This window comes from Panicum hallii, chromosome 6 (genome assembly GCF_002211085.1).
Source record: "Panicum hallii strain FIL2 chromosome 6, PHallii_v3.1, whole genome shotgun sequence".
NCBI classification, from domain to species: domain Eukaryota; kingdom Viridiplantae; phylum Streptophyta; class Magnoliopsida; order Poales; family Poaceae; genus Panicum; species Panicum hallii.
The window spans coordinates 3,060,115-3,121,062 of NC_038047.1; the positions used below are offsets into that span (position 1 = coordinate 3,060,115).

At 48.1% G+C, this 60,948-nt stretch overlaps 7 protein-coding genes and 1 pseudogene across 8 annotated transcripts; 5 read left to right on the top strand and 3 right to left on the bottom strand.

The window, feature by feature from the left end:
- Positions 1-3,166: 3,166 nt before the first annotated feature.
- Positions 3,167-9,552, top strand: LOC112896611 (probable mixed-linked glucan synthase 6). Its single transcript, XM_025964637.1, has 3 exons — positions 3,167-3,975; positions 5,848-6,592; positions 7,282-9,552. Exons 1-3 carry the CDS (start codon positions 3,650-3,652, stop codon positions 9,049-9,051), a joined length of 2,841 nt encoding a protein of 946 aa, XP_025820422.1. The 5' UTR covers positions 3,167-3,649; the 3' UTR covers positions 9,052-9,552.
- Positions 9,553-22,054: 12,502 nt separating this feature from the next.
- On the bottom strand, positions 22,055-26,033 carry LOC112897300 (probable transcription factor KAN2). 2 transcript variants are annotated; one of them, XM_025965575.1, is made up of 6 exons: positions 25,348-26,033; positions 25,074-25,150; positions 24,112-24,157; positions 23,736-23,853; positions 22,787-22,844; positions 22,055-22,679 (listed from the first exon to the last, which is right to left on the bottom strand). In XM_025965575.1, the coding sequence occupies exons 1-6, from the start codon at positions 25,904-25,906 to the stop codon at positions 22,551-22,553; spliced, it is 987 nt and encodes a 328-aa protein (XP_025821360.1). In that variant the 5' UTR covers positions 25,907-26,033; the 3' UTR covers positions 22,055-22,550. The 2 variants fall into 2 exon arrangements, with proteins under 2 accessions (XP_025821360.1, XP_025821359.1); XM_025965574.1 differs by having other exon boundaries at positions 23,667-23,853.
- A 5,701-nt stretch (positions 26,034-31,734) lies between these two features.
- On the top strand, positions 31,735-33,928 carry LOC112896327 (NADH dehydrogenase [ubiquinone] iron-sulfur protein 6, mitochondrial). Its single transcript, XM_025964268.1, has 3 exons — positions 31,735-31,929; positions 33,384-33,468; positions 33,583-33,928. Exons 1-3 carry the CDS (start codon positions 31,795-31,797, stop codon positions 33,693-33,695), a joined length of 333 nt encoding a protein of 110 aa, XP_025820053.1. The 5' UTR covers positions 31,735-31,794; the 3' UTR covers positions 33,696-33,928.
- Positions 33,929-34,148: 220 nt separating this feature from the next.
- LOC112897460 (secretory carrier-associated membrane protein 5-like) lies at positions 34,149-37,450 on the top strand. The gene is made up of 12 exons (XM_025965754.1): positions 34,149-34,673; positions 35,098-35,208; positions 35,330-35,392; positions 35,542-35,575; positions 35,656-35,778; positions 35,866-35,928; positions 36,014-36,107; positions 36,212-36,257; positions 36,436-36,503; positions 36,587-36,635; positions 36,763-36,828; positions 37,135-37,450. The coding sequence occupies exons 1-12, from the start codon at positions 34,623-34,625 to the stop codon at positions 37,165-37,167; spliced, it is 801 nt and encodes a 266-aa protein (XP_025821539.1). The 5' UTR covers positions 34,149-34,622; the 3' UTR covers positions 37,168-37,450.
- A 488-nt stretch (positions 37,451-37,938) lies between these two features.
- Positions 37,939-39,781, bottom strand: LOC112897845 (choline-phosphate cytidylyltransferase 2-like). The gene is made up of 8 exons (XM_025966237.1): positions 39,552-39,781; positions 39,148-39,261; positions 38,944-39,039; positions 38,831-38,873; positions 38,582-38,737; positions 38,424-38,492; positions 38,225-38,335; positions 37,939-38,152 (listed from the first exon to the last, which is right to left on the bottom strand). The coding sequence occupies exons 1-8, from the start codon at positions 39,779-39,781 to the stop codon at positions 38,054-38,056; spliced, it is 918 nt and encodes a 305-aa protein (XP_025822022.1). The 3' UTR covers positions 37,939-38,053.
- A 759-nt stretch (positions 39,782-40,540) lies between these two features.
- Positions 40,541-43,432, bottom strand: LOC112898428 (dnaJ homolog subfamily B member 4). The gene is made up of 3 exons (XM_025966751.1): positions 42,660-43,432; positions 41,462-41,871; positions 40,541-41,220 (listed from the first exon to the last, which is right to left on the bottom strand). Exons 1-3 carry the CDS (start codon positions 42,825-42,827, stop codon positions 40,767-40,769), a joined length of 1,032 nt encoding a protein of 343 aa, XP_025822536.1. The 5' UTR covers positions 42,828-43,432; the 3' UTR covers positions 40,541-40,766.
- A 2,805-nt stretch (positions 43,433-46,237) lies between these two features.
- LOC112896350 (transmembrane 9 superfamily member 3-like) lies at positions 46,238-50,411 on the top strand. The gene is made up of 8 exons (XM_025964291.1): positions 46,238-46,558; positions 46,798-46,960; positions 47,491-47,531; positions 47,637-48,216; positions 48,309-48,446; positions 48,531-48,687; positions 48,765-49,249; positions 49,805-50,411. Exons 2-8 carry the CDS (start codon positions 46,812-46,814, stop codon positions 50,022-50,024), a joined length of 1,770 nt encoding a protein of 589 aa, XP_025820076.1. The 5' UTR covers positions 46,238-46,558; positions 46,798-46,811; the 3' UTR covers positions 50,025-50,411.
- A 355-nt stretch (positions 50,412-50,766) lies between these two features.
- LOC112896351 lies at positions 50,767-57,191 on the top strand (annotated as a pseudogene).
- Positions 57,192-60,948: the final 3,757 nt, after the last annotated feature.

Below are 60,948 nucleotides of genomic sequence, written 5' to 3' on the forward strand. Positions count from 1 at the left end.
GCGCTTTGCTTTTAACGCGGTGATCGGGAGGTTTGTCGCGAGGACAAGCTAGAAGAGAGAGAGAGAGAGAGAGAGAGAGAGAGAGAGAGAGAGAGAGAGAGAGATTAGTGAAATCTCGGCCTGCTCCGCACACTCTGTTCCGCAGTGTTGACTGGACGCGCAAGTTGACGGTAGACATTCATTCTACCAGAGCAGAGCAGCGGCATATGCGCACATATGGGCATTGACAATTTGACGTCGTTCCAATGAAGTCCAGCATGCATGCATGCAGATGCAGAGATCCACCCGCCCGCCAATCTTGGGCGCAGGAGTGAGCGGTTGAGTGAACATGGGAGCTCGACGCCTGCAATCACCGGCTCGGCAGAAGCATTTCCTCCTCCGTCAGCGTGGGCAGCGGTGGTTGAGTTGACCGCCCAGCCCGGGCCCCCAGCATCAAACCATCATGTGCCATCTTTTCTTTACAAAAAAAAACAAATCTCTTATTTGGCATGGGAATCTTGGGGGTGCGCCGTGCGACGGCATGTTGAGTCATGGAGAACCAAAACCTAGCGCAGCATCGCGCATTCACACCGGTGCTTGGTGGAAGCTGATCGGTAATGGAACGCACCGTGCAACGCAACGCAACGCGGCGGAGGCATATGCGTGTGCATCGCCGGTGCCGGTGCCGGGGCCGGGCGGCGCTGTCCGTGTCCCGTCTCGTCCGCATCGGGGGCGGCGCGCCAAGTGGCAGCCCGCGCACATGCCGGTGCGCTCTCCTCCTGCTCCATGAAACCTAGTATAATTACAGAAGTGTTTAATCTCCGGAACAGTGATGCTAGTACTTGGCTAATCGGTTATTTAATTTGACGGGTCCAGCAGTACAGCAAGGTAATTAGGATCCGGCGGCACGGACAGCTAGCGGCTACCGCGCCAGCCAGCCGGCGGGCGGCGGCCGCGTAACGTGCCGCCGGTCCGACCTGGCGTCGCTGTGCCGCGCAAGCAACCTGCCTGCCCCTCCTGACTACTAGCCAGCAGCAGCTAAGCTAGCTAGCTTGCCCGAATCCCGCGTGCGGTGTCTGCTCGCTGCGGCCGGCGTTCACTGCGCGTGCGTTCATGTAGATCGATCGTATCGGACGGCGGCCGAAGAAGCCGCGTGGGACGGACGGCGGGATGCATGAGCATGCCGTCGCGCCGGAGGAGGGGCGGGGGCAGGCGCATGTGCTCGCTCTGGCTGGCCGCGGGACGCGGCGGCGGCCGCTTTCTGTCGGGGGACGCGCTACGTGCCAGCCACCCGGGATCCCCCTCGGGCACCAGCTGGACTTCGCCGGGCGCCGCAAAACGGCCTGCCCCGGCGCCTGCTCTCGCGCGTACACCTCGTACGTCCGCCCGCGGGCGCGATACGCACGGCAGTGCGCGCAACAACCACCAGCAAATAAAGGAACCGCGCGGTTTTGCGTCACGTAACCACGTTGTGACACTGTCGTACTTCAGGTAAGCACGCTTGCCAGGTGCTCTCCTGCTGCACTTTCGCATCTTCTGGACGCTGATCGTGACCCTGCTCTGCTTCTACTACGCTAATAATGACACCTCGATCAGTTTCCCTTGAACGCACCATAAAAAGCCGCGCATCATGTTGAGATGGGAAGATCGTGATCAGTTTCCCTTGCATGGCAGAAATAGTGATCGACCGCTCATTTGCTATCACGTGCCCCGGTCAGCTTATTTCCATCTTAAGGACAAGTATGGATAACTTGCCGGTGGAAAGTAACATCTTGCTTGGACGGCAGCCAGCTCCACCACGGCCGCCGCCACACGGACGCGCGGCGAGCCGCCGCTTATCTCGCTCTCGCGTCCGGGCCGGCCCCGAGATCGAGGCGGAGAGAGGAGAGGTGAGAGGGGGTGGCGAGGTGCTCGTATTAATGGCGGGGTTAACGTGCCGGCGTTTGCAGTTGGACGTGATGAGAGGGAGGAATTCTAGGCCCCCGGTACGCCCGTACGCGCGCGATGACACCCTGTGCGCACGTACGCGTACGCGACACTGCTGGTCCCGGGTCCCGGCGGTGGAGGTTCTTGACCCGGGGCAGGGACGTGCACGTTACAACAGGGCGCGCGGGCGGGAGGAGCAGGGAGAAATTCCGAGACGCCCCGGGGGCCGGGGGGACCACGCCGCGTATCCCCGTGAGCCATTTGGTCGCAAGCGAACACCCCGGGGCGTGAGTGCGACGCTGCTCTGCTCTGCTCTGCCGCGCGCTGTGACCGGAGTTACTCCTGTCCCAAGCCAAGAATACCCCAGCAGGCCAAGGAACTTTCCGTGGAATTAACCGGGCGTGCGTGCACGGCAGCGGCCTCGGGCTCATAAAGCACGCCGTGCCCGTCCGTCTGCTGCAATCAATCGGGGCTGTCCAGGCGCTGTGATCGATTCGCGCCGCGCCCGTTGGTCAGAAAGGGGTTCCTGCACTGCACACCAGCTCCATTCAAGGTGAAGGAGCGCCAGGGGGGGGCGAAAAAAAAAGAAAAAAAGGCGAACGCAAGGAATCTTCCAATCAGGAGGCCCGAGGAAGTTAGCTAGCTTGCTAACCTCGATGTCCTTGACAGCGCGAACGCGGCCTCGCCCTCGTAGAAAAGGGAACATGCACACTGTATACGCATATATATAGTAATAGGAGTATTTGTTCTACGTGGGAAACAAACTAATCATTACCGTCGCTTTATTCTATTCCCCCTCCCCTCCGGCCCTGATTAGCAGGTTAATTATGCCGCATATCTTGCGACGATTATATGGAAAGGGAAAAGAAGTGCTTGCGCGGCGTCGTTTATGCGGCGGGATCACATGGGGGGCGCGCGCGCTGACGCGGAATATTAGCGGAAGCAGCCTGGTAGGTAGGTGCCCCCCATATGGGCCTCTCATGGCGCCTAGCGCTCGCGCGCTCTCTCTCTCTCTCTTCCTGCGCACCTAGCTTAGCTTGCAAATGCCTGCGTGCCACCTACATGTACACAGCTCACCTTCCGTCCGAGACACCATGCATCAATCACACACGCGCACAGAGACAGACAGACAGACCGACAGTTCCTTCCGCCCTGATTACCAGGTTCAATTCCCGTATAAATCAGGGGGAGCTTGCCTGCCTGCCATAACTCACCACGCACTCCATCCATCCCCAGCTCTCTCTCTCTCTCTCTCTCTCTCTCTCTCACACACACACACACGTAGTGACAGAGCCGAGCGAGCACACACTCACACTACAGGTTACAGGGCGAGTGTGAAGGAGAGAGAGGGACGTGTACAGACGCGTACAAAAATACAGAGCGGGGTGAGCTAGCCTTGGCTCGCAAGCCCGACCGACACTCCCCGGCCGGCTCGTGAACCCCCCTCCCCTTCCCCGGCCCATAATTTCTATATATCCCCCACGTACTTTAGTCGGCCTCTCCACACCCCCGCCCCGCGCCACCTCCCGGCCTTCTCCCCTCCCTCGAGAGAAGCGGAGAGCTCCTCTCTCCCCTCCCTCCGCTGCTACCACCACCACCACCTCCTTCCCATAGCACAGAGCTAGCGCGCAGGTCGCCTGCTCGCTTCCCATTCCTTCCCCCGCCGGCCTCTTCTCTCTTGCCTCGAGAGAGAGGAAGCCGCCGAGACACACAGGCGGCAGCGGGAACCGGGGGCGCGGGCATTATGGCGCCCGGCGGCGGAGACGGCCGGCGGAACGGCGAGCAGCCGCAGCAGGCGAGCGGCGGACGGCACGGGTGCGCATGCGGGTTCCCCGTGTGCGCGTGCGCGGGCGCCGCGGCGGTGGCCTCCGCGGCGTCCTCCGCCGACATGGACCGCGCGGCGGTGGCCGCCACCGAGGGCCAGATCGGCGCCGTCAACGACGAGAGCTGGGTGGCCGTCGACCTCAGCGACGACCTCTCCGGCGACGGCGGGGACGACGGCGTCGCCATCGAGGACCGCCCCGTCTTCCGCACCGAGAAGATCAAGGGCGTCCTCCTCCACCCCTACAGGTACGAGTGCTCCACTCCGCCACTCAAATTCCAAAACAGACTGCCGGCACCCAAGCGCTCGCTCGCTCGGTCCCCGGCTGCATTGGACGCCGGCGGCAGAGAATCTCTATTAACCACGCCATCAGAGAACTCCTCCCGGAGTCAGACAGCAAGCCGGTGTCCCCATCTGGTCGGCGTTAAACTAGTCCTCCTAGATTGCAGTAAATTAACCACAGTAGTTTAGAACTAAGCACCCAGTGAGCTTTGAATAATCCCCATGGGACATCACTTCATCCGACAGGTGCACGTTACAGTTAGGCAGGGGGTGGCGGTACGGCGCCCCCCGGTTGGCTCTGCCTCGGCTCATCTGGGGCGCCGGGCCCACCGGGGCAACCGCGTCCCCCCGTTGGCTGTCGGCACCCGCGTCGCCGCGCGTGGGGCCCGCGGCGGGGGAGGGAGGAACGTTGGGGGTGGGAGTTTAATTCGTTGGCTGCCTGCCGGGTGGGCCCGCGGCCCTGGCGGCTCATAAATTTTTACCCGCTTTGGAGTGGGCGAGGAAAGCTAGCGATTGGCGCCATGGACTGGCCCGGGTTCTTACCCGCAGCGGGAATCCGAGGTGGGTGGTGAAATCAATGAGCTTGGAGAGAGCGAGGGAGATAGAGGAGGCAGGCACTGCTTGCACGTGAGCCCAAGGAAGCATCATTAAAAGCCTCCATATTCCGGTGAAGACTACGACTCCTACTCCGCTGCTAACCAGCAGTGACAAAGTTTGGCAATCATTACAAAGAGCCTCCACTGCTAAACCCTTCCGTTTCTTTGCCCCCTTCGAGTTGTGATGACCTGCGAGGGGGTGAAAAGGGCGAGGCAGTTTCTGGAGGATGCCTGTGGAAAAACAGAAAGGGGGGAGATGGTGGTGCTGGGGGCGTTCCAGTTGTTTTGCTAGCCTTGGATTGGATTCTTCTAGAGGCCAATCTAATCGAGTGCTGCTGCTAGCTTTGGTGAGTCTTGGGCATCCAGGGAAAAGGACCACCACGTCTCCAAAAGCACGGAGCTTTAGAGGAAGAAGAAAAGGTTGTAGAAAGAGGTACTAGTGCTAGCTCCACGCGCACACACACACACACACATAGTCGTGGCACATTTACAGCTCAACAACACCGTAGCAGTACAGGATGCAAGTGTAGGATTGCTGTGCTTCGAGAGTCCACCACCCTGTGCCGCGGTCTTGCGCGCGCACACACACACACACCCCCTCACATGGTATTGGGATACCCGGGTCGTAACTCGTAAGCCTTCTCTGCCGTGGAGCACCAAAAATTATTCCAGGTGGACCATGGCGGAAAGCCATTATTGTAGGAGCCTTGTAGGCGGAGGACCCCCCAAGTGCGAACACAAGAAGCTTGTTCTTTCCACAAGGAAAAAAAAAAGAAAAGAAAAGGCAGGAGAAAAGAAACCGTTATTCCTCGGGAGCAAGGCAAATCTATGCGCCTTGGCCCCCCGCGCGGCCGCAAGGTGGATGCTTTGCCTGCCTGGCTGGCAGCTGGCGCTTTCACGCCGCATGTCGGTGCTGCTCGTGCCAGCTCACCCGCATTGACTGCCTGCCACCCCGCCTTCGCTGTCACATGATTGGGCCGTGGGTGGTGGCCGGCCGCACACGCATATGCTTTGCTCGTCCCGCAGACGGGCAGGCTCGCCGAGTGATCGAACATGAGAACGTGACGCATGTTCCGGGCACCAATTATTGCAGCGGCCCGGGCGTCGTGCGCGCACTCGAATCACCACTCGCGCTTTAATTAATCACCATGATTAGCAGCAAGCAGGCCGATGGTTGCAGTAAAATCCTCACAAATTTTTTACCTGAAACCGTTCTGATGAAACTGTTCGATTCCATGGCAGGGTGCTCATCTTCGTGCGGCTGATCGCGTTCACGCTGTTCGTGATCTGGCGTATCTCGCACCGGAACCCGGACGCGCTGTGGCTGTGGGTGACCTCCATCGCCGGCGAGTTCTGGTTCGGCTTCTCGTGGCTGCTGGACCAGCTCCCCAAGCTGAACCCCATCAACCGCGTGCCCGACCTGGCGGTGCTCCGCCAGCGGTTCGACCGGGCGGACGGCACCTCCCGGCTGCCGGGGCTGGACATCTTCGTCACCACGGCGGACCCCTTCAAGGAGCCCATCCTCAGCACGGCCAACTCCATCCTCTCCATCCTGGCCGCCGACTACCCCGTCGAGAAGAACACCTGCTACCTCTCCGACGACTCGGGGATGCTGCTCACCTACGAGGCCATGGTGGAGGCCGCCAAGTTCGCCACCGTGTGGGTGCCCTTCTGCCGGAAGCACGGGATCGAGCCCCGCGGGCCCGAGAGCTACTTCGAGCTCAAGTCCCACCCCTACATGGGCCGCTCGCAGGAGGACTTCGTCAACGACCGCCGCCGCGTCCGCAAGGAGTACGACGAGTTCAAGGCGCGGATCAACGGGCTCGAACACGACATCAAGCAGAGGTCCGACGCGTACAACGCCGCCAGGGGGCTCAAGGACGGCGAGCCGCGCGCGACGTGGATGGCCGACGGCAGCCAGTGGGAGGGCACCTGGGTCGAGCCCTCCGAGAACCACCGCAAGGGAGACCACGCCGGCATCGTACTGGTCAGTCTCGCTCGTCTTCTTCATTTGCTTGCTTTCATTGTTGGATTTTTATCTTTAGATTCTTGCATCGCATCACGAATGTGGACGAGGCGAGATCGGTTAGTAGATGGGGGGTGATTCTCAGAGGGAATGGAATGGACGCGGGTGATGGTCAAGGGCGCAACCACCGCTCGCGCACTGATTCCGGCCACCGGTATCGAGTGGCCGGACGGACAGGGCCATCCAGCTAAGCGCCATTGATTCGAGAACCCTAGTGTGGCGAGGTGGTTGGGGTGGGTGGGCCTTTCCTGGCCTCCTCCCCGACAGCCACACAGCGTCGCCTTTAAATCCACAATTCAATTAGGCTGCCTTTCTTCGGTCGCCCTCAATCATTGATTCCAGCATAAACTACTAGTACTCTGCCCACGTCCCCTCTACCTCTAGTGATTAACCTAAGTTTAATCCACACTTGACACTTTAACATTTACTCCATTTACCACCATGCCAAAGTTACTGCTGCTACTCCATCTACCATCATCATAATGATTTACCGTGGTTATTAACCTCTGTAACCAATTACCCACTGTAATAACTTAAGCACTGTGCTGGTGAGAGGTAGCTTGTAACTCGCAAGTAACAGCCGTGGTAAATTCTGCTATAGTAGCTGGCTCATTGCTGACGCCCCATGGATGGATGGATGATGCATGCAGGTGCTGGTGAACCACCCGAGCCACAGCCGCCAGCTCGGCCCGCCGGCGAGCGCGGACAACCCGCTGGACTTCAGCATGGTGGACGTGCGCCTCCCGATGCTGGTGTACGTGTCCCGTGAGAAGCGCCCGGGCTTCAACCACGAGAAGAAGGCCGGCGCCATGAACGCGCTCACCCGCTGCTCCGCCGTGCTCACCAACTCGCCCTTCATCCTCAACCTCGACTGCGACCACTACATCAACAACTCCCAGGCGCTCCGCGCCGGCATCTGCTTCATGCTCGGCCGCGACAGCGACACCGTCGCCTTCGTCCAGTTCCCGCAGCGCTTCGAGGGCGTCGACCCCACCGACCTGTACGCCAACCACAACCGCATCTTCTTCGATGGCACGCTCCGCGCGCTCGACGGCATGCAGGGCCCCATCTACGTCGGCACGGGCTGCCTCTTCCGCCGCGTCACGCTCTACGGCTTCGACCCCCCCAGGATCAACGTCGGCGGGCCCTGCTTCCCGTCGCTGGGCGGGATGTTCGCCAAGACCAAGTACGAGAAGCCCGGGCTGGAGATGACCACCAAGGCCGCCGTCGCCAAGGGCAAGCACGGCTTCCTCCCGCTGCCCAAGAAGGCGTACGGCAAGTCGGACGCGTTCGTGGACTCGATCCCGCGCGCGTCGCACCCGTCGCCGTTCGCGGACGCCGCCGCCGTGGTGGCCGACGAGGCGACCATCTCCGAGGCCGTGGCGGTGACCACCGCGGCGTACGAGAAGAAGACCGGGTGGGGCAGCAACATCGGGTGGGTGTACGGCACGGTGACGGAGGACGTGGTGACGGGGTACCGGATGCACATCAAGGGGTGGCGCTCCCGCTACTGCTCCATCTACCCGCACGCCTTCATCGGCACCGCCCCCATCAACCTGACGGAGCGGCTGTACCAGGTGCTCCGCTGGTCCACGGGCTCCCTGGAGATCTTCTTCTCCCGGAACAACCCGCTGTTCGGGAGCACCTTCCTCCACCCGCTGCAGCGCGTCGCCTACATCAACATCACCACCTACCCCTTCACGGCGCTGTTCCTCATCTTCTACACCACCGTGCCGGCGCTGTCGTTCGTGACGGGGCACTTCATCGTGCAGCGCCCGACCACCATGTTCTACGTGTACCTGGCCATCGTGCTGGGCACGCTGCTGATCCTGGCCGTGCTGGAGGTGAAGTGGGCGGGCGTCACCGTGTTCGAGTGGTTCCGGAACGGGCAGTTCTGGATGACGGCCAGCTGCTCGGCGTACCTCGCCGCCGTGTGCCAGGTGGTGGTGAAGGTGGTGTTCCGCCGGGACATCTCGTTCAAGCTGACGTCGAAGCAGCCGGCGGGCGACGAGAAGAAGGACCCCTACGCGGACCTGTACGTGGTGCGGTGGACGTGGCTGATGGTGACGCCCATCATCATCATCCTGGTGAACATCATCGGCTCCGCGGTGGCCTTCGCCAAGGTGCTGGACGGCGAGTGGACGCACTGGCTCAAGGTGGCCGGCGGCGTCTTCTTCAACTTCTGGGTGCTGTTCCACCTCTACCCCTTCGCCAAGGGCATCCTGGGGAAGCACGGCAAGACCCCCGTGGTGGTGCTCGTGTGGTGGGCATTCACCTTCGTCATCACCGCCGTGCTCTACATCAACATCCCCCACATCCACGGGCCCGGCGGCAAGCACGGGCACGGCGGCGGCATGGGCAGGCACGCCCACCACCACGCGGGCAGCACGCACGTCACGGAGCTCTACGGCTGGCCGTAGTGATCCGAGCACATACCGCCCCCAACATTGATTGATCAACCAGACCGACGACCCAACCGTGAAGAGAAGAGTACGTTCCGTTCCGTTCCGTTCCATTACATTCTACCTGGTGAAGACTGCTACAACAAGCGACCGACGACGACGTACCCGCCACCACAATTTGATTTTTCTTTGGTTCTTTTCTTTTTCTAGTTTTGTCCAGAAATTGAAAGATGGTGTTGATTTGATTTAGTTCTTTTTTTAATTAATTACCGTACCCGTGGTAATTAATCATGTACCTACTGCTTATATATACATTACGCGAAGAGGAAGAGGATCATCATCACTTGTAAGTGAGGGAGTGTGAGATGAGCTGGAGGGTGGGTGGGGCCGGGGTGCCAGTGTCTGTACTGTACATGCTACAGAGAGAGAAGAGGAGAGGGGTGTAGGGCCCGGCTTCGGGGTGGTATTCTTTTAGTATATGGAACACAATAAATTTAATTTCATTCTTGCAGATTAAAATGTGTATTGTACACTGTTTATTAATTGATTGATTGATCGGTACCCTGCTGATTTAATCCGATGACTTCCGTTGTCCTGTCCAGAGTCTCAGCTGGAACCTCTCGAGTTCTTGGCCTTGTGATCTGGTGATGCCCCGGGGCATGTGACGGTCGTGCGGCGTGTGGGCCCGTGACTTGTGAGCGAGGGCAGGTGGCGGGAATCTATCTCGCTCGTGCCGGGGGATTGACTCGAGAGGCTTCCGATCTCCGAACGTGGTGGTGGCGGTGGATCGACGAGGGAGAGAGAGAGAGAGCCGGGCATGCGAACGTGCCCGGTGCCCTTAGCTGCTGGTTTTCCTTGCGCTCGCGGTCACGGAGGCTGGTGCGTAGGGCCCCTGCTGCGGCAGTAGGATTTGCATCTCTGCCGACATGATGAGGCGAGGCATGCCGCTGCAAGGACAGTCGGACGGCCGGGGGCCACGGGCGTCGCTTTTGGTGGATCAATGCCTCAGCAAAGGCATCGTAGACCCAGGGCAGCGGCCGCGTGAACCGAATTACTACTGGTGTTTAGTGTTTCTTCTGCTTGCTTGCTTCTTTAATTTTTGCACCGCTTAATCATCCATCCCGTTATGATGGGCGGATGGTGTCGCCAATGATGGCGACTTGCTGCACCGACAAGGCACTGACCATACCATACGCCCCCTTTTCGATGTGCACGGGAGTAGGCAAGGCACGTACCCAGCTCCCAAGTCACCCCCTCCCTTTTCCGATCCGATCGGGGTTGGGGAGCCCTGCTTTTGGTGGGGTTGCCGGACTTGGCCTCTACTTCTGTCCCGTCCCGTGCCGCTCCGCATTTGGGCTGGGGATGCCATGGCAGGTTGGAAGCATAGGAACAACAGCAACAACAACAACTCGAATACTCGATCCATCTCTCTGCCAAACCCGTGCATGCACAGTGCTGCGGGCACCGGCACTGCGACGCGTTCACTCGGTGGTTCATTCCATCATTGGCGCATCATGATGGCGACTCGGCGGGCGCACACAAATGGTAGGGAGACGTGTGTGTGTGACTCAGAGAGAGGCTACAGGCAGACGTGCGCGGCGCAGGGGAGCGTTGGTCGCTCGGTTGGGCCAATTGTACCGGCATCGCTGGGCCCCCGACCCCCGCGCGCGATCCGGCTAGATCGAGCCAGGCTGTTGTCCCCCAGCAGGGCCCACGAGGAGACGGGAGGAGGAGCGAGAGGCCATCCTGCGTCGCTCTGCCGCGTGTCTGTCATCTCCGTGGCGCCCGGGGCCCTGTCGATTCGATTCTCTCTTCTCGCTCGCCGAGAAACCGTGAAAAATTTCTTCCTCTCCCTCTTTCTCTATCCTCCATGATTGACTGCTAGCGACAGGAACGAACGACCGGAGGAGAGCGATCGCCATCATCAGGAGGCTGCTCGCTTGTTACCGCCGAGGTTACGGCGAAAGTATAGAGGAGGACAGACAGGATCCCTGTGCGACTGAGGCGTCGATAAAAGCGGGCGCGGGTGCGCGTACCGCTTGTCGTGCCGGCGGATGGTGATCGCTGACCCCCCTCTCTTTACAGTGTCATACCTGGCTGCCTCCGTTTCAAGATCGCAATCATCGCCGGTCGCCGGCCCCGGACTCCCGGCAGGCAGGCAGCCTGCCTGCTTGGTTGGTTGCTCCAGTGGCAGCTAGGGTTCATGACGATCCAACGCGTCGGCCGCGGCATTGCCTCTCTGGGCGGCGTTGTTTCTGTGCTCGGAAAAGAAAGGAAATCCCTTGGGTCCGAGAAGGAAGCTGGGGAACTTGGTGCGGGGGACCGCGGCACCACCCTCCCGTCCGTTGCTCGTCGGCACTGGGCTGCGTGATAATTCTTCCTGCCGGGCCAGGCAGGCGACAACGGACGGACGCCGCCGTACGCCGTCTGGCTTCTGTGTGCGGATCTGGCTCACTCACCTGTTCCTCGTGGGCGTGGCTGCCGGCGGCGACCTCGCCGAGCGGCCCGTGATCGGCGGCCCAGGATGGCAGAGCGTGTTGTCGCTTGCTGGACAAGATGACACGACAAAACTCAGGAAATGGTTGTACAACGACGAGTGAAGAGGAGGAGGAGACCGTTGGCTGAGAGCGGGCCCGGCAGCGCCACATGGCCCACCTCGAATCCAAAGTCCTCAACTTGGGAGCACTGGTGGGCTTGTTCTCGCAGACGAGAACGGGGAGTGACTGACTACTGACTACGTGAGCCAGCGATGGGCCACGGCGTGCCGTGTGGAGGGGTTCGGTTCCATGCAGCCCATGGGCCAAATCTGGTTACATGCTACCTCGAAGGCCGTCGTACACAGGCGCGCCTCAAACTGTAGTTGTGTGGGCTATGCTCCCTAAAACTATAGGATCCCCGGCCAACAACAAATAAATGGGCCATCCGCTTCACTTCCTCCGGATTCCGTAGAGCCCTTTGAAGCAGCTACAGCAGCTTCAATTAGCGATATGCCGTCCTCCTATACATTTTTCTTATATGACGTCGGATGGATATAAATTTATATGAAAACTTGAAGAACTCATCGACGTCTACAATTTTTTTAGCTCGCATCTGTAGGCTAAAATACAATATGCCTAGATCTATAAATACACATGTAAACAGTGTACAAATTATTTCGATGGCAAGAAGCCTATAAATGAAATGGTTATGAGCTGCAAAGTTGGAGATCCCATCGAGATGTATAATTTCCGTATAAATTTTGTCTCTATGGCTGCGTATGGTTTTTCGACAAAGAGTGCGTTCGTTTCCTAGTGTCTAAAGTTTGGAGATGTCACATCAAAGAGAATCTTGTCATTTAGAAGTATTAAATAAAGTCTAATTACAAAACTAATTACAGAATCCCACTAATTCGCGAGACGAATCTAATGAGGTATATTAGCCCATGATTAGCAGATAATTACTGTAGCATCACTGTGGCAAATTATGGATTAATTAGGCTCATTAAATTTATCTCGCGAATTAGCACCCATCTGTGCAAAAAGTTTTATTAACAGATTTTATTTAATACTTCTAAATAGTAAGATTCTCTTTGACGTGACGGGTCTAAACTTTAGAGAGGAGGAAACGAACACACTAAAGTCTAAAGTCTAGCTTTGCTAGAATTCTAAACCTGGCTAGACCAAGCTTGGGTTAGGAGATGCAAGAGTTCATGTTTGGTTGCGTGGCTTAAGTAAGCCTGGCCAGTGTATGCGTGTGTTTGGTTGGGTGATTATAGATATAGAATAACCTTGGACAAGGTCGAAGGTGAAGTTACCGCACTTTTGCGTACCTACTCCTCCTATTCTCTCCACGCATCAAATTGGTCAGGGTATTATCACCGCACACACCTCATGAATTTCAGACACGCAGTGCTGTCAAAGCATTTTTTTTGAAAGATGGTGTCAAAGCATATCAATTTCAGATGTCATCCCCTCAATTAACCAAAAAAAGAAGGGAAAACGAAAAAAGAATAGAACGCCGATTTCCAAATCCACTCACCCAAAAATGGATTGCAACCTCAGTTTCCACCAATCGAATTGGATCGATCCAAATAGGAACAAGCTAGAAAGGGGACGGACAGATTGGAGGAGGCAACGACGGAAGAAGCCAAATCGAGCTCCTTCTCTCTCTTGCCCCGTGCAGGAGCCGGCGGGGAGGGTACGCCAGCCAGCAGCAGCGGGCACCGGCGGAGAGGGCCGAGAAGGAGCACGGGGTGGACGGAGATGGACTAGGATGGCAGCGCGGCACTGGGCGCAGGAGGCTACGGGCCGCACAGCCGGTCGCGGACCGCTTCGCCGCCGCACAGGGGAGCTCCGCCGCCCACCCGCCGCCGTGGAAGTTCTCTGTGAGGAGGGGACCAAGCAGAAAGGAGATGACTGACCGAACGGGTACCCAACATGAGCGGATGCGGAAGAGTTCGATACCAAGAGCTAGCGCTAGCCTGGCTTTGGTGGAAATGAGCTTTTTTCGCGTTTCCAGCAACCCAGCCCGGAGACCACTTTTGGCTTGACCAGGCATCTAAACAAGCGTGCATTGCTGCAGTCTGGCTAGCCAGGGAACCAAACAACCCCTATATGAGCTCATACGAAAAAGTGATTTATCTACTTGTTAGCACAAAATATCTTAAAAAACTGTAACATCATATATGACCAAGAATTGTTGATATCGATGTGATGTGCCACTATTTTGCTATAATAAAACAAATGGTATAACGTTGAGACCTGTATAAATAGCCCATGCCAAGAAGTTACTTTTTTGAAAATCTTTTCTTTAACTAGTAGTGTACACTAGGGAAACTGTCAATCGATTTTTGAGAGGGAGCTACGGAAAAAGGGGATCTTGCCCCGCGTCACCGCGGCGGTGACTCGAGCAGCGGCGCCCAACAACACCGCCAGCGGCTCCTCCGACTGCCGTCCGCGGTCCTACCGCCGCCGGAGTTCGATGCCGGATGCCTGGCTAGAGACGAGGATCGCCGGTGGCAAGGATGTTTGCATCTCGGGGGCAAGACGACCGTCGCTGGCCGTCTTCGACGTCCTCCGCAGCTCATCATCTCGGGTTTTGAGGGCCGCGGCGGCAACGCGGGTACAGCTACGACGGTGGCGACTCCCTGTGGTGGGGGCCCAGCAGATTGCGGTGCGGCTCCCCGTGGCGGGGGCCCGGCGGCCTGCAGTGCTACGACTCAGGGCCGTAGAGGTCCGGCAGCGGTGGGTGGGGTCCTCCCCCTGCGCATCGCCAGCGTGCTCCCTCGGCTTCGCCATCGCGGTTGCGGCGGCGGCGGCCCGCGACGGAGACGGCGCGCGCGGAACCGACTTCTATTGGGCTCAGCTCCCATCGAGGACGTCTTTTGCCTCCGGTGGTCGCCGTCATGGGTGCCTTTTGCCATCCTGCCGTCATGGATCTGCTGGGCGCCATATGAGCATGGTGGTGGAGCTGCCAGGGTCACCAGTTGTTGTGAATTACTTCATGGTGTGCAAGTTCTCGAGCGAAAGCCTAGCTTGGTCCTCAATCGCCGGTGATGATGGTGCCATGGGTATCCTTTTCCTTCTTGAAGGCATTACGGTGAGGAGCTCAACCTACAACCTACAGGGACAGATCCGGATGAAAATCAAAGAACCGACACATTAGTTCTTGAGGCGTCATCTTAGAGTACTTGATGGCAACACCATAGTCAGCTTGAAGCAATGGCAGTGCCTGATCCGTTTACATAGTAGAGATCGACTCAGTGCAGTTTCTAGATCACATAGTGACCGGACAACACAAGACCATCGACGATCCTTACATCAAGAATTTCTAAGAAGACAACTGAAGTGAGATATTTGTTACTGCATAGGGATCAAAATAAAGTTGAAGGAAGGACGTAGAAGAAGTTCGAAGCTTTGTCTTTTATATTTTTTTCATAGTTTTTCCTTTTCTTATCTTTTGTGTTCTTTGGCTGGAGATTTGGAGTCTTAAGTACACACGTAGCTTCTGGTTTTGTGGCCAGATATATTTCTAGGTGGACAAACTGGTTTTTTTCCGTTCTGGTTTTGTGGCCAGATATGTTTTTAGGTGGACGGACCGTTTTTTTCCGCTGTACTCGATGAGTCCATCTCCATTCTCTCAATAATTTGAGAATGATTACCTCATGATATGGTAGTGTCCTACTACAGTAGCTAGCTAGCCACTACATGCTCCGTGTCCTGCTCCTACTGTTCTACAGTGATGCTAGTTACCAGCCCTGCCGCTCCGCTCTGCTATGGCAGGGAGGGATGCCCTCCTCATTCATGTAGCCGTGCAGGGGGCAGTTGGGACTCTGCCCGGAGCAGCGAGCGCGCGGCAGGCGAGGCGAGGAGGAAAGCCGGCCTGGGTCAGACAGAGTCAGAGGAAGCACTGTTCATGGAGGGCCTACGCTGAGGTGACCCATCAATCCTCGCTTTCCTCAGTGATTTCCTCCTCCCTTGTTTCTCTCTCATGGCCGTCTCGCTCCTCTCCTCCGCGTCTGTCGTCTACTCGTCTTTGCTGTAGTGGCGTGGTCGCAGCGGTCTCTGCTCCTTCCCCATGCAGCTCAGAGCTCTCTCTCCCCTTCTTTCCCTCCCTCCCTCCCTCCCTCCCTCCCTGCCCCCCGCGAGCTGAGGGACAGTACGTGAACAGGAAGCCGGCACCCAAAAGGAGGAGATTGAGGACCGTGCTGGGGTCAAGGCCGATTCAACGCTCCCTGTAACGTACGTACCTCATTCAATCTCATGGACTGCAGTTGGCTACCTACAATGCTGCGCCTGCTCAAGCGATAAAAGCAACCGGATTCCCAAATCGAAAATCTAACTCCATATATTATTATAATAATCTCTAAATTAAACGGAATTTATTTCAGCCATAATATCATAGTCATATTTTGCATAAGATCAAAACATAGATTTAATTATTACATAAATCCATAAAATTTGCAATACGAGGTCCATTACAAGCCTCTTGGGCTAAAGCGAACAGATAGAAAACGGAAAACGGTAGTTTGGCTTCTAACCCATCCTTCATCTTCTGAAATCTCCTCCACAGGCAAACTCGAGTGTAGCATAGTCTTCAATCGTACCATCCATCATCGTTGGGTCAAACTCCGGGTTGAATCCTGCATCGTAACAGACTATCCCCAAAGGCATGGGAGAGGTCCACGTCATCATTCATATGCAAGTTTAAAGTGGACTATACTAAAGGTATAATAAAAGTTCAAGGGATTAAGCTGGAATTTTCTATGCATGCGCATCATCAAATATGTCATCTTCCAAACTCCGAACTCGGACCATTCCGGCATCCCGGACTTCCGGTCCAACACACACCTTCCAAAACCTCTAAAAATTGGTGCGAGGACTCCCGCTCCTCGCACCTCAGCTGCCCCCAGGTAGGAAGTTATCACTAGAGGGAGGTAGAAGATATGAGTAACACTACCTAATAAGAGCAACAGAAGGTTGTTCATAACCGAGGACGCGGCTATACGTATAGTTTTCACCCTGCAGGGGTCGTACACATGGACCCACTCGAATAGAAGTCAGTCAGGGATCAACCAACTGGACGACGAGACACCGGTCTACTGAGACAGAAACTACTAGCCGCGGTACCATGCGGCTTTCCCGGGTCTTGGGCACATCCTGCAAGAGGTCACCCCAGAACTATGAAGCCTCCCTTGCGTCTCGAGGGACGTGAGGTCAGCACCTCCTGCCGCTGCACCTATACTTGATCCTCCTACCGCCTTGGTACCGCACTTGCTAGCCCTAGATCGGACCCACCCTCATAATGAGTAAGTGGTGTGCACGTTTAATATAATCCCATAAATCATAGTTAATCTCACCTGTTCCTCAATTGCCGAAGCGAGCATCTTCGTCACATGCGTCTCCACTGTAATGATCCGCAACTGCACCCATTATGGGTGCCCCAACTCCTAAACCATGCCGGTGCTCCTAGGCTTGCTAAGGGAAGGTTCATCGATGGCCGTAGCATGTCGGCAATAGGAGGGAGGACGGGAAAGGGCGGTGGCGCTCACCGGTCGGGCTCGCAGGTAAAGGTAACGATGTGTGGCGGGTTGACGCAGGCGAGTCGAGGCCGTGCCATGCTGAGCAGCGGCATCGATGTCGTTGAACAGAGCGCCGACGCGGCTGAGCTTTGGCGGCGAGTCCTCCTCCTCGGGCTCCGCCTTCTTCTCCTTCTTCTCCTTCTCTCGACCCTCTCTCTCGATTTGGTGGCGGCAAGGGAAGCGAAAAACCCCAAGGGAGCTATGGTTTCGTAGGCGGTGGCTAGGGCTCTTATAGGGTTGTTGCTAGGGTCTGGGGCACGGCTGTGGCCGGCGGATTTTGGCGTCTGGGCCAGGAGCGTGGCAATGCTGCGGCGATGCGGCGCTAGGGTTTGGGCACGGGCGGGTACGCTCCCGTGTCGCGGAGCGGGGACAGGCGAGGTGCGGCGCGGGGGCGCGCGCGGGCGGAGGGTGACGTAGGCTAGAGGGCGTGGCCGTGCGCCCCTTTGGCGCGGAGTGGGGGAGAAGCGGCGTGGGCGTGGCGACGTCGCGGGGAGGAGGCGAGGCAGGCGGAGCGGCGAGAGGTGGGAGGAAAAGCTGACAAGCGGGCCCCGCTTGTCAGTGACCCTGCATGGTGAAGGGGTAGGCGAGGGGCGGTGCCAGGTTGAGCTGCGCGAACCGGGCCGGTGTGCAGCGTGGGTTGAGCAGGTCGGAACGGGGCGTGAAGCGGGCCTGGGCGAGCGGGCCAATGTGGGCCGAGGTGCACGGACCAGGTGTTGTGCTGGGCTGGTTCCGGGTAGGGTTAGGTTAGGAATTAGCTTTTGAATTTAAATCGATTAGCCCAATCAATTTAAATTCCACACAATTTGGTACAAACAATTTCAATCAACACCAAATTAAATTCGTGTAAACAAGTTCGCATGAAATCCAAATAACTCCAAATTATTTCACACTAACAGTTTAACGGTCCTTAGTTAAAATTTTGAGTTGAATTACTAAGAATTTGAGATAAAAAGAATCCATGCTTATTTTGGATCTAGCTAATAGCACATACACGAAAAGTTTTCGAAAGCTCACATTTTTGCATAATTATAACATTTTAGAAAAATCCGGAATATTACAAGCAACTTGTCATGTGAACATGCATGCTGCTTGGCTTCCCATTGCTGTGTCGTTGAGTTGTCGAGGCTCGAATAAGAGCACTGAATTACTGTGTTACAGTTCAGCAGGCCAGAGGGAAGAATCCCAGCATGAATTGGCCATAGCAGACACACCAGTCCCTAATGCCACAGCCACAGGGATGCCCGATGAGATAAGATCAGACCAAACAAACCTCTGGTGTTTAAGCTAGCTAGTAGCTACTGGAAAACATTCTGGACTTCTTTTTTGAAGAAAAAACATTCTGGACTTATTGGCCTCGGATTGATTATATTCATACATGCTGCATGGCATTGCATGGGGTCTGCAGAGGCATTCAATTACAGTTAGCTAGCCATCTGAATCTGATCCTCCCAGCACGCAGCCGTGTCGGCATCTGCATCTGCACACACGGGCGTGGCTGACCCTGAAGATCGACGTGCCCACGGCATGAGCTGTTGCTGGTCTGAGCTCTGAAGATCGAGGTGTCAGTCAGCGGCAGTAGTGTCTCGGCGGTCTCCCAGTGTCGCGTTTCGCCCGGTCAGCGGAGCAAGACGACGGAACGGTGGCGCGGTCTTCCTCGCTGTCGCTTGTCAAGCGTAACTGTATCCTGTACGTAAGTAGCACCAGCTAGCTGTGGTAAAACTCAAGAAGTAGCACGACTTCCGCTGACAATACTCACCTCAGCACGGCAAGGTCTCTTCATCTTCACTCCCCGAAACAGAAGCTGGCTTCATGTCAATTCTCATTTATTTCACCTTTTGTAGAATTATTGACGCCTGTAGCTGTTTACTTTGACTACCAATATTTGCACTACAAGAAAATAATTTAATCTGTGACAGATTTTTCATAATATTTTCAGAGAATGTTACTAACTGTCTAACTGTACATAATATGTGACGATTACCATTTTTCTATCACGGATCTGCAACGGTGGATATCAGACCCATAATACGTGACATTTATCAAATTCGTCACAATCTAGCCCACCCACTAACTAGTGATATTATATAAAATTCGTCATGGATAAGAGATTTTAAACTTAAAATAAAATAGTGCACCTGGAGATAGGTCTTAAAAAAAAGTGCACAATTGTTTAAAATTTTAATTAAGCGAAGCAAGAAAAAGTTGTCGCGTTTAGTAACATAGTTTGAAGTCTTTTATTCTCCCTAACGTCAATGCTTGTAAATCTTGTATGCTCAATCTCGCATATTAATATAATTGTTCAGGTCGGCTTCTTGCCTATTGAGTAGCCCCCTTGAAAAAAAGGTTACTGAAGGTACTTAATTAAGAAGCATGCCGTATATTTCTAGCCGCCTGTACAAACATTATTTGTGTATAATAATTACCAAGGTCAAATATGAAATAGTGAAGTCAAAGTTATCAATCGTTCTTAAACTGATGTTGTCACAATTTGAAGAGTAGCCTTGTGTGATTCAGTCCATCGTCGTTTAAAGTTACCACTCATGAACATTACCCATGTCTAAAACTGATCGTCCTTTGTTTTCTGGACAGAAGAAGCATATGACTTTGAGCCCCTGTACAAAGTAATTAGGAAGCAGTGTTAGATTTGGACTCACGGGTACATAACCGGCCAGTTCAAATTCTGATACATACCTATTTATAAAGTTGTTAGTCTGGAGATGCTGGAGGGCGATTGCACAGAACTTGGGTCATGCTTCCCACCGGCGCCTATTTATAAAATTTTTATTTAAGTATAATTTGAATCGTTCCCTATATTTTTAACAAATTGCCAACAATATAATTCACAACAAACCCATTCCTTTCCATTAAAGTAGCTAGTTACCAAAGTTTAAATTTAGCCCTTCCCACTATAAAAAACAATTTTTAGAAATGCTTTATTTTTTTCCAGGGGCGGCCAAAAGATAACCTATTTCTACAAATGGAGCGGAATTACTGTAGTATCCGATCTACTCCAAAAAATATAATTTTTTAAGAATCAATGATGGCGTCACCCGACTCTAGAAATACCACCATTTTTAGGGGTGTGTGATAGCATCATGTGTCCCTAAAAATGTATTTTTAGGGGCGGGTGATGACACGACCCACCACTAAAAATGGTCCCACGTAAAAAAAATTCATAACCTTTTCATATGATCTCGGTTGAAGTCAAACTTTATATCAGAATTGTAGAGGTTGACGAGACCTAAAACTTGTAGTTGATAATTTTTTCATTTAAAATTATTTAATAGTTAAAAAATTATTATAAATTATTCAATTTTAAAATATGATAGTTTTGATTTTTTCAAACAATCTCAGTTGTAAAGTAGCTTCATATTAAAGTTGTAGTGGTAAGATCTAAAATTTTATAGTTTACATATTATTTATTTAAGATCTTTTATAATCATAAGATCATTTAATAGTTGTGCCTGTACATGGCTATGACTATATAGCATCTCAAACAAATCAAGTCATACTTTGAGATTTTCATAATCTTAACCTCTATATATACTGAAATATACTTGTTATATTTTTTCAGTATCTATAATTCACAATAATCACAGCGTTGAAGTCTCACTTTTTTATTTATTTTGCTATATTTAAAGATTTAAATGAATTTTTAGAATAAATTAGAAAAATATTTTTAGGGATGGTGGCGACACCCGCCCCTGAAAATGGATTTCTAGAGATGCTTGATGGCGTCACCCGCTCCTACAAATAGATTTTCGAGTTAATACAAAAGAATAGCATACCCCATAGAGTCACAAGTGACTGTGTAGTGCGGACGCACAAGGCTTAAGGTAAGCGGTCCGAACCCCGGTTGATTCAAGTGTGCATATTTTGTCAAAAAAATTGTAAGTGAGATATTTTGGTGGTGGTATGCTCGAGGCTTGTGGTGGTGGCTGGTTAGTTAGAATATTTTTTCTTTTCTATTTGCTATTTTTGATTCTTTTCTGATTTTTTTTTATTTTTTGGAAATCGATTTGCAGGGATGAGCATTTTGCATGCCTCTACCCCTGCAAATAGTTATTTCTAGCTGCGAGAAGTAGGGGTGTGTACCGCACCCCCCCTAAAAACTCTTTTCCTAGTAGTGTCCATCTCCTTCATCCTATCATCACGTGAGCAATAAGTACCAGATGAAACATTGCTTCATTCGGTTACCATGCTAAAATACGTTCTTTGATGTAACTGTTACTGTAGATGCACATATTTTACAACTGATGCATCTGTTGGCACATTTTTTTCAATTTGTTAGATTAAAATGAACGATACAAGTTGTTGCAGCGTGGATGTAATTTATTTGATTTTTCTATGTTAATTGACCAACCTAAAACTTTCAAATAAAGTAGTCTAAATTTCAAAACTTAAAAAGTATATAAATGACATAAACTAATGAGGAGTGATCCAGAACTACTCCTACGCAATACTGGATTGGATAACCACGTGACACATGCGACATGCCGGAGCAGCAGGATCATGCTGTGTTAATGCATGCAGCTCGATCAACTCCTTCGCTGTTCCCGAAACCAGACCGGCCGGTCGCTTCGTTTACGGAGACGAGAATTGAATGAAGAGGGAGCGAAATTGAATGAAGCATGCACGCTCCTAGCTCGTTTTTCTCAGCAGCGATGAGATAGACGTCCGAAGAGACTAGTCACTTTGCTCCCTTGAGGATCTTGCTGACAAGAGGGAATGAACTGTAACTCAAACATACCAGCACTTCCAATCGGTTCTAGTGGTAACAGGTATATACGTTTGTTGAAAGGGAAAAGTATTAGCAAGTCTGCCTCTGAACTTTTTTTTTTTTGGGGGGGGGGGGGGGGTCAACGCATGCACGTAGCTTAAGCGAATCTATGAACCTGCCTTTTCTGACAATTTCAGGAGCAGTATGCAAACGTTGCAACGATTATTGGTGATCATCTTGTCTCATCAAAACTAAAGCTAAGCTCGTCACAGATATAGAGCAAATCGAGCTCGATCATACATTGGCATGTGACAGATGAAGCAGGAGAAAGCAACAGCACAGGCCGCCCTCTTTTCTCCTTTGGGCTCCAGGCCCCTAGCGAGAGCTCATGCACGAATTGCTGCTCCAAAAAAGCTACCTCTTTAACAGATTAGATCCTCCTAAACGCTAACAACTCCATTACACGCTGCAGAGAGCTAGCTGCTTTCGATCGCGATCAATCTCTACCACCCTAGCTGCTGCTGCTCCTCCTGCTACCTTTAGTTCCCTCCTCCTTTTGCTGCTCCCTGTCCATGGCCTCCTTTTAACAGTGAAAGATGATGCCCCCTCTTTGGGACCATCCATCCATCTTAACATGATCCATGAGCAAGCAAAGCGTGCCCCTAGCTAGCTAATCCTTGTCGGCAGCGACGGTGATGACCTCCGGTTAGTTAGAGCTTGATGCGGCGTGGTCTGATCTCAGTTTGGCCGGTTCTGCGGCCGCCCCAGGGTGAACTCGAGGTTGAGCTCGCTGGTGCTGGACGTCGTCTCCGACACGCAGGAGTTCATGTCCGAGAGGATCTCCAGGCTCTTGGACTGCATCTGCTCCTGTACAGATCGACAATGCAATATATAAGTTCAGAGATGCTCGATTAAACAAGCTTTTTTGCTATCTTAGGTGTAAATGAGTTCAGTGTTCTTGTGTGTGCATCTACCTTGAGAGAATGCATGCTCCCAGTGTTGGACTCGCTTGGGAAGCCGGTCCAGTCCTCCCTGTAGACAGTACAAAGTCACCAACAGACACAGAGCTCGGTTAGTACAGATGCGTCAAAGTAACTCTAACACAGTAACTAGTAGTGTATAAAAGAGCCTATAAAAACTGTAACACTGCAACTAAACTGTAAAACTGTAACCATAGCGTACAAAATAGTTGTAGATAATCTAGGGCACCAGTTATACCATCTCAGTAACAGGAATGAGATATATAGCCAAATGAAAATTAGCAATATATTTTATTTTCGATACTGCTTGTACCTTCAAACCAAAACAATTGGATGGAATATTATATATACTAAATACTTGCATATATACTATATACTAGTAAATAGTATAATGCTGGTACTTCCACTTATCTTTATGATGAACTGCATGCATACTACACTATACTGACAAAAAGGCCACAGGTATACATAATGAGGCCATAATTGAGGCAGGCAGGCATACAGATGCCTACAAGGGTGATCCATGTCAAAAGGCTTGCTGGTCTCCATGAAGTAGGGCACTTTTCTGAGCTCATCATATTTATTGGGAACTGATTCTTAGGAGAGAGCAGCAAGGGAGGGGAGATGTAGTGCATGTGGGTAAAAGAGACCTCCCCCTTTTCATGACCTAATAAAGCTACTAAAGCACCCAATCCAAGCTCAAGAGATGATTGACAGTGTATACATGGTAACATCAGGCAAAAGTTCTTGATCCAATGTTTAATCCTACTTTTACTCCTCTGATGCACACAAGTGCTACGTAGTACTACTACTTATCATAGGATTAAGCACAAAAGTATACACAAACTATAGCTACTAGTGACCGTATATGCACCTTGAGGAGCTATTCCAGAGGGCACAATGAGCACCGGTGCTGCTCCCATGATCGTTACAGGCAGCTAACCTTCCATGCCGTGCCGCGGCCGCCGACTCCGGCTTGCCGCCGCCGTAGCCGTGTAGGTCGAGCGAGTTGTCGTCGCAGATCTCGCCGGCCGACCCGTTCTCAAACCCATCAGCTTGATCTGCAGGACCCATGCAAAATACAGGAGACAATTATTAGGCGACAAGCACAAGATTAGCATAGGTCCTCCTACTTGGCATATGCCATACGGAATGGAACACAAGTGACGGTGAAGATCAGTAGCCGAACGATAATTGATCAGAAGATGGAATAAAACGGAAGGCTAGCTAGAGCGGCATCAGGCTCATCACTCATGTCATGCTAGCATCGATTCTAAAGCACACAAGCAAAATAAAAGCATAAATCTTGTACTATTCACCTGACGAAGCTGCCGGCCTTTCGGTGTTCTTCACGGTCCTGTACATCTGCAGCGGCAAGGGAGCAACATGGCAAAGGATCAGTTTAGAGCCAGGCAAAGCACATCTGTCTATACCTATCTAGCTAAGCAACTTGTGCTGCAAAACCGGAATCTTTGGCAGATCATAAGATTTGCGTTTTCAGGAACACCTTGCATGGGCTGCAAGATTTGATTTGACAGGCTGAGGCAGAAATCAGCAACAAGGAAAAAAAGCAGCTAGAAACGCCATTCACATTGGCAGACAGAGAGACAGTGTTAAAGTTACTATCATACATGTGTGATTCATGTTTGTGCTTGCCAGTGGTATAACGCTAGGTATGGAAAGAGTGTCATAGCTTGGTGGCCTAGATGTGAAACCTGCACTAGCCCTCTTTTACATGTATGGGAGCTGAAAGACTTGACCTAGCTAATGAGCACAGGTTTCCATGGTTTTACAAGTAATACCATGCATGATGCAGCAGTATACATGGAGGAACGAAGAAAGACACTACAGGGAGTTGTATCGTGTAGTGTTTCAGACTTTAGCCCCATCTGGCCATCCCTCCCTCTCCCTTTGCTGTGTGTCTTTCTTCCCCTTTGATGCATCACCTGTTGCATGCACACACACACACACACACACACACACACACACACACACACACACACACACACACACACTCCAGCATCGAGCAGTGTGCACTGTGCAGTAGACTAGTAGTAGAGCTGAGCAACAGGCAGTCTAGCGCTGCTGTGGCAGCAAAACTCCAAGACCCAGGAAGGCGAGAACAGATCCCCATATGTGCACATGTGTGTTTGTGTAACTTGTTTCTACCCCTTCCATTCTTTCACACCCACACGGTTAATCCTATCAAGCGTTCAAGATTGCCACGGCATGATCGAACAAAAAGGAGGTGTAGACTGCAGGGAGCGGCAGGAGGATTTACCTGCAAGTGAGACTTGACATGAGCCAGGGTGAGATCCTTCACGTCCATGAGCTCAAGAACTGACTTTGGCGTTGCCCCTGGTAGTTTATCATCACAAACATACAAGCAGGGTGTCATGGAAAAAGGAAAGGAGATCAAGAAGAACTGGCAAATAGGAGAAGCTATGGATCGGAGGAGCACAAGAAAGCTAGAGACAAGGTCAAAATGAGAGGTAGTAGGAACAGGTTTAAGTGCATGGAGTCATGGACGGGGGGAGGGAAGGGAGAGAACGTACTGTCGTGGCCGCCGAGGAGCTCGACGGCGTGGACGAAGCGCGCGTGGAGCGTGGACGTCCAGCGCATGCGCGGCGCCCTCGCGGCGCGCTTGGCCGGTGGGAAGCCGGCGACGCGCGCCCCGGCGCCGCACCCGGCGCGGCGCCAGGCGCCCGCGGCGACGTGGCACGGCTCGCAGAAGCACGGCCCCGGGGCCGCCGAGTGCGGCGGGAACGTCGGCGGCACCGCGTGCGTGTGCGGGTGCTGGTACAGCGGCACGCCGCGGATGGGCCGCAGCACGGCGGCGTCGGGGTGGTAGTACAGGCCTGCCGCGCCGGCAGCGGCGGCGGCGCTGGGGGGCATGGGCAGCTGCACCGGCAGCGGCAGCGGCAGCGGCACGGGCAGCTGCAGCGACGGCGGCATGGCCGCCGGGTTGCCAACCCCGTTGCCACCGCCACCGCCTGCCGCGGCGAAGAACCTGGCGCTGAGGGCGGCGGCGTGGTGGTGGTGGTCGTGGGGCGTGGGGCTGGTGGGGAGGCCGATCTGGAGGGAGAGATCCGGCTGGGAAGGGAAGAGCTCCATCGATCTCACTCGTGGAGCTTGGGGTGCTGGGTCGTCTCGGCCTGTCCTCCTACACTCGTTGCTGCAGAGTGATAAAGAGCGCTGTCTTTCTCCTTTCCCTCTCGTTTCTTTGTTTGTGCAACTTGTGGAGGCTTGAGCTAGAGGGATGGCCGGGATACTCTCCTTTTCTAGTGAGTGGGGGAGAGAGAAAGACAAAGGGTAAAAATGTAAAAGCAGACTGCAGACTGGAGAGAGAGAGAGGGTGGGGGGGGGGGGCGGGGGGCGAGAGAGAGATATGTGAATGTGATGGGCAAAGTGTAGTTTACTAAGAAGGGGGGTGGATGATGAGTTAATGATAGGAGGCAGGGGTAGACCTGAGCAGCAACACCCTGTTGGGCATGGCGACACAGAGGTCAGGTCAGGATTTCTTGAGAGAAGAAGATGACACACTCACACACACCCATTACTTTCTCTCTCTAGGACAGAGATGGAAGGAGATGACAGTTTGAATGGAAGGGGCAGGCAGATTGCTGGATTTGCTTGCTTAAGGAAGGGGGTAAAGAGATATTCCAATCCCCCACTTTTACATTGCATGGCAGCTTGCATGAGCAAAAGGCCTTTTGCATGAGAGCTGATGGAGCTAGTACTAGCTAAATGTTGTGTGTGTCTGTTGGGTTGTTGGCACATGTTTTTCTTGCTAGGGCCCATTCATCTATCTACTCATGCTGATTTCTTTGGGCTAAATATGATCAGGACAAGAGTTGCCATATGCTTCATCAAACCATGAAGCTGGTTGGGGTTTCTGTCACAAGAAAACCTTTTCCCTTTGAACTCCTTGTATCCATGCATATATGGGTGGAGCACAACAAAAACATGACTTTGCTTCAGCCACTAGCTCGAATGTCCAGCTTTTCAGTGTGATGAACTCCATCTAGGTAGCTGCAGGTTTTGTGTACATGTTTTCTCTCCCTCTTTTGCATCGTCGTTGGCAAAGTTGAGCGTCATTTGTTAGCAACTTATAACAAAGTTGAGAGTCATTGCTGTTGTTTTCAAAACCTAAAGTTTCATAACTTTATGACGAATGTTTTTCTATTTCTGAGATTTTGATGGGGTATTGTCTGCAGGACACTCACAACAATTTTTTTGGGGTGTTCGGTAGGTGTAAAACGCTAAGTGCTAAAATAGGGGGTGGGGGCAATGGCCCCCTTCCTCCACCCTTGTGCCTCGCCGTACGATTTTCCAACCGTCACCACAACAGGGTCGATATAGATATAGATGAGCGTCTTTCTTTAGTTACATCGGATTAAGGTAATCCTAATTTTGAACTTTAATCTATAATGATGCGCAAACTTTCTATGATTCTCGTTTCTTAATGTAATGATGCGCAATCCTCCTGCGCATTCGAGAGAAAAAAACTTTAATCTGTAACAAAAATTCTAATATAGGAAATGCAGGCGTTGATCTCTCAAATTGGAGTGGCAGCGTGGAAACTCCATGCGTGGGTGGGGAAGAAAAAAGCTGAAATGTAGCTTCTCCGCTCCACTATCCACGGTAAAACGGCGGAAGGATGCAAAGGTATGCACACATAGTGCTCGTCCACAATTATATTTCCACTATTCAAAGACTGCAAAAATTAGTCAAACATGGAGTTGATTAATAAATAGTATCATATATGTTACCGGTCGTGGTAGTAGCAGATTTTAAGGCGTTCATTGTGTTAATTTGTTGCTGGACTGGACTATATAGAATGGCATGGTATTCAGAAGTGCAACCGGCCGGCCCGTCAGCAATACTCTAGTCCTACAGCACATTGAATGTTGTACATGTATGACACTTGAATACTCACTCCTACGCCACTCTCCTCTGCTGCTCCAAATTCATGGCGGGCATCAGACAAAGCAGCAGGGGCAGCCCGGCACCACCCGGTTCTTCCTCCTGCATTCTCTCTCTCCCCCCCTCTCTCTCTCTGACTCTCTTGTGGGAAGTGAGAGAGAGAGGCACTGAAACAGTACGTATACTGGCAGTACTCCGTATGTTTATAGGTGTAGTGTGGCTACTACAGTAGGATCTAGGAGTAGGAGATGGTGGCTGGATGCATGGAGCGTTGCCTGTGGATAGGAAAACCCACAGCCTTGAATGCGATGGGAAACTTTTTGGTTGGGTTCGTTGGAATTGCCGCTTGGCAACACTCGCCCAGGCCGCGATTTTTTACAACAAAACAAGAGCTCATCACCTTCACTGTTGTTGAGGCTAGCAGGCTAGCAGCTACTGCTAGATGAGACTGCCTGCCCTGACCCTGCTGCTGCCGTGTGAGGTCACTCGAGGTCACCTCACCTCGGCGCCGCGGAATTGAAATGCCACCCCTACCCCTACGGTCAAAGGAACTTTCCGCTATCCTACACCGTTTACAATGACACACAAGAAAACAAGCACGTACTCCCATCCTCCGTGCGCCCCTGCAACACGCACGGCGCTGTCTGTCTTCAGTCTTCAGAAAACAATAGCTAGACACAGAGATCAGTACGAGTATTTTCTTCACACGAGCACACTACTTCTTGTGTGCAATTCTTCACTGACGGATGGATACTGAAACAACATTGTGGCCTAGAAAACTGATCGACAAGTGCAATGAAAAAGAAATCAACAAAATCAAGTCATCCATCGCATCGTATGCATGGAACAACGCGGCAGCAACGGACGGCACGGCAATGGCATGGCATCTCTCTTCTGTCCTCTCCTCGCTTCGATCTCCCATGCAAAGCCCGAAGTCTTCCAGGGAGTTAATGGCAGCCCGGCCCGGCCGGCCGCCTCGGGAACCGCGCGCGCGCCCGTCCACGCAGCAGGGCATGACCGCCCTCTCCCTGCTCATGGCCTCATGGCCTGGGCGGCGACCTGGTAATTTCTTACTGCGTCTGCGGCAGCAGCAGCTGGTGCTGACCTTCTTCTTCCTCCTCCGCCATCTCCTCCTCCTTGAACCCCTCGCTGACACCGCAACTTCAGGGTCGATTTGTCAGTGCTCCTCGTAAACTAAGCAGGCCCCAAATTAAACCCTAGCTGTAGGCTGTAGCTATCCACTGACAGTGCACGCCCGGGCAAGTAAATTACAGTGGTCGTCGGCAGGCCATAGCTAGGGCATGAGAGAGAGAGAGAGAGAGAGAGCACGTGAGGGCTCAGGGTTCAGAAGATGATTCGAAATGCTTACAAGATTATATTAGTAATACTAGATGGCCGATGACGATCGTTTGCACTAGGGCTTGCTGCAAGCGTGTTTTGCCGATGCTTAATAACTGGCTCCAACGTACCACTGGGCTCCCTCCCGTGTGGTGTGGTGCCAGGTCTAGAACAAGGCATATTCTGGCAGTTGTCATCTTTTGACTTCTCGCTTACCAAGGCTACATCTTTAGAATATTTTTGGAGCTAGGGCACTCTAGCTTGATTAATATGTGCCTGAGATCGTTTTCACTGTCACTGCATGGGCGATTATTTTTTTCTGAAGAAAACTAACCCTGGCTGGACATATTACCCATCAGATCAAAACTAAATAGTACTTTGGTAGAAGTATATTTGATTTGGTAGAAGTATATTTGATTGCTAGGATGAAGAACAGCCTAGAGAAAAGAAGAAAAATGCATTGTCACTCATCTTTTTTCTTTTGAAACTGTACATGGAAATATTACCCAGCATCAGAGATCAAAACAACTACTGCTAAGCACTATATAGTAGAACGAAGTAAACTTTGATTGGTAGGAGAACAGTACAGTCTAGAGAAATGAAAAGAAGTGCTGCTGATTAAACACACCAGAACAAAGTACTCGATTCAGTGATTTGGGGAGTTGCTTGTTTGATACTGTAGCCTTTTTTCAGGTCATGAGTGACACTTTTACACTCTCTTGTCCTGTTGTGGTAGTGGTGGTAGTGTGTGTAGAGACTAGCTAGAGAGGGCCAGCAGCATGCATGACAGGCCCCGGCCTCGCACACATCCAATGTTCGCACTGTGGTACCTACGTGGTGCATGGACCAATGTCAACTCCCCAATTCCTAGAAAGGTCCCATCTTCCCTTCTCTTCATGTGTGCCTACACTTGCTGCCACCATCTCTATCATGCTGATTAAGATAGTCCAAGTTGATTAGCACTAATAAAACTAGCACCCTTTCTGTCCTCTTCCCTGCCCTAAAAATATAATACACAAATAACAAAGGCATGTAGACATTTCAGCCTAGAAGCAAGGAAGGTTTGGTAGGGCTGCATCTTGCACGCTGACCACTGCAGCCAGCAGAGAATGGAGACTTCATTCACTAGTGCGCTTGCGCATGTGTGTGTGTGTGTGTGTGTGTGTGTGTGTGTGTGTGACAGTGTGATGAGCTTCGCTTTGGCAACCTCGATGAGGAATCTATCTAGGTTAACTAAGACAAGATATGATAAGATACTCATTCAGATTAAAAAAAATTAAAAGATGGAGAGGAAGAAGAAAGGAAGGATGCCTTTTTGTGTGCGTAGGAATCGGCCGGCTGGGTTTAGGTCTTACTTTGACTGCTATATAATGGATCCATGCCACGAGCATCGATCAGAGCTCACGTGATGTCGTTATTCAATACGGCCGGCCTCTGGATCTTTGTCCCTCATCAACTTGTCACCAAGCTAACAAAGTAACAATACCCTGCACGCCTTCTTCGATCTCCTGCTTGACCATCCTAATGGCTTGCGTGCAGAAATCTGCAGCCAGAGATCGTCACCGTTCATCACGTTGATATGTGTGCATGTGCGTAACCGTTTAGATCTCTCTAAGTGCTCAGGGAGAAAGAAAAAAGGTAGAGAGATCTCGGTGGACACGTACTCCATGAGATGTTGTCCATGGACTGCACAGACCACGTACGGTGTACAATTATTTTTTTGTTGGGCGGAAAAGATCAGGAAGGAGACATGCCCAAGAATAACTAGAGGAAGGAACACTGTTTTTTTAAGAGAACAAAGGAAGGAGCACTGTTCATGCTGAATGCAGAGTTGACTTTGGGATTATTATTATTGTTCATTTTCTGCGCTCGATGCAAGGGAGGGTAACACTGGAGAATAACTTACTTGCGCTAGATCTAGCTAGAGACAAGCTAGTAATAAGCACATCACTACTACTGTCATGGAAGAACGAACCAATGCCACAACACACTTCTGGAGTTATCGTCAAACTGAACTTGTCTTGCTCTAGTGTTCACGATGGGAGATGAGCATACAAAGGACTGTAAACTGCTAGCTAGAAAACCATGGGTGATCATAAAACGACACGTCGTCCATCCATTGCCTCAACTTGATGAATGTGGAAGCATAGAAGAACATAAACATCATAGTCCCCCGAAAAAAAAAGACACAAGAAAATGCATGTCATCGTGAACATGATGTTTGTTGATGAGTTCGCATTTCTGTTAGCGTTGTTCAGCTAATATGGCCTATGACTACCTACGTATGCTCGCTCCTCCATAGACCCTAGTCGCACTAGCGCACCACCAGGGTTACCAAAACTCTGACCACCAATTACAAATTATGGCCAAATTTTGACCAACTTATAAACAGTTTCGATGCAAAAATAACATCTACAATCAACAGTGAACAATGACCACCTACACAAAACCAACTGTAATGTGATCATATTTTCTACTCAGGCAGCGCTATGAATGTCTGGAGAGAACACTGCAGTCTGGAATCCAATAGATCAACTGGGCCTTCTTATACATTCCACCACATCTCCAACATATTACCAGCCCAGCATGAGAGGCCCATATCAACTGGGCCTATAGTTTGGGCCAAAACGGACCGGGCTTAATCCGAAGAAAAAGCCCCTTTCCCTTCCCTTCCCTTCCCTTTCCTTCCTCCTCCTCGTTCTTTCCCGAATTCCCCAGTCTCGCAACCTTCTCCAGCCATGGCGACCGCGACGCGGAGGCTGCTCCCGGCGCTCCTCAAGACCCTAGCCCCCGCCGGCGCGCGGGGCCTTTCCACCGAGAAGGCCGTCGGCGCCGCCGCCGTCGTCGGCAGCCACACCGCCAAGTGGATGCAGGTATATATCCCCCGCGCCCCCCAGTCTCTAGATTCCGATCCGCCTTGGCCTCGCGAGTCCAGATCATTTCCGCGCGGGTCTTGCGGTCTTGCCTGATTCGGCGGGAAAGATAGTGCCTTGAAGGTTCCGCACGCGGCTGGGCTGTGTGCTGGCGCTGGTTAATTTATCTGTCATTTTTTTAGTTTAGGTCGGCCTCGGCGTTGTGGAGACATTTTGATGCGCTTGAGTGAGCCCCTGACGATCGAGTTTGTTGTTACAGGCTGTCTAATGTATGGTTCATGTCGATGTTTCTGTCTGTTCCTTGCTAGATCTTCAGGTCTTGTGTTTATAGATTCACTAGGCGTCATTGTGTTGCTAGTATATGTGAATCCTTCTGAGATGCTAATCGTCTCATGTTCTTGCTCAGTGGTGAAATATTCAAGTGTACTTTGATGCCCTTGAGTTGGGTGCTAGGATTATGTTACTGGCTTGCAGATGTGATAGGCAGAGCTTCTATATGACATCTTGTTTATCATGCCTAGTTCCACATTGCTTTTTTTTTTTTGTATAAGTATCGTTTGCTGAAGTAAAGGTTTGTTTCATATAGATTTGCAGACTTCAGTTATCCTTGGATTAGAGTTCAGCTCTCCTTATTTGGTTCCTAAGGAAACTATCATCTTAATGCACTGTGTATTTGGATTTTGTAAATGCTGCGGAGTTGCGTCAGCTGATAAATGGCAGCTCACATTGAATCTTTCAATTGCAAAATTTCGTGCCAAAGGTTTAACATGTCCTGTAGGTTATTCTATTCTCATTTGTTGATACGAGTTTACATTCCTGCTCTCATGAAACATTTTTTTTTTCACTTCGAAAAATAGCTGGTTGTTTCCGAGCAAGCAGATGCTCAACATGGGTCATAGTTAATATTATGATTATTATTATTTACATCTAATATTATAATGATTTCACATCAAGCACCATCGCAAGTGCTGAATATACCTGAAACGACAAATATCTTCATGACGTGTGCTTTCTCTGAAATTCTTTTCACACTCTCAAGGAGAAAAGGACAACCTGTTGAGTGGAGTAAAGACCAACGTTCCTGGTTATTAGGAAAAAAAGACTATCAGAAATGAATTATTAATTCTACAGTTCCCATTGTCCTTGAAATTTGGAGCTACGTCCAGGATCTCTATGTATATCTGGTGGGTAGCATCAGTAAGTCATTGTTTGTATTGGAAAGTAAAGCCAAGATTTGAACCCTAGACCCTATCCACACATGAGAAGAGTCTTGCCACCTGACTACTTGAGTCCTCGTTCAGTTTGTCATTATGAGATCATGACAAAGCGTAGCTCATTGATTCATATGATATATGCTGTAGTTGCAGACTTTGATTTGTTTTCCCCTTGTCCTGCAAATCAGTTTTCTACTTTTCTTCCAAATTATTTTCCATCATTCATTTTATTTGTTGTAGGACACGAGCAAGAAGTCACCAATGGAACTGATCAACGAGGTACCTCCGATCAAGGTTGATGGCCGCATTGCCGTCTGTGAAGGGGGTAGGCAACAAAGCTGAACCATGCAAACTCTACTCATCCCTAAGTATTCTCATTCACATGATCATCCATTTTATGCAAAACTGATGTACCCCTACACTTGCTGTGTTGTTTCAGCTGCTGAAGGTGTTGGCCTTGGCCACCCAATCGAGTATATCTGCCTTGATCTGGAGGCACCTAATGTATGCAAGTACTGCGGTCTTCGTTACGTTCAAGTTCACCATCACTAAGTAGAGAAGATACTCCCTTTTACAATGCGGAAGTTTGGAGTTACTGCATCCACATTTGTTTCGCAATGTTCTGCTAGTATACTCTGTACTGTGCTTGATGGCAAAATATTACCTTTGATGGTCGTCCTTTTCCCGGATGACTTATAATAATCCAATGTTAACTGTGGAATGGTTCTCTACAGATGATTTCTGTGCCATTTTTTTAATCCATGCAAAGTTGTATCTAAATCTCATTTTTGGACCGGGAAAGCATGCAATTGATTCAGAGAGCAGTTTAGATCCAAATATTTGTTTGTCCTTTTTCTGAAGATCCATGATCCAAACACAAACAGTTTTCTTGCTGAACCAGCTTAGCTGATCTCAGTGTTTCTCCGTGCATCAGTCATATACTTCCTCTGTGATCTTCTGAAACGATTGCATGACAAATGACCGCAAATACATGTGGGGTCTATAACGCAGTCTACTGGTTGTCATGTTTCAGCCTTCTACTTCCTTCCGTGTTCGTCATGTTTTTTCTGATATCCTATATGCAATGCCTTCAAAAATTCAAAAGAAGAGGAGTTTCGTGTGATGCAGCCAGGTAGGTATTGTTGATTGTGGATTACAACAAAAAAAATTATTCCATTGCAAAGCCCTTTTTCTTTCTGGACCCTCGGCTGTTGGCTATACTTGACGATAGTGCCCAAAGCTGCCCTTGTTTAGTAGCGCTGGAAACTGGAAAGAGGGAAATGCCAAAGCCTGGCAGTCGAGGGGTGAATTGGGAACAACCGGACTCTGGCAAGGACCAAAGTGCAAAATCAGCCATTAACTGAAAATAACTTCCTTCCACTGGCCACACGAAAACCAATTGCCAGTTGCCACTCAGATTCCGGGTCGTCGTCCCAGGAGAGGCAAGGATTTATTCAGACCAAGTGATCTCTTCTCCATATGCCTCGTAGCACAAATCCATCCGATGATGAAAATATCAATCCTACCGCGGTATTTCCCGGAGCCAACCTTCTTGTTGTTCATATTCTTTAGGCTCCAATTCTTGTTGTTTTCGTTGAGACATTTCCTCTGGAAACATCCATCTCCTAACGTCTTGTTCAAGAAGCCATGCGTTTGATGGTCTTGTCCCAACATTGTCTTGAGTTACATGCTCGATTTTTTGTTCTTATTCCTCCCATTTTAATGCCAAAATTTTCCCTGCTCCTGCCCTGGATGGGAATGTCGATTTCTAGTAAAAATTCTTGCATTTTGATCTGGTTTCAAGATTCGTTGAGATTTACCGGAAGCGTCTAATGCCAGATCTTGTATTCCTCTTGGGTTCTATCTCATGCATGCAACAATCATGGCGTGTTTAGGCAGGGTGTTCATGCAGCATCATAGCACTGTCAGCCTGATTATCAGCAATGCCTTACAGAATGCAGCTTTGGCAACAACGTCAGCTTCTGTGCCGTCCAGGAAATCATGGCTCCCGGCAGGCTTTGGAGGGAGTGGCAAGCATGGTGCCACGATCGACATTCCCCTCGAGGTACATTGTTGAATTGTTCACCGTTCTTGCACCGACGGTCGATGCCGCTCCATAATCCAGGTGTTATTTCAAGAATAACCTGATGATTTCGTCTTGAATTATGGCATGTCGTTGCATGTAGGATCCAAAGAAGAAGGAGAGAGAGCTGTTGTCATGGGAGCAGGATTTGAAGCGGCGGGAACAGGTCAGAATGGCTAATGATCCTTGTCAAATCCCTTCCATAGTGACCTGGAGTTTTTAGTCCCAAGTGTTCATTTCAGTTGCCATAAGTTCTTTCTCCATGTTAAGTCTAATGACCAATGCAAGTTCTCAAAAGTGTGAGATTCGCTGCAGGATATCAAACGAAGGGAGGATGCAATGAACAGAGGTAGATCCACTAGACCATTTTCCTTAAGCTTCACCATACTCTATTTTGTCAGAGTACTGAAGATGGATTTGTCTATGCAGCCGGTGTCGTCGTGGAAGTGAGAAATTGGCCAGAGTTCTATCCCATCATACATCATGATATAGCCAATGAGATACCGATCCATGCTCAGAAGCTACAGTACACGGCATTTGCTAGTTGGCTAGGTACTACTTGAGATCACAATTGATAATTTTTTCACCTTGAATAACCAAAATTTTCATAAGGTTCATCATGTATAACCAAAATTTCAGGACTGATTGCATGTCTCCTTTGGAACTTTTTAGCTGTCTTAGTTGAGTCAATTCGCAGCGAAGGTGCTAAATGTCTCAATTGTCATCCACTCAATCATCTTCAGTCTATATGCACATTTTTTTTCCTTATGGGTTTTCTGGTTTGCAGATATTGTAAGTTTTCTCCTCGCTGTAATCTATGCGATGTCTGGGTGTCCACTTTCATACATACTTTGGTACAGGCCTCTGTACCGTGCCATGAGGTTTCTCTTCAAACTAAAAAAATTCCAAGTTTCAGCAATTATAAAACATGGCTCTATGTATGGACAATTTCTTGAACGTAATTTCTCTGCCTTTTGTTGTCTAGAACTGACAGCGTGGTAACCTTTGGCCAGTTTTTCGTCTTCTACTCGGTAATTTTACTTTGTAATGCTGTTTCATGTGTTAGGCATCTCAACTTGAAAATCTTTGACAAACGGTAGAACAGCAAAAATTTCTATCCGTATTCTATATTTTTTCAGTCCTTATCTTCTGATCTTATATAATAGAATTCTAAATACTGAGCATCACAATGGCTTTGATACCTGCCAGATTCATGTTGGGTTTTGTGTCATTGCTGCAATTGCTCCTCCGATAATATTTAGGGGGAAAACTCTTACGTAAGTGTAATCAGTAAAGTTCTCTTCTGCCCTGAGTTTGCTTTCTGCAATAATTCTCATTCCAGTTTCTTTACCTAAATCAGGGGCATTCTTGTTGCAATCGAAGTTTTGGCTGGAGATATGTTCGTCGGGGTAAGTTGTCTTCAATTAATTTCACTCTTTGAAATAATTTTTACCTCCTGAAAATTGTTCATGATCCTTTGAGCCAGTGAAAACCCTTCCAATAGCACTAATAGCTGTCCTTTTTGGAGTATTGCAGGTACTTTATTTTATCGGCTTTGTATTCTTTGCCTTGGAATCTCTTATAAGCATCTGGGTGCTGGAGGTTACTGCCTATTTCTTCCTCCATTCCTTTCAAACTCTTTCTTGTTTTGTTCTCTGCTCATTACCAACTTGTTTATAAACTCCTGATTTGACAAATGTGCATGAGTTTCATCCTTAACTTTAAATAAACTGTTATTCCTCATTCCAGTAGTGATCAAACAAATTTCTTCTATTGGATGCTCTTTCAATTATAAATCCCTCACTCGATTATTGCATCGATAAGTTTTTGCTGTGTCATTACCAATTGAACTACCAAAAAAAAACTTGTGGTTCTGGTTTCCTGACATCCTTCCGTTTTCTTCGGCAGAGAGTGTACATGTACTTCAGAGGGCACAGGTGAAGACCAGCGAAGATATGATAAAATTGTCCACAGAAGCAGTTTCTCTGAAATCGATATCAGGGTGTAAAACAGAAAGTTAAAGATTGGAAAATAATGAATTTGCTGCTGCCTAGTTCTTGCTGTGTCTAGGTCTATTATTGCTATAAGGTTATTTTATGATAACACTGATATAGTTTACGGCTACCTCATTATATTTGTCTTGTATTAGTTTCTCTCTTCAAAAGTACCAGTTGCAGAGTTGTACAGAGGAAATGTTATGATCAGATGTTAGCTACGGTCAAGGTAGCATGTGTTGCTCCACTTAATACTTCTGAATTCTCTGTATTTAAGTTTTCACTGATTAATTCAGTATGCTGTGCAAACAAACCCTCACAGCATGCATCCTCCGGACATTAACCTAAAACTTGCTCGACTGATACAGACTTATGTCTGATGCATGGAATGATGTGCTTAAACATGTAAACAGATGAATGAACGTTACTGTGTCCTATCTACACAAAGGAGCTAGGTCCAATTTTAGTCCCTAATGACCACGAAAATGGAGTATGATATCCACATTAGGCAATACCAATAAATATATTGTTATGGCGGCGTAGCACATAGCCAGGCTCAAACATATTCAGAACAAAAGGATCATATTCTCCAGATCTTTAGTTCTATGAAAATGGTACTAATACCAAGCAGGTTACCAGATGCAGATGCTCAACTAAGGAACAACAATTGATTACATACAGAAATATGTTTGCTCTTAATAGTACACAATCTCCTGGTACAACTAAATCATGATTCCTGATGCCCTACAATAACACGCTAATCGATCTCATACTATAACACAAACTTTAGGGATATGTCCTTTTGTCTAGTTTGATCCGGATGTTACAGGACATTAGTAGTCCGAGTCCTCTCCGGAACCACCAGAAAGGTTCGACTCCGACCTGCTTTGCCTCTTCAGCCCCTCCTGAATTCGATCTTTGATCGCAGTTTCCTGTCCAAGTAACATACAGTCCTTGATCACAAATTGCAGAGATCACTTGTACATTCCTTGGGACTTGCTTACCATCATGTGGCAACCTTCCTCAAACTTCTCGAGGAACCCAACAATCCAGCGGTCAGCATTCTCCATCCACTCCACGGGGTTGCTTCCAGCTATCTTCGCCGCACTGTGAAACTGCATGCGTATGTAACACATCTGGCGTCAGGATTTTGTAAACAATGTTAAGATCCGTCTCAAAAGAATCGCAGAGCGACTTGATCACCTTCTCCTGATGCTCCTTCACCTTCTCCCTTAGCTTGCTGAACCCCATGTTCACTCTCAGTTGCTTCTCCTGATCACATTAAAATAGAATGGCACAATTGAGTGTTTTCATTCTTTCTCTTGTCTTCTGAAGCAGCTTTTCATGGACGAACAGGTCACCTTGACATAGCTCACGCCAAGGTCTTTGCGGCTGTATCCACGTGTCAGGTTCCGCATGATGTACTGGTTGTAGTCCTTTAGGATCCTCATGATGATGTCCGACGTCGAGATGCCCTCGGTGCGCTTGGTCTCCTTGAACTTTCCGATTGCTTTCACCTGCACAAACGCAGAAATCAGGCATTCCCTCACCTGATCATCAGAACCCCTAGATGCCCAACCGAAACAGTGGGGAGATGCAGAAGTCCTAACAAATTCGTAAACGTCATTGGCAGCTCCACTCGTGTCAGCATACCTGAAGCAAACACATTGTGTTGGTTACTTTCCTCAGATGAACTGGCCAAACTACAGAAACATACACTTACGGAAGCGCGTCGTGGGCAACATAGTCAATGTTGTGCTTGTCAATGAACTCCTGGTTGATCACCCATGGCGCATCCGGTATAACCTCGTCAACCCACCTTTCAGTTTCAGCCCGGGAAACAAAGATAGTCAGAGAGCATTTTCATGAGTGCCGGTGGCACCACTGAGAGTCTGAGACCCTGAAAAGTGGGGAGGTGGAGGAGTACTTGCAATGCCGAAGTGACTCATAGCGCTCGTCCTCGGTCATGACGGTCTTCCCTTTGTACCGATGGGTGATCTCGTCGCTGCAGCAACCGACGAGCAAGTAGGTGTTGGGAAATCTGCAGAAAGAAATTCAGAGAACTATGCAAGACAAAATGGGCACTAGAATTATGAGTTGTAACCATCTTTTTCAGAAGCAATGAGTAAAACTAAGATAACATCTTTCAAAAAAAAAGTGGCTAAATATAAAATTAAGAAAAAGGACCAATCTAAAGGCCACAATAGCACCAGAAGGCAACATTTCGTGCAATATGTTCGCCTTCAAAAATGCAGTCAGCGAAAAGTAAAAGAATCTCCAAGTAATCGGGTTGGCACAGAATCTACAAGAGGAAAGTGACGAGGATCTCACGATTTCTTGGCCTGTTCGAGCGCGCGCGCATGGCCGAAGTGGAAGAGATCGTAGATGCCGTCGGCGTACACCCTGAGAGGCCGCGCGTCAGAGCTCACCGACGGCGAGGTCTCCGGCGCAGCCTCCACTGCCGGCTGCTGCTGCGGCGCCGGCGGCGACATTGGGTCGTACCACTCCGTCTGCGCCGCCGTCGCCGTCTCCGGGACGGCCGCGTCCTCCGCCGGCTTCATCGGCACCGGCCGATCCTGCTCCAACGGCTTCGGTTCGGTCCGCTCCGCCGTGGTCCGTGCCGTGCCGAGACTTCCAGGCGACGAAAACGCCAGCGGCGGTTTCGGTGGACGCGGGAAAATAACGACCGGCAGACTGGAACAGTGGAATGGAAAAGGTGACGGTTTTTAGATGGCGGAATACTGTGGGACCCACAATTCGAGCGAGGCCGTTGCTATTTACGGAACGGGCAGGTCCTTTATGCTGCTGAGAAATGTGAATGTTGGGTGGCATTATTCATTAGTAAAATTGCTGATTTTCTTCGGATTTCAGAAAAAAATACAGGCGAATGAACAAAATTTACTGCAAATCCTTCACATTTCAAAAAAATTTGATAGGCTATTTTTGTCGAATATTTTGCCTAAAAAACATAACCTTTTCTCCTTCCTGTCAGGAGTGCCTCGTGATGGGCTAAGCGTCTGGCCATGCTGACTTGGTTGCACTTGTGTTGTTGAATTGGAATGTATTGTTTGCCCGCAAAAGGAAGAAGAGGATGCAATAATCTTGTAGCTTCTCACATTTGAAAAAAGAATCATGCACAGAACCAATCATTTGATACTTTTGAGATGTAATGCAGCTAAGGCTACATAGTATTAAGTGATAAGATCAGAAAGTTCTTTCTTTTAACTCGATACCCTGATTATAACCTTCATCGTTGCACAATTCTGATATCAGGTTGTTTACTTCAATCAATAGAATTCATAGGAAAAGGAGATTGGACAAGCATAACGCTGGAATCTGTAAATGAAGGCACAAAGACTTGACTTTTATATTACACATGTGGTCTTCAATATCCTATTTTCCCAATAAAGGAGAAGATCAGAAAATAACCCCAAAGGAAAATGAACTAAACATACAGGCCAGCTGAAGAAAAAGAACATCTGAATTAGTCTGCACTCCCGCCGCCGGGACTATGGGACAGGTGATCGGTTTTGTTTTGACGTGTGTTCACTGCTGCTGAGCTTGACCTCCAAGAACCTTCCTAATGTTGTGCCGCTGCTCTGACGATAACCTCTTAGGGAAATCGACATCGAACTTGATCCGCAGGTTGCCTCTTCTCCCGTTTTCCTTGACAATAGGCATCCCCTCCTTCGCAATCACAAGCTCATACCCTGGTGTCACCACATCTGTGAGCTTAATCACCAGGTCACGCCCGTCGAGGGTCTTCAGATTGACTGTGGTTCCTGCCAATGCATCCACCAAGGCGATCTTCCGGTGGACTAGGAGATCGTTGCCTTCTCTTGTGTACAGATCATGGGGCTTCTCATCGATGACAAAGACGAGATCGGCAGGGAGCTGGTTTGGATTCTCATTTCCCTTGTCTGGGAATGTGATCTTGGTTCCCTTCTTCCAACCAGGCTTTATATCAATTGTCAAAATTTCAGATTCAGTCCCTATTTGCCTGTTTAACAGACAGTCAGAGTAAAAAGTAAGTTAAGAGACAAGGAAGTCAGACTGCATTATCTCTTAAAATCACCATCTTTTAGTTGTTTATGATTTCCTTGTGCATCCATATAGAGATGAGGTTAACTGAAAATCACCATCACCATATTATTGTAGCCCAAAATAAAGGATTATAGTAGCATGCTTTCAATCTTTCATAGGCTTGCAAACATTCTGAATCCACCTAGTTATATGCTTACCCATTCGGCTTCACAACATTCCTGGATATCTTCATCTTGCGCGTTGAACCTGCATACAGCTCTTCAAGTGTGCATGTCAGTTTGGTTTCCACAGGCGGTGGCTTCCGAGCCTGATTTGAACTCGTGCCGGTTGAATCATTGTATGATCTGAACTTGTTCTCGTTTCCACCAAACCCACCGAAAGTGCCAGCGCCTTCTGTCTGGAACCTCATTGACTTAGCGCGCCCCATATTCTCGAAAGGCTTGCTGCTGCCAAAGAACTCAGCAAAGACATCTTCAGCATTGCGAGGATTGAAACGTTGGTTGGCAGACCCATTCATGGATGAGGAACCACCACCCTCTGCAGAGGCCTTCAGACCCTCCTCGCCATATTGGTCATATATTGCTCTCTTCTGGGGATCACTCAAAACCTGAAAGCAGTCAACATTGCACATCAAAATCTGTCTTAAGCTGAGAGCTTCGTTTCGCAGGTTTATCTGCCAGCGCCTTTTGCCAGATTTTTTTTTTGTCACACCTGAAGGAGAAGAAATGACCAGGCATGCTGATAGCCACAATGTACACTCAACATAGGGGCCTCTTTTACGGCGCACAATACTACCACTTGGTAGTATGTAGTATAGAAAAGATCCAATCATCCATAAGAAGGGGTAAGATAATCATTAATAATTTAATATAAATTAAGGATAATTTTTTGAATTTTATCTATTGCAACCATTTTTGATATATTGCAACACTTTTAGACCGTTGCATCAGGGGTGAAATCTTATAGTGAAATGATTTTTTCCATATTACCCTTATACTACCTATACTACATACGAGTCCTTTTCAGACCGTCCGATATTTACGTACGAGTTCTTTTTAGACAGTAGTATATGGTTGTATTGTGCGCCGTAAAAGTCCTAAACACATGAACGCAGACATTATCCAACATTCCACGGAGATGCACAATCAAGATGCAACGCACGATGCACACAACTGACACAAATCTCTGGCGACACTTCCAATTCCCTAGCACAACAAAATCATGATCCCCCAATCTCCCATTAGAATGCACTTTCTTTGTAGTAAGTACAAGGTCAAGGATAAACAAAACAAAAGGTCATCTACTAAAAACTCCATCCCAATAGCATCGAAAGCTACGTGTGTATTGCAATTCCATCCAGATGTAAAGTAAAAAAGACGGTGTGCAATTCCATACCTCGTAGGCCTCGGAGATCTTCTTAAATTTGGCCTCGGCCTCCTTCTTGGCGTCGCCGGGGTTCTTGTCCGGGTGCCACTTCATGGCCAGCCGGCGGTACGATTTCTTGAGGTCCTCCTCCGTCGCGTTCCGGTTCACCTTGAGCACATTGTAGTAATCCGTCCCCATCTCCCACGCTCATGCCAAGAACAACAGCAAGAAGAAGAACCGCAACAGCACCGCCACCTCCTCCCAACGCAGTCAAAACCTTCCTGGATCCACGCCAAGCGCCGCCACCGCCTCCGCGCCGATCCCACCAGAAATCCAATCAAAATTCCCCGAGAACCGCGTGGGATCACAAACGAGGCGCCAAAATGCGAGTTGGGGACAAGCAAGGGGAATAAAGCTGCCTCCTTTGACCCCGCTTTCCCACCACTCCCCCGGCAGGGTCAGTCAGAGGAAGACTTCACCGCCGCCTCGCCACGCACTCCCAGCCGCACCACGACCACCGCCAGCGGCAACCAACTCGGCGGGGCCGCGTCTCACCAAGACGCCACCTTTCGCCGTGCTCCGGCTCCAATCCGGGGGAATCAAACCAAGAAACAGACCACGGTGCGCTCGGAGCCACGAAGGCAGCAGCTTGGAATAAAGAAGCGGGGAATGGATGTTCCGGGAAGGGGTCAAGGCAAGGCGGCAACGAAATCCGGTGCCGTAGATGGCCGGGGGAAGGAGACAGGGGGAGGAGATATTGGGAGGCGAAGGGAGCGGGCGGAAGGGACGTAGACGACAGGGAGAAGGAACAGGGGAGACGCGCTATTATTGGCCCAAATCCAGCTTCCGCTTACAAAAATAGCTACGCGCCACCGGGGAACGTATCCCGGGGCGTCCCCACTGGGACCGACATGTGGGGCCCACGAGATCCACCTGGCTCCGTGGTTTGTTTTGTGTGGTTCTGGACTTCCGGATGCTTTTGTTCTCCACAGACAACGACATCCCCGTTGTAGAATGATAGAGCGTGTGAGAAGCGTGTTCAAAGCTATTTTCTATAATGACTTTGGTGAGAAATGATTCGCTACAAATAGATACCTAATGTGATAGGAACTTTCTTATGGTTGTAATTTAAAACTCTTATTTATTACTAGTATAAAAAGTTTCCTTAATATGGCAAAACATACAAAGGTCTTTAGTGAGGTTTCTATGAAAAAAATTGATTATTGTTGTTCCCTAAAAAAATTGATTATTGTCCAAGCAAACGATATGTATTTTTTTTCTGAAGTTTGTCAAAGTATCATGCAACATGGTCATAGATAAAATGCAATCCCCATTTTCTCATCTGGTTGTAGATCCTGAACTGCTTGAATTTCAGGAACAATAGAATTCAAACTGTCACTATGCACTTTGTTATGTAAATGTTTTGGCGATGACAGAACACAGTTGACATTGCCCATGACGGTTGATGGGTAGGCACGGAGGGTGGCGGTAGCAAGGAGGAGCAACAAAAGCCTAGTTGAGGCAGGCACGATTAGGATCTCTGCACGTTGCCGCCCATACAGAAGATGAGAAAACAAACATGCTGGACCTATCGGTTCTTGTCTCTTTTACAAACTGGGGAATTTGGGATCACGAGGGCGATCCTCTGTTCCCTTCTCGTTATTGTGTACTGATGATTGATGCTCCATCTTCGTTGCAAGGTTGTTGTCATCGTAGACTTCTGTAGAATTATTTCTCCATGTAGCCTCAGCTATATTTTTTTCTTGCTTGTTAGTTCTTCTCTTGTGAAGAACACTAGGTAGTTAGTATATACATACTCAACCTCCCATGACTCTTATATTTATTTTCTACATTTGAAAAGGCGTGTGGTTAGTAGCGCACAAGAGTTGAAATACCTAGGAGTAGAAGAAATGCAACGATATCATGCATAGTAGAATAAACTGTAGTTTTATTATGATTAACAAAACCTTTTCAAATTAAGCTCCAAAGAAATTATTTGTGTTGGAGCTCTTTCTCTATTGTCAGCAAAGGTTGACTGTGACTATAAAACGGTAGAAATTTACAGAAAATATGTGTGGCTTCAAAATACAGCTTCAGCATGAGGGGGGTGGCATTTCATAGGGTTTTAAAAGAACTAGCATCTACTAGAAATTCAATTGGGGCGGAATCACGCCATATGGCATAAAAATACAGTACAACATAACTCGCTGTTTATACAGAAGTGATCACGATAGTTGAACTATTAAATTAAATAGTAGTACAATCAGACCATGAAAACATTAGCAAGATCAGCCTCCCAAACAAAAAACCTCCACTCGATCAATTAAAATTGGATTAATTTTACAACTCCTTTCGTTGACTCTACTAGACACACACACACACACATCTTTCTCCAGCTCTGGAGCAACTCGCACCGACATTGTCAGCCTCCCCCTCCATGCTGCCCTCGATCTCCATCCATATCCCAGCCAGCACCTATCTGACCCACCGAGTCATTGGAAAGAAGCATCAGTCCTTCCTTTCATGGAAAGGTAATGCTCAGCAGCCACGAGTGTGAGTATGCCCAAGTACACCAGCTCGGATAGCTCGATGACAAGTGTGAGTTAGTAGTAGCTTCCTGGATGCCAATCTGCAGGCGCCTCAGATAATCTTTCGTTTTTTCCCCTCCTAGTCTCCTACCTAGCAATTGTGCTCCTTTTTTGAGGGAAACACAAACAGGAGCGACACGCTCCTACTAGTGATTCGTTCGGCTGACTTGGAGGATTAGGTTGTCCCGGATCTAATGAAAATTATATTCACCACGGGATGTTCCGTTTCCGGGCTGACTCCAAATCAAGCGCCACCAGAAAAAGTAGGATATCCCTCTTTGTTCCCTTCCATCTCTCCAACCAAATAGTACACGCTTAAACTTTAGAGAGAAATAACATTACTAGATGGACCAGGAGTAACATATAAATAACACTTAGCTATTGTAATAAGTCAATTATTTTCAACTTTGGTTATACATTGTATTTTTTCTATCACTCTTCCCACACACACCTAAGTCCCCTTTTCTTGTGTCATATCAAAGTTTCGCACTTCTTAGGTCAGTTATGTCCACAATTAAACGATGTTCTACTCTTTTGACTCTGCTCGCCATCAATAGCCAACGTTCGTGGATATCAGCATCCTACCACTCTAGTAGTGTAATGTACTTACTATTAGACTATCTTTTGCTAGAATCTTATATCTAACTGATGAGTAATATATTAACAACTTAAATTACCGAGTCATAATTTAGTAGTATTGGTGACCTTACAAATAATAATGTTTTTAAGTAACATAAAGGGACATGCTTTACCCATTATATGTATTAAATATCTTTAAAATATAAAAGAAACAAAGTTTTTTGTGGTTTAGAGTTACGGGCTATTTGTTAAATGATAACCCGACCCCTTTTGTTATAATCAAGCAAGATTTGGTAAAAAAATGTCTGTTTTAACCAAACAAACCATGCTTCAAGCAAACTCCATTCTATCCTTCCAACCAAGCCGCGGAATTTAGAAATTGCTTAAGTCTCCTTAAACAAGTCAAAGGACAAACACGTCCGGCTTATTACACTCTTCTTTCTCTTCTTCCATAGAGTAGGTCGGTCCAAGAGATTTCTCCACTCCCAAGCTGCTTCACCTGACAAAAAAGGATTGATTTTTCAATCCATCTCCCCTCTTCGGCTCTTCTTCCCAAAATCTCCACGAGCTCCCCTCCCCAGCAGATCCCCAGCCGTTTCCTCCCAGTCCCAGAATCCGGTGGGCTCTCTCTCCGGTTCAACCCCCCCCCCCCCCCCCCTCTCCTCTCTCTCGGGGCCTTTCGCGGCGACGACTGGGCGAGCGGCGCCATCCTAAGCGATCTTCGTCGGCGCCAGTGCCGGCGACGAGTATCCACCAGTTAAGGTACGCCCTTCCATTCCATTCCATCCCCTTCCCGCTGGGCGAAATCGAGCTCCCCGAATCCTTGTGTAAGCTCCTTTTATTCGGATCTGACCCAAATCCCAATTATTAGTATATACATGTATTAGATATATCCATTAACTTCGATTCATTGCCAAAAAATTATGTACACCCATGTGCTATACTGGATCCACCCCTGTGGAGATCTCTCTGAATTTTGTTTTGTCGGTGCTCTTGAGCAGGTGTGCCCACGGAGATGACGAGGGCGGGGGTGGGTGGTGTTCTTGCCTTGGTGGTTTTGGCTTGTGCGCTGGGAGCCAGAGCTGATGGCTCTGATCACAAGTACAAGGACGGGGATCATGTCCCGCTCTACGCGAACAAAGTCGGTCCTTTTCACAATCCAAGGTATTGGTTATGTAGTAATGTGCAAACTCTATTTTTCCGTGGACTGTGAACCAAATTAGGTATGGGGTCAGCTCTCTGTTGTGCTATGTTTTCCAGTTTTTGGTACAATGTGCAGGGATGAATGTTTAGACTAAGTTTGTTGTTTCTGTCAGCTGTTACGGTTACTCAGATCAGGTTTTCTGCTAAGCTGTACTTAGAAGCTTTAGTGGTAAGTGTCTCATTTGTCATATGTCAGTAGCTAAGATTAGCTAATGCAATGTTCTGCAATTATAGGAGAGGTCTAGGTTCACAATGTCTTTGTGACTATGCACAATCTAGAAATAAGCAGTATGGATATTTGAACCAAAGGAAATGTGCCCTACAATGTCGATAATGCCACACGAGCTTTGCAATTTCACACTTTTAGTATTACCACAACAATGGAATCTACTAGGGTAACCGCACGATGTTTCTATGTTAGCTGCTTGTTCAAATTGCTTTTCTCCCTGTTTGATCATGACAATGATCGAGTTGCATGATATTTATTGCAGTGAGACATATCGGTACTATGATCTGCCCTTTTGTGCACCAGGTATGCAGTTGCCAATGTTCTGTGCTATTTGCTTGCTTCAGCAATCCCTTGGATTGATTCTGACCATGTGTTGTTTCTTTCTTGTTAACTGCTGACTTGTAATAGAACATCCGAAGGACAAAAAGGAAGCTCTTGGAGAGGTTCTGAATGGTGATCGGTTGGTTGATGCACCATATGAGTTGAACTTCAAGGAAGACAAGAACTCCAAAATTCTCTGCAAGAAAACATTGACAAAGGAGCAAGTTGCGAAGCTCCGGGATGCAGTTGCCAAGGATTACTACTTCCAGATGTACTATGATGATTTGCCTTTATGGGGATTCCTTGGTAAAATGGACAAGGATAGAGAGCAAGGAGATGCTAAATACCTACTGTTTAAGCACATCCACTTTGACATCATGTACAATGATAACCGTGTCATAGAAATCAACGTCCAAACTGATCCTAATGTAGCTGTTGATATCACAGAGGATAAGGAAGTGCCAATAGAGTTCTCTTATTCAGTGACATGGAAAAAGACAGATATTCCTTTTGAGAAAAGAATGGAAAAGTACTCCAAGTCTTCCTCTATGCCACAACATCTTGAGATCCATTGGTTTTCCATAATTAACTCATGCGTCACGGTACTCCTCCTTACTGGTTTCCTGGCTACAATCTTGATGCGTGTGCTCAAGAATGATTTCATCAAGTAAGACCTTCGTTAATCGTTATTGCATTCCATTCTAGTCAGCCAGGTTGCGGTTACTGGATGCGTTTTTAATTTTGTGATTTCCATTGAAGGTATTCTCATGAAGATGAGTCCCTTGAAGACCAAGAAGAGACTGGATGGAAGTATATACATGGCGATGTCTTCCGTTTCCCGAAGCAAAAGTCCCTTTTTGCAGCAATTATTGGATCTGGAACTCAGCTTCTTGCCCTGTAAGGACCTTGTCAGTTTAGATTATGTTATGAGTCAAGCTTTGAAATGATTCTGAGCACTAATAAACGATTCTTGTTTCACAGTGCGTTTTTCATCTTCCTCCTCGCACTTGTTGGTGTCTTCTACCCATACAACAGGGGAGCTCTTTTCACTGCCCTTGTTGTCATATATGCCCTTACATCCGGTATTGCTGGATACACAGCCACTTCCTTCTATCTGCAACTGGAGGGAACAAACTGGGTAAGTCATGCTTTAGTGTGCATCTTTCTTCAACCATTTTGTGCTCTGTGTTTAAATATCCGGTTTACACATTTCAGGTGAGGAATCTGATATTCACTGGCTGCTTGTTCTGTGGGCCTCTCTTCTTGACATTCTGCTTCCTAAACACTGTTGCGATAGCGTACAGTGCTACAGCAGCTTTGCCTTTTGGCACAATCATTGTCATTATTCTGATCTGGGCACTTGTGACATCTCCACTCCTTGTGTTGGGTGGTATTGCTGGGAAAAATAGTAACACAGAATTTCAAGCTCCCTGCCGCACAACCAAATACCCAAGGGAAGTCCCCCAACTTCCATGGTACCGAAGCACCATTCCTCAGATGGCAATGGCAGGGTTCCTCCCTTTCAGTGCTATTTACATTGAGCTGTACTACATATTTGCTAGCATATGGGGGCATAAGATCTACACCATCTATAGCATCCTTTTCATTGTGTTCATTATCCTCATCATCGTCACAGCCTTTGTCACAGTGGCACTCACATATTTCCAGCTTGCTGTTGAGGATCACGAGTGGTGGTGGAGGTCAGTGTTTGGAATATCAATTTATCTTATTGCTTTTATCCCACCCCCGCCCCCCTTTTTTTTCTTTTCTGTGGTTACTATTCAATTGTGTTTGCACCAGCCAACTATCAACAGTTATTTTAGCAGATGGATCGCTAGATCATAGTTTGCATGAGATGTCTATAGAAAATGCGTTTATGCTATTGCACTGGAACTTAATAAAACACTTAGTGTCCGCTGAGGAATTAAGATGAACAAACTTCTAAAGCACTACACGTTTATGAAATCCTTTCAGCAATCACTCCAAAATTATCTGTCTGTTGTTTCATATCAACTGAAGTCTGGACAATTGGCGCTAAAAATCTAATGAATATATTGGCGCTAAAAATCTAATGAATATAGGACAATTAAGAAGTGGGCATATAATGAACATTATGAAAAGATATCTTGGAACTGTTGCTTGTAGTAAAAAGAACAGATGTTAATATGTGTCTGCTCTATTATTTCTTGGATTTATGTTTCCATACTCCCTCTTGCACTTTGGTCTTCCCTGTGTAACAAAAGTTCTGTCTGCAGGTCTGTCCTGTGTGGAGGCTCCACCGGCATATTTATCTTTTTCTACTGCATCTACTACTACCATGCCCGGTCCGACATGTCAGGCTTCATGCAGACATCGTTCTTCTTTGGCTACATGACCTGCGTCTGCTACGGCTTCTTCCTCATGCTAGGCACCGTCGGTTTCCGCGCATCACTCTTCTTTGTGCGGCACATCTACCGCTCCATCAAGTGCGAGTAAACCTAGATTTGCTGGCACCGACCATAGCTGTTGCTGGGGCTGCTTCTGATCCAAGTGGAGAAACCGTCACCGGATGGATTTTGCCTGAATTTTCTGCCCCGAGTCCCAATATGAACCTCTGGCACACAGTTTTTCCTGTTGACCTTTCTATCTTGCAGCTCCCTGGAAGGAGGATGTAGTGTAGGTAGGCATGATAGCTGATGTTATATTGACATGTCTGTATTATCTATCTACTCTTATTCTATGTAGCCAAGTGTTACCCTGTGATGTTCTTCCTGAATCCTGTGCTGCTCGCTAGAATACTGCACTATGGTAGCTAGAATTTTGCACAGGAAGGGTTTGGATGCAAAGACGTGGAGAGTCTCGTTTTTTTGAAGGACTGACCAAGATTGAACTACTCCTCTGTTTTTATTTACATATCGTATGATTTGATTTGTTCTAAATCAAATTTGATCAAATATATGAAAAAATTAATAGCATTTATAATACTAAATTTATTTCGTTGAATCCACCATGAAATATATGTTGATGTTTAGCAGTATAGTTGTTGCTATACTTTTTTATAAATTTGATTAAAGTTAGTTAAATTTAATTTAGTATAAATTTAATATGATACGTAAATAAAAATGAAAGGTGTAATAGGCTCACGTTACACGGGGCTGTGGTGGCAATGGGAAAAGCGAAATGGGCCTGAAAAGGCCCTGATAGCAAGGCCACCTCTTTCTTTTTCTAATCCCCCCATCTCTCTCTGCTCTTCTCCACCGCGCCGCCACTTGCCTCAATCCGCGGCGATCGCCACGATCCTCCACCGAGCCGGCCGCCAGTCGCGATGGTCAACCGGCACCCCCGCCAGGCAGCCACAGCGCCTGACCCTCTCCTGAGATTCCATCGATATTGGGTGCAAGGCCTCGCCCGGCAATCACGCCGGCCAACCGTCGTCGCCAGTAATCAGTATCCTGCCGCGGCCGCGTTGGCCGCCATCGCCTTCACAGAAGGGACCTTGCTGCACGGCACCACGGCCGTGCCGACGGCCATGATCTTCAGGTTAACCAACTGTCTGTTAAGGACTGAAGGTACGTGCAGAGTTCATGCGTTTGGTAACCCAGCTTCTTCCCACATTTCTTAAAAGGTTTTGTTTTGGTAACCGCGTTAGCTGCCTTAGCCACCGCAGGAGGGACTTTGCTGCACCGCGGCCGTGCCGACGACCATGACCTTCAGGCTAACAAATTGACTGTGAAGGTACGTGCAGAGTTCATACGTTTGGCAACCCAGCTTCTTCCCACATTTGCATAAAGATCTTAGTTTTGCTTCGGTCGAGATTTGAGACCTTATATGTGGATGATCCTCAGTTTTTCATTCCAGTATGTTAAGAATGTACCGTCCTTTCTAGTTACAGCAGGCAGCTTGCACACCACAAGAAATAGACCTTCTTGCCTTTGCTCACCCGCGAAACTGTTGTTCCAAGATAACTATACTAATAGAAGCACTGGTGTTTTTCTGCTCTCCTGTTGAAGCATCTCCTGCTTATAATGGTTTTTCTCTTGTAGAGAAGAAATCCTCATAGCTATTTACTTGTTCTCACCTGATCCTGCAGTTCCCTTACTTGAGCATATGCAAAATCTTTCTCTTGATACAAAGGAGGGCTTGTCTTCCAGATTGGTATGCTTACCTTCAAGGGCATTCATAGCCACTGTAATGCTCTCCAGCTGTAAGAAAGAATTTACACAGTACATTAGGTGATAACAAGAATTTAAGTACAGAAAGGACATTAGACGAGAACAGTTTATCAAAATTATTACACAATAAAAACTTATTGATCTTTTGAGCAGAAAGAGCTGAATTATCTGTTGGGTGAGCCTGGCAGGATTCTTCAGAATGTTTCAGCTTTGCTCTCAATTCTTCTAGCTCAGTTTTCGTATCAGATAGTGAGATATCCAAGATGTAATTCTCCTCTGAAACCTCAGATATAATTTTACCAAGGATCTCTAGTTCTAGTCTGATGCAAGAACAGCCTTTCAGAAACATGACAGGAAATTGCATCCTTCAGTGAGCATTCTGAGATCTCTAATGCTTTTATCTTCTCCCTCAATGCTTCCATTTCAGCATAACGAACTGAGTTATTTGCAAAGTGAGCCTGACAGTATTCTTCAGAATCTTTCAGCTTTGTTCTCAAATCTTCTAGCTCAGTTTTCATATATCTGATAATAAGATATCCAAGATGGAAATCTTCTCTGAAACACCAGATAAACTTTTAGCATATATTTCAGTCCTTATGTAAATTATATGTTTTTTAAAACGTGATAGAATCATTATTATATTCTCTGACTCGACATCACAGAATATAGATTAAGAAATATGATGAGCAGGAAATTGGCAGGAGTTGTTTGATGATCTGTTAATCTGTTATTTGTTTGTCAGAAGCAGATGATTCAACTTGCACACCTGCAGGAAACGCTGTCATGAAATCTGCAGAGTAAGTTTACTCTGTTATTTACTTTTGCATAATAATTATTCTACTTCGTGTCTCGTAAATTTGTGGAACAACTTGCTTTAAAAAATGTGAACGCCAATGATGGCACCAGCAAAAAGAAGAAGAATCGAGTAGTCGAGTTTGACCTGGAACACGTTGCATAGATTGCCTGGATCCAAAATAGGGGTGATTCTTAATTGAAAGGCAGACCTCTTTGTGGTTGCGGCCGGGGGTGCCGCTCTTTGTACTCTAAACTCTTTTCTTTTCACTCTTAATTGAAAGGCAGAGCTCCTACCACCACGTTCAAAAAAAAATAGGGGCGATTCTTTTTTCTCAAAAAAAAAGAGCAATTCGCAAAATTTTGGCAGACTGGGGCATATTTGCAAATCATTCCACCCGTTAGATCAAGACGTACGGTCGGGATCGAGGGGCAGCCGATGGATATTTACAGAATAGTCCTTTGAGTTGGTGGCCGACCTGAACGAGGGGAGGCGAGGCGAGCACATCTCGTTTGCGGCGGCCACCCACTCCAAAACCCCAATCCACTCTCACGGATAAGGGGGAAGAGGAGAGAAAAAAAAGAAATCGATGGCGATGGGCGGCGGCGAGAACGGCGGCGCTGTGGGTGATGGAGAGTTCTACCTTCGGTACTACGTGGGGCACAAGGGCAAGTTCGGGCATGAGTTCCGCCCCGACGGCAAGCTCCACTACGCCAACAACTCTAACTACAAGAACGACACCATGATCCGCAAGGAGGTCTTCGTCTCCCCCTCCATCCTCCGCGAGGCTAGGAGGATCATCCAGGAGTCCGATGTGAGCCCTCACCCCTCTTGTTATCCTATCCTTGGGTCTGATTCACCATCTTGTTCGGAATCTGTAGAGGAAAACCTAGCAAGGGTTTGCAGATTTGACTTGATTGCTTCCGCAGATTATGGAGGACAACAGCAACTGGCCGGAGCCCGACCGCATCGGCCAGCAGGAGCTCGAGATCGTCATGGGCAACATATCTCCTTCACCACCTCCAAGATCGGCTCCCTCGTCGATGTCCAGTCCAGCAAGGACCCGGAGGGCCTCCAGATCTTCTACTACCTCGTCCAGGTTTGCCCTCAGCCCCCACATTCCTCCCACAGCTGCCTACATTTTTTGTTTGGTGCGGCCCCTCCACAGTTTTGATCACTAACTGGCAATACTCACGCAAATTACTTGTTTGCTTTGAGATAAATTCTTGTGTACCTTCAGCTATTGATAACTTGCAGAATTAGGACCTTTGTGGCATTGTAGCTTAGCCCAGCATTAGTGTTCATATTTGGTACAGTACAGACTTGGGAACCTTGTTATGGGCATTGGCATAGTGGTATTCCTTAATTGAACTGATTAGTTTCTGACCAGCTAAGGTTAATTGCATACTATTGGTATCAGGGTAAGTTCACATTTTGTTTTAATAATTGGTGACTTGTGAGCACAAAAATAGCGCTTAAATCAAGTTTCAATAATTTTAAATAAGCAATGAGTCCAATACTATTATTTCTTTGGAGGAAAATGTACCTTAAAGTCCTGATATAATAGAGTCTTATACTAATGATGAAATCTGTAGAATGTAAATTTTGAACAAGAACAGAGTACTCCATGGCTATACAGCTCAGCAAGCTGTGCTCACTGCCTGAGAAAACATATCTACTATGCGAGGAGCCTTAGTTTTCCTTTTTACTCTCATGTTTCTTTTTGGAGTTTTAGGAGCAAATATGCCCTTTTTATCTTTCAGAATATGTTTTTTTTAGCGACTGTGCCTGTGCGTGTTTTTCATTAAGAGGAGAGGAGAAACAGTAGCATTACAATGCCACGTGATCTCGATAGAGATCACAGCGAAGCAAAAAGATACAGAAACTTATTACACAGGAACCAATTCGCGACCTAGCGTAGGTACCCCTCCTGTACCAGTGGCATTAAGCGCCAACCAAGGAAACAGCTGAAGAAGGTGTTTCAAACCGGCGTAGTACCACAACTTTCCCTCGTCCAAAATTAGATCCGCCAGTTCGGTAGGTGTCAGCTTCACCTTTTGGAAGACGCGCTGGTTCTACTAGTATTACCAACGAGTCAAAAGCTTTCCTCCCCTCCTTTCTAATTTGTTTTCGTGATGAGAGCCACCAGTCAAAGAAATCTTGAAGTGTGCCAGTAGGAGTGAGTCTTTGTAAGCTGCATCGCCTTAGTACTGTAAACCAGACTTCTTTGGCCAGCACGCAGGTAGATAGGAGATGAGAGATTGTCTCCGAGTGTTGATCACAGAAGGTGCCGTTGTCTTTGTCCTGGAGGTTGTGCCTCTTCCGTCTAGCTCCAGTCCAGCAGCGATCGTGCAAAGCGAGCCAAATGAAGAATTTACAACGACCTGGCGCTCTTGCTTTAGTTAGCACTTTTGCCCCCGGCACCGCATGTTGTCCAATGAAGAAAGCTCTATAAGCCGAGGCAGTTGAGAATTGCCCATCTGCTGTCCATTTCCACCTGAACCTGTCTTCTGTACCTGCGTTCAAGACTTGGGCAAAGTTGCGTTCTCGGATGATATCCCAGATTAGCAGTTAGTCAATGATCACCTGGACTGTGAGAGCACCAGTTATATCCCGTGCCCATCCATTATTCTCTAGTCCTTGTGCCACGGTTCTTGTCTTACAGGCGTGTGGCCGCACTGCATTCAGGAGGGCTGGGGCCAAATCAGCAATTGAGCGACCATCAATCCATTTGTCTGTCCGAAAGAATGATCGCCAGCCGTTTCCAATCTCCACGGTTACAGAAGCAGCAAAAAGGGTGTCGACCGGACTTTCTGAATTCACAGGCAAACACGACCAAGGTCTGCTCGGGTCAGTGCGCTTCAGCCAGAGCCAGCGCATTCTTAGCGGATATCCTTGCAAGGTGAGGTCGGGTAGCCCGAGGCCACCCAGATCAGCCGGCCTGCAAACTTTTGGCCAAGCCAACAAGCAATGCCCTCCTGAAACTGAGTCTGAACCTTTCCATAGAAAAGCGCGACGACATTTGCTGAATTCAGAATATGTTGGTTTCAGGAAACTGTGAGTTTGCTGGATGACCTACAATGTTTCAAATGCTTTGTACCTCTAGTGTCACTGTTTTGGTTGTTTTGTCAACATTTATTTTTTCTGGGCTGGGTGGGGGGTGGGGGGGGGGGCATGTCTTGCCCATGCTCTATGATTGGTACTTTGATTCTTTAGTAGCATTGAGACAACTGTCATTATTGAGAAGCTATCTATCCGCTCTTTATTAAAAATGAGCTGGATAATATCCCCCCAGTTTCACTATGTTGGATCGTATAAGTTTGATGCAGGGGATAAGACACTGGTTTTATGAATTTTCTAGTACCTATTGCCCTTCAGAAACTTAACCACTTCACCATTCCTGGCCTAACAATCCACTTAGATGTCTGAGCAAGATTATTGTGTGTCAGTAGAGTAGATACATGATTGCTTGTTCTTTAAAGTTTACTCGAGATACTCTGATTTTGATACTATAGACTTGTTGAGCTATTACAGTCGAGCATTGTTTGCATTTCAGTACTATCTTCAGGAAATAGTTTTAGGTTGGGTATACAGCAACTGGGTTTGTTTGCTTTATCTGAATTTTGCCTGTGAGTTAGGTAGCGAAATTTTTTAAAAATAATTTTGTCTCTGTTGATGGTTGTGCTATGTTCTTCACCGGTCGTGCGCATGTGTTTTTTTTTTCAATTTAACGCCTCCTTAAGAAATGACCTGATGCCCCTCTATTGCAACTGTGATTATGTGAGTACAACCTTAAACTTTTTGTGATTTTTTTAGTGAGCAATTTCATGGTTGACTGCACGATAATTTCTGGATCATAGTCATCAAATCATATCATTGTAGAGCTGATGTATATGCTGTTTTGTTGAAATTCAGTCAGATGCTACTATTTTTACACTGCAGACCTGTTTGAACTCATAATAGCTGAAGCATTATTTGCATTTCAATACTTGTTTGTGGAGTAATTAGGTTGGATAAACAGACAGTTACTTGGTTTGTTGTATCTGAAATTGGTGGTAAGCCGGTAAGATATGTAACGGACTTCGAACTTTGAGATGGGTACAAAGATGAATATTTTTTATGTCTATGTTGGTCATGGTATGTTGCTCACTGTTATGTGCATTTTTAATTTCACTACTCTCCTATGGCGTAGATATGATTATCCTTAAACTTTTGTTGGGGTAGCTTAATGAATCATTTTCATGTTTGACTACATTATAAGTTCCGGATCTTCAGGAAAAAAGTGCCTTGTTATTTTGTTGTGCACAGGACATGGCTCTGTAAATGAGATGTATTCCTAACTTGTTCCCTCCCAATGTTTTTGGCTGCAGGATCTGAAGTGTTTTGTGTTTTCGCTCATCAACCTCCACTTCAAGATCAAACCAATTCAGTCCTGAGCTCCATTCCATGCTGTTCCGTAACTGTGTTATGAAACTGCGAGTGTTTAAGAGAGAACCTGTACCATGTAAGATCCTATTTAGTTTGTGATGATGCACTCGGGTTGTGTGGAGCATTGGGTGGAAGCGGAACTTTGAGTTTGCCTGAGATTGCTGTTTGGATGTGCAAACTGTGAGTAATGATATTTATGCTTCTTTCCTTGTTTCCTATTCGGTGGAGTTTTATTGTTATCAGTCAATGTTAAGGTCGTTTGGCACACTAGTCTTTTCTGTCGTTTGTGCTGAACCTCCTTTGACTTATATTATCAGTGCTCTGCCGAAGTTGGCACCAGCACAGTAACTGGTGCCGACCTGTGGTGATCCGAGTGCAGCCAATTGCCATCACAGGGTAATGTGCTGTGGATTTCTCTGGTGGGTTGCCTTTGAAAAACGACTGGATTCATCAGCGATAGTGCAAGGAACCTTTGGTTTTGTAAAGCAGCTGAAGAGAAGCGCGCGCGCGTGTGTGGGGCTGGACCTGTCTGTTGATCTTTAATCTGATGCGCCTTGCCTGCTTAATGACCATGGGTGGCATCTCTTCCCAGGAGTAGAACTGTGCGCACTGTTAGGTAGCCTGCTTGCTTTGTTTCTTTTGCCTTTTGGGGATTCCTCGTCCAGTCTGAAAGCTACTGCTTTAGATGATCTTACATACACAGAGTAACAACTTCAAGTTCAAAGAAGAATTCGTGTCATTACACATATATATATGCTCAACATGTTATTCTCTGAACTGAATTTAATCCTCAACATATATAGGAACATTTCGTACAGATTAACAAGTGGAGCACACTAGTGCTAATGCTATGCTACCAAAATCACAGAGACGACATACGTGTCATTACACGTAGGCTCACTAGCCAAGTTAATTAATGAACGACGATTGGAGCAGCGGATCAGCCATCAGCTGCTAGCTGCTGCTCCTGTTGGAGAGGAGCGCGACGGAGCAGATCTGCCTGAGCGCCTCCTCCCTGGGCGCCAGCTCCGCCAGCAGGAGGAGCACCATGGCCTTCTTGGTTCTGGCTTGTGTTTCGCTGCTAGCTCTTGGCTTGGCTAGCTGCTGTGATGAGCTAGTTGCTTGAGTGGAGGGAGGGAGGATGGCAGCGCGTGATGGCCTGATGGGGGTTTTATAGGAGGAGGTCGCGAGCATCACTGTTGGCTGTCCATGTTGACAACATGTAATAACTAGCAACCATGGCACAGTTAGTTTAGTGGGCCTCGTCGGGCCGTGCCTAAACCGGGTCCTTGCCGTCTATATGTAGACTTAGTAACTTGTCAGTGCTACCCTAGATTCTTTTTTTTTTCTTTTTCTTTTTTTTTTTGCTGAATCCTGTGTTTTGCTGACTAGAATACAATTTCAGGTGGGGCGGACAAGTTCGGTATGCTTGCACACGAGCAGTTTGGCTGCAAGTGTATGCACAATTTCTTTTGTTTAGGTGGACGTGCTCACATGCATAAGGTTGATGAGCTCATGGGCTCACAGCCTCACATTACATGGGCCTTGGGGTAGTGAAATGGGCCCAAAAGGGCCTCCTAGCAACAAGGCCGAACAAACCTTTCTGCAGTGTGATGAGATGGCGAGATCAGGTATCTCTGGCTGAATTTGAATAAAGAAAAAAGGTCTGCACCGGGGAGATTCTTGAGCTTAAAGGGAAGGGAAGGAAAAAAATATGCGGCTGTTTTAATCGTTTTTCGCATGCCATTTTCGCATGTAAGAGCAGAGCTCGCCAGCTCAAGCAGTATGGGTACTACTGTCACGTCATCGTTCATCACTCCTTTTCTCAAAGATTAGATCACTCAGTTCTGTTTGGATTGATCTTTAGACATGGAAGGAGGGGTCGCCATCGACCATGGATCCCCCCTGGCTCAAAGCCTCAACACGTTGCATTGCGTCATGCATCTTGCCAGTCTCCTGTCTGCAAGTTCCAAGGCATGATGTACCATTGTACTCCATGCTTGCATTGCTATCCGGTTCCGGGTTCCTTGTTCCCTTTCTCCTCTTCCTCCATTATAGATGGATAGATACGCCTAGATCTTTCTGTTCTTTTACCATCAAAACGGAGACACAGCAAAGTGGACAAAATACCCGAGCCGCCTAATTTTCGGACGGAAGAAAACCAATGGCTACTTGTTGCACTCCCATCCGATAACTCTACCTGCATCAAAAGCTTGCAGTGGTGGGTTGTTACCTTTCGTCACCGAAAGTCAATTCCGCAACCTTTCAGCTGTCAGTGTTAAATATTCCAAAGGGAAAAACAAGCACTAAACAAGAAACCACGTTATGGTGGGGAGGCAGGAGGAGTGATGGAGAAGAGGTCCAGAGAGCAAGAGGAGATGCGGTCCACCCAACCCAACCCCAACCCGTCCTTGTCACCAAACAACAAATTCCAAGCAGTAAGGTTTACTCGCCCCTTGTCCGTGCAAGAGCCGGAGAAGGAAAATTCAAGATAGCGGTGGCTCTCCATCTCTCTCGTCTCGTCTCGTGTGGTCTCGCTGCCCCCGTGCTCTCGGCGACCAATCGCGAGATCCCGGAGGTTTACCACGGGATCTCCAGCAACACCCGCGAGATCTCATGCGAGAGAAAGGGAGGGAGCGTCACAGCGCCATGAGATGGGAGAGGGATCCATCGCCTCATTTCTTTATGGATTGATTGCGATGTGATTACTCCACTAATCCATGGCCTTGTTCTCTCAGAGATGGTGTCATTTGGACAGAGAGAGATTCTATAGTCTAGTCTAGGCAAGTGAGGAGGGCGTTGTCCGATGTTGACGTCCTCTCCTCCCACCACCCGTCGCTACACACCACACCACCTCTCTCTCTCTCTCTCTCTCTCTCTCTCTCTCTCTCTCTCTCTCTCTCTCTCTCTATCTCTCGGGAGAAACACAGTGAAAGGGACCCTGCTATGTGCTTGCTACTACATTGCTATTGGGAGAGTGGTGCATGTGTGTAGGATTGGGGACCATGCTCTGTTATGCTATGGGTACCCTCAGGATTGGCCTTGCAAGATGAAAGGTTGGCATCATGTGCAAATGAACTCATCCGTCGTATGGTTCTACTTGCAAGATGATTTAGGTACTCCCTCCATTCTCTTTTGATAGTCTTATTTCAAAAACTCAAATATTCGCAATTGATAGTCCTATTCGCTATTGGTATAGGCTATGGCAATAAATAGCACTGGTTAAAATATTGGAGGACCAACTAAAAAGTCTATGTTGCATTTATTATATGATAAGTAAAGTTGTCTTCGTTGGTCATTGTGTCAAGGTGAAATAGAACTATCAAAAGAGAATGGAGGAAGTGTAAGATTACTTAATGTGTTTGATCAAGGACACGAGCCACGAGTTCGAAGAATAGAGTAGATATTTAATTAGCTACCAATTTGTCCATAGGAGACCAACCACACTAAGTCAATATGGAGTGGCTATCCATAGCATTGTTAAATAATATGATACAACCACTTCTTTTCTTTCAGAGAATTTAATTAAGGGTGATGTAGGTGGAAATATTGCAATAAGGGCATTCTTGATATTATCACTAAACAAATATTGTGAAATATTTTCCCAAAGGTCATGGACAAATAAAGTACAACGGAGGGAGTAGCAAAGTAGCATGTGGTCAATGAGCTATGCATACTTGTAAACCATCAGTGTTTTATCCAATTGATTTTCAATTGATGACCCTCTAAATTATGTGTACATTACTTGCACATTTGGAGAAACATGAACCAGGTTGTCGTCAATAAAAAAAAAGTCTGTAAAGACTAGCTCCATGATTTGACTCTTAACCACTGTATAGGTTTGGTGGTTATTTCTAAGCAGTTACCTAGTAGCACAAGTTTTGACTTTCGGGAGAACTATATCCTTCTAAGAATTGTTCTTAAGGGGTTCATAATCGTGAAAAAATAATCGATGGACCAAATTAACATGAACGTGCAGGTTTACACAGTTCCTGCATGACCATGGGGCGTGTGAGGGTGGACACAA

Bases quoted from the DNA above. Each gene is read 5' to 3' on its own strand.
- LOC112898428 (XM_025966751.1), bottom strand. From the start codon at position 42,827: ATGGGGACGGATTACTACAATGTGCTCAAGGTGAACCGGAACGCGACG. The intron at 41,872-42,659 runs GTATGGAATTGC...GACTGCTTTCAG, and splicing joins AGATCTCCGAGGCCTACGAG to GTTTTGAGTGATCCCCAGAA. The intron at 41,221-41,461 runs GTAAGCATATAA...TCTGTTAAACAG, and splicing joins AATGTTGTGAAGCCGAATGG to GCAAATAGGGACTGAATCTG.
- LOC112896350 (XM_025964291.1), top strand. From the start codon at position 46,812: ATGACGAGGGCGGGGGTGGGTGGTGTTCTTGCCTTGGTGGTTTTGGCT. The intron at 47,532-47,636 runs GTATGCAGTTGC...GACTTGTAATAG, and splicing joins TCTGCCCTTTTGTGCACCAG to AACATCCGAAGGACAAAAAG. The intron at 48,447-48,530 runs GTAAGGACCTTG...CTTGTTTCACAG, and splicing joins GGAACTCAGCTTCTTGCCCT to TGCGTTTTTCATCTTCCTCC.
- LOC112897845 (XM_025966237.1), bottom strand. From the start codon at position 39,781: ATGAAGCCGGCGGAGGACGCGGCCGTCCCGGAGACGGCGACGGCGGCG. The intron at 38,874-38,943 runs GTAAGTGTATGT...TGTTTGCTTCAG, and splicing joins GTTGCCCACGACGCGCTTCC to GTATGCTGACACGAGTGGAG. The intron at 38,153-38,224 runs GTAAGCAAGTCC...TTACTTGGACAG, and splicing joins AGGAAGGTTGCCACATGATG to GAAACTGCGATCAAAGATCG.
- LOC112897300 (XM_025965574.1), bottom strand. From the start codon at position 25,906: ATGGAGCTCTTCCCTTCCCAGCCGGATCTCTCCCTCCAGATCGGCCTC. The intron at 25,151-25,347 runs GTACGTTCTCTC...ATAAACTACCAG, and splicing joins GCTCCTCGGCGGCCACGACA to GGGCAACGCCAAAGTCAGTT. The intron at 22,680-22,786 runs GTAGATGCACAC...CGATCTGTACAG, and splicing joins GGAGCATGCATTCTCTCAAG to GAGCAGATGCAGTCCAAGAG.
- LOC112896611 (XM_025964637.1), top strand. From the start codon at position 3,650: ATGGCGCCCGGCGGCGGAGACGGCCGGCGGAACGGCGAGCAGCCGCAG. The intron at 3,976-5,847 runs GTACGAGTGCTC...ATTCCATGGCAG, and splicing joins GTCCTCCTCCACCCCTACAG to GGTGCTCATCTTCGTGCGGC. The intron at 6,593-7,281 runs GTCAGTCTCGCT...TGATGCATGCAG, and splicing joins ACCACGCCGGCATCGTACTG to GTGCTGGTGAACCACCCGAG.
- LOC112896327 (XM_025964268.1), top strand. From the start codon at position 31,795: ATGGCGACCGCGACGCGGAGGCTGCTCCCGGCGCTCCTCAAGACCCTA. The intron at 31,930-33,383 runs GTATATATCCCC...TATTTGTTGTAG, and splicing joins ACACCGCCAAGTGGATGCAG to GACACGAGCAAGAAGTCACC. The intron at 33,469-33,582 runs GTAGGCAACAAA...GTGTTGTTTCAG, and splicing joins CATTGCCGTCTGTGAAGGGG to CTGCTGAAGGTGTTGGCCTT.
- LOC112897460 (XM_025965754.1), top strand. From the start codon at position 34,623: ATGCCTCGTAGCACAAATCCATCCGATGATGAAAATATCAATCCTACC. The intron at 34,674-35,097 runs GTATTTCCCGGA...AATGCCTTACAG, and splicing joins AAAATATCAATCCTACCGCG to AATGCAGCTTTGGCAACAAC. The intron at 35,209-35,329 runs GTACATTGTTGA...CGTTGCATGTAG, and splicing joins CGATCGACATTCCCCTCGAG to GATCCAAAGAAGAAGGAGAG.